The sequence below is a fragment of the Pipistrellus hanaki genome (assembly GCF_964339955.1).
Source record: "Pipistrellus hanaki genome assembly, chromosome: 7".
NCBI classification, from domain to species: Eukaryota; Metazoa; Chordata; class Mammalia; order Chiroptera; family Vespertilionidae; genus Pipistrellus; species Pipistrellus hanaki.
This window is the reverse complement of record NC_140509.1, coordinates 19,787,583-19,859,671: the sequence shown is the minus strand read 5'-3', so window position 1 is coordinate 19,859,671 and position 72,089 is coordinate 19,787,583. Positions and strand designations below refer to the sequence as shown.

At 43.9% G+C, this 72,089-nt stretch overlaps 1 protein-coding gene across 2 annotated transcripts; it reads left to right on the top strand.

Moving 5' to 3' along the window:
* The first annotated feature begins 29,430 nt into the window (after positions 1-29,430).
* On the top strand, positions 29,431-49,995 carry GCM1 (glial cells missing transcription factor 1). 2 transcript variants are annotated; one of them, XM_084889465.1, is made up of 7 exons: positions 29,431-29,523; positions 32,217-32,418; positions 43,593-43,845; positions 45,038-45,150; positions 46,083-46,211; positions 48,702-49,369; positions 49,463-49,995. In XM_084889465.1, the coding sequence occupies exons 2-7, from the start codon at positions 32,344-32,346 to the stop codon at positions 49,500-49,502; spliced, it is 1,278 nt and encodes a 425-aa protein (XP_084745591.1). In that variant the 5' UTR covers positions 29,431-29,523; positions 32,217-32,343; the 3' UTR covers positions 49,503-49,995. The 2 variants fall into 2 exon arrangements, with proteins under 2 accessions (XP_084745591.1, XP_084745590.1); XM_084889464.1 differs by having other exon boundaries at positions 29,464-29,523; positions 48,702-49,846.
* The last annotated feature ends 22,094 nt before the right edge of the window (positions 49,996-72,089 follow it).

Genomic DNA, 72,089 nt, shown 5'->3' with positions numbered 1-72,089 from the left:
TCTTGTATCCACCAGTTTGAATTAGAGAAAACCAGTTGTTCACTGGTACCTCATTCCTGAGCATGAAGCATTTATGAGATACAGCAATGTTGGAGCAAGTGGCAGCCAGCAGGACAGTTATGCATAGACAGGGAACTATGCACAAGAAGGATGATGAATGCAAGTACATTTTATTGAGTATTTGCTCCTCACCACAGTCCCATTCATTCGTTTCTATTAATCTTTACAAGTGTAGGAACTGCCGAAACCGGTTTGGCTCAGCGGTAGAGCATCGGTCTGTGGACTAAAAGGTCCCAGGTTCGATTCTGGTCAAGGGCATGTACATTGGTTGCGGGCACATCCCTGGAAGGGGTTGTGCAAGAGGCAGCTGGTTGATGTTTCTCTCTCATCGACGTTTCTAGCTCTCTATCTCTCTCCCTTCCTCTGTAAGAAAAAAATATATATATATATGTATATATATATATATTTTGTTGTTGTTGTTGTTGTTGTTGTTGTTTTTTGTTTTTTTTTTGTTTTTTTTTTAAGTGTAGGAACCGAGGCATGGAGAACCCAAGTCGTCTGTCCATGGCACAGTCAGTGAGCAGTGGGGGTGGTTTGGAACAGAGGCAGCCTGACTCAGGAGCTGTGGCCTCAGCACTGACATCATACCACTTAGGGAAACAGGAATGAGAAGATACTTAAACCACCGCCCTGCCCTGGAATCCTTACACCCTAAAGGGAGTGGACTCAAACACAAAGCCAGGTAGAATGCAGTCAGAGCCAAACTATGCTGTTAGGAGGAAAGTTCCTCTGGGTGGTGATGTGTGGGTGGGAGCAAACAGCAGGGAGCCCAGGCAGGCACATTTGTAACAGTGACTCCTGGGAGGGAGCCCAGAGGGTTGATTAAGTAGAGTATAATAGCATTAGCACGCCTTTTTCAAAGATGGCTGGTGGCTCTTAAATGCCTGAACTGCCTGCTACGTTCTGACGTAATCAAGCATCACCAATAGGGGACAGCAGATACGGGGCTCCTGGTGTGATGAGACATGATTCCCCATTGTCCTACCTATAAAGGAGTCTTGCTTGTGTTCCATTAATTAAACGAGGAGGCCATTAGACCGAGGTGGCTCTGATGCTGTGGCAGTCTTCATAAGCAAACCAGAATCTAAGCCTATCAATGCCTCAAGGTTATAAATCTAAGCCCATCAAAGCCTAAGGACAACCAATCACGTACAGCCAACTAGGCTTTACACTGTGGCCAATCAATAATTTTCTTGCCTCACTTCTACCTTTTCTGTATAAAAATCTCGCCCCACTCATATTGGTGAAGTGCTCCTAGCCACTTCCAATTTGGCACTGCCCGATTTGGAATGGATTTTGGCTTAAATAAACTCTTAAAATTTTTAATATCCCTCAGTTTACTTTTTAACACCTCAGCAATCTAAGTATGTCCCCGGAGTTAACATTCATGAAATGCAGGATACAGAGAAAAAAAATGTAAGGAAAATAGACCTGTTTTCTGTAGTCAATGACATGGAGGTCACAGGAGAGGATATTATAAGATGAAACACTAAGACATGTAATGTAGATCTTAATTCAGAGAAACTATCTGTAGCCCTGGCCAGGTAGCTTATTGGTTAGAGCATCATCCAGCTATGGCAAGGTTGCAGGTTCGATCTGCAGTCAGGGCACATATAAGAATTAACCAATGAATATTAACAAGTGGAACAACAAATCATGTTTCTCTCTCTAAAAATCAATCAATAAAATTAAAAGATGACGAGCAGGGGAGGGCAGTTGTGGGTGATCAGGTCATTAGGAGAGGGCAGTTGGGAGGAACCAGACCTGCAAGGGAAGGCAGTTGGGGTGATCAAGCCTGCAGGGTAGGGTAGCCAAGGGTGACCAGGCTAACAGAGGAGGGAAGTTGGGAGTGATTGGGCCTGCAGGGAAGGGCAGTTAAGGGGACCCAGGCCTTCAGGGGAGAGCAGTTGGGGGGACCAGGCCTTCAAGGGAGGGAAGTTAGGGGTGACTAGGCCTGCAGGGGAGGGCAGTTAGGGGTAAACAGGCTGGCAGGGGAGCAGTTAGGCATCAATCAGGCTGGCAGGGGTGTGGTTTGGGGGTGATCAGGCTGGCAAGCAGAAGTGGTTAGGGGCAATCAGGAAAGCAGGCAGGCTAGCAGTTGGAAGCCAGCAGTCCTGGATTGTGAGAGGGGTCCCAGATTGGAGAGGGTGCAGACTAGGCTGAAGGAAACCTTCCCCCACTCCCCCCCCCACACACACACAAATTTTGTGCACCAGGCCTCTAGTACATTAATAAACCCGATTTAGAAAACAAAAACAAAGCCCAGAATGAAACAAGGGCTAAGAAAGAGGAGGTTGGTGGGTAGGAGGAAAAGACAGAGAAGGAGGGAGGGTGCTCTACAGAGCAGGCTTGGAGCCTAGAGACCAAGAAAAACTTGCAAACACTGATTAGTGCAAGACCATAACTAATCTTGAGAAATAAAGCATTCCTGTGTCTGATTCCACAGCCTCAGGGATAAAAACAACAAAGAGATACATTCTGCTCCTCTTTTTCTTTCCTGTTTTCACTGCTATGCTTCTCAGAGCCAGCATCTTTCTCTGCTGCAGCCCCTGCTCTTCTCTCTTGTGCTCACTTATGAAGGCAATCTCATCTCTTCTTGTGGACTCAGTGCTGGCTGCTGGAAGCAGGGCTGAAACATTTGATATCACCTTGATTAAACTAGAACAGCATGTTCTGGGGACAGAACAAGCAGTGACCCAGAGAATTTGTTAAAGAATCTGACTGTATTGATCCAAGTTAAATGAAAGAATAGACAAGTTATTTTTGTTGCCAGCAGTCTGACTAAGAATTTATGGGGCAAAAAAACCAAGATGGTGGCATAGATAAACACCTGAACTTGCCGAAACCGGTTTGGCTCAGTGGATAGAGCGTCAGCCTGCGAACGGAAAGGTCCCGGGTTCGATTCCGGTCAAGGGCATGTACATTGGTTGCTGGCACATCCCCAGTTGGGGGTGGGCAAGAGGCAGCTAGTCGATGTTTCTCTCTCATCAACGTTTCTAATTCTCTATCCCTCTCAATTCCTCTCTGTAAAATCAATAAAAAATATATTAAAAACAAAAACAAACAACAAAAAAAACACCTGAACTTGCTGTCTCACACAACCACTTCAAAACTATAACTAGCTGAAACCGGTTTGGCTCAGTGGATAGAGCGTCAGCCTGCGGACTCAAGGGTCCCATTGTGGGCACATCCCAGTAGGTAGTGTGCAAGAGGCAGCTGGTCAATGATTCTCTCTCATCGATGTTTCTAACTCTCTATTCCTCTCTCTTCCTCTCTGTAAAAAAATCAATAAAAAATATATATATTTTTAAAAGCCAAGTAAAAAAAAACTAAATTAAAAAAGTTTAAAAAACTACAACTAAAAGACAAAATGGATATCATCCAGAACCACAGGAAGCTGGCAGAGTGGAATTTATACAACTAGAAGGAAAGAGAAAAGCACACTGAGACTCAGAAGAGGTGCTGAAGTGCGGAAGTGAAATGTGGAGGTACAAGCGGAAAGGGACTGGCAACTGAGTACACTGTTGTCTTTTTCAATAGGGAGGGAGACACAAGCTCTCCACTGCTCTGAACTCCAGTTCCAGGTGTCTCAGGAGACTCTGGGAACCCAGACTCATACGGGGAGAAATTGGACTGTCTGGCATCTGGCTGGAACATGAGGGCTGCTTCCTCTCAGAGGTGCTCACAGGGATCATTGTTCCTGCACAGTGCCTCCGGACACAGAGACCCAACCTCTTTGGGGTAGGGCTGATGGTCAGCCATTGCTGTTTGCTCCACCCTGTTGATTCCCTGAGACCCCACCCCACCCCACCCAATTTACAACCTCACCCAAGCTATGTGTAGAGGCTTTTGCATATGAATGGCCTGGCCCTTTGCTATCTGAAACCTAACCTAAGTACTATAGCTGGGTCAGAAAGCCCCAGAGCCTTCAAAAGAAGGTCCTAGGCTCAACAGCAGCTTGCATTGCTTCACAGCTGGGCTGACGGGTCCCAGGCCAAGGGCACATGCCCTTGACTGGAATCGAACCCTGGACCTTTCAGTCCGCAGACCGATGCTCTACCACTGAGCCAAACCAGTTTCGGCATTATACCCATTCTTATTCTTATTCCTTTTGCCTACTTCTCCATGTAATCTTTGTTCTATCCAATATAAGCCATTAGTTTATGGGGTGGTGCAGAGCAGATTTTCATGAATGGCCTGCTACTTTCCCATACTGTTCACATTATTGGAATAAACACTCATCCATGATTCAACCTCTTCCTCTGCTTGCTTGGCTCTGGTAGCGACAGGCAGCCTGAACCCATTGGTTGTCCAGTTTCATTATGAAAGCATGGATGAGCCTGAAGAATATTATGCTAAGTGAAATAAGCCAGTCAGAGAAACGTAAGTACCATAGGGTTTTATTTATATGTGGAATCTATTGAAAAAATAAACTACAAACAAAATGAAAACAGACTCATTAGATACAGAGAACAGACTGACAGGAGATTAAGGTCTGGGTGAAAAAGATTAAGGGATTAAGCAAATAAAAACAACACCTAGTCACAGACAATGGAATGGTGATTATCAGAGGGAAAAGTGGGTAGGGAAGGTAGAGGATGATAAAGGGGAGATAAAAGGTGAAGGGAGAAGACTTGAGTTGGGGTGGTGGACACACAACAATATACAGATGATGTATTCTAGAACTGTTAACACCTGAAACGTATATATTTTTATTATTTTTGTTAAAACTCACCCGAGGATATTTTTCCATTACTTTTTAGGGAGAGTGGAAGATAGAGGGCAAGACAAAGCAAAACTTCTATATGAGAGACACACATTGATTGGTTGTCTTCTGCAAGAGCCCCGACCAGGGCCTGGATGGGGAGAAGCCTCCAACCTAGGTACATGACCTTAACCGGAATCAAACTTGGGACTGTTTGGTCTGCAGGCTGACTCTATCCACTGAGCCAAACTGGTAAAACCTATATAATTTTATTAACCAATATCACATAAATAAATTCAAAATTTTTTTGAAGAATTAGGAGCAGATTGTCCTCCCGCCCCTCCCCCACCCCCATCCCCCACTCTTTTTTTTTTTTTTGTAAATCCTCAACCAAGGATATTTTTCCATTGATTCTTAGAGAGCATGGAAGGAAGGGGGAGACACAAAGAGAGAAACATCGATGTGAGAGCGACACATTGATTGGTTGCCTCCTATATGTGTCCCGACTCAGACAAGGAACTGAGCCTGCAGCTGAATTTTGTGCCCTTGAATGGAATCTAAGCCAGGACCCATTAGTCTGAGCGCCAATGCTCTATCCACTGAGTCAAACCAGTTAGGGCACACTGCCCCTTTTGAAAAAATCTAAATAGTGATATATCACACATAGAAGTCTGCATCTTGCTTTTTTTCATTTAACACATTGGAAATCATTATGTCACTATTTCTAAAGAGCTTCCTTCCTTGTTTAAGTTGTTTTTTTTTTTTTTAAATATGAAGCATGCTTCTTTTAAAAAATATATTTTTTTAAATTGATTTTTAGACAGGAAGGGAGAGTGATAGAAACATTGATGAGAGGAACATCATTGATAAGCTGCTTCCTGCACATCCCCTCCTGGGGACTGAGACCACAACCCCAGAATGTACCCGGGAATCAAACCAGTGACCTCTTGGTTCCTGAGTAGACAGTCAACCACTGAACCACACTGGCTAGACCCTATTTTATTTTTTGAAATCTGAATAGTATTCTATAAGATGGAGAAGCCATAACTTATTTTACCAACCTCTTTATGGGCAATTAGGTTTATTCCAATTACTTGCTCTTATTCTTGTCTCCAATGAAGATATTAAGACTTGACATAAATTGTTTCCTTTGAAAGTCATAAGTGGAAATTGAAATACATTAGTAAATTTTTCCTATTGTTCACCTCCTAGAAATATATAACATATAACAGTACAGGATGTGATAAAAAATTTTGAGGTATATGGTTTTTGGCCAATATTGGCCAATGGGGCAATTACAGTAGTTAGTTAACATATATACAGAGCTTAGAAAATTAGTTAACATATATACAGAGCTTAGAGTCAATAACGTTATTCCACCTACATTAGTCTCACCAATGAGGTCAGGATTATTATCATTTCCATTTTACAGATGAAATACAAAAAGGTTAACTGCCTTGTCCACGAATTATAGGTAGTAAGTGGGTTACCAGAATTTGAATTCTAGTTGAGTGCCTGCTTTAATGTTTAGCATCAAGGCAGCTGAGCAGCTATGTCATTTAGCTCTATAACCCATTAGGGCTCACTCCACCCTGCAAGCTCCAGGCTGTCACCTTTTAGATTCATTGCTCAAAACTAAAGCCAGGCTTTCCAGTGGGAAAGACTTAATTTGCTAAATAGAATCCTGACTCAGGAAAATTATAGTTTAGATCTAACTCTCTTCCTAACTTGAGTTAGGTTAGCACACTTTGAATGAAATGTTTTACAAAAATATTCTACTCATCTACGGCAGATTGATGTAAAGATATTTGCTAAGGATCTGATTCAATTAATATCTTCCACATCAGGTATAGAGTGGGCCAGAACCTAGTTCTTAGATTACTACTCATTTATTTCACTAAATGAAAACTTAATTACACTCAGTGCATATGTTACGGTATTCACTAAGTGCAGAAGTAGGAGCTGTGGCTCTAGCCTTTAGTAACTTAATTTTAAAAAAGTAAAAAAAAAAAACACAAACAGACCAGACACTCAAGGATCATAGTTCCTGGGGCTTTGGTGGCACTACACCTTGGTTGAAGGAATTGCGCAGGCATCTATCCCTTGCACAGCTGACTCCTGGACGGGGAGGAGTTTTGAGGTAGGCATTGTTAAGAGTCCCAGGCTCATTTTCCTGGGTAGGGCAACTGGAGAATCAACTTGGGACCCACATTAGAAAGTGCTTCATTTCTTTTTCAGAATTTCTGTATTTAACAATTCCAAGGAGCCCTTTAAATGCAATTATCTTGGGCAGGAAGGGCAGTTCAGTCTAAGTGGCCTTGGGCCCACACCCTCGTATCACATTGGGTTACGTAGTGATTCTTGTTCCGTCCAAAATAGCTGGGGAGGAATCTGCAGGCCCGAAAAAGTTTTCCGTCTTTTCCATATTGCACTGTTAATGTTAATGCAATGACAGTGCTTATCTAGTTAACTGCAGCATATGATTTATAAAATTTATAAAAATGCATAATACTAAAAAAAAAAAAAAAACCAACCATGTTGGTTATATTTGTTGTTTGCTGTTAAAAAGAAACGTGAAAAATATTAATATGGCAAGATTGGTGCTTCTTTTTTATATTTATTTCAGAGAGAAAGGGAGAGGGAAAGAAAGAGAGAAACATCAATGATGATGAGAGAGAATCATTGGCTGGCTGCCTTCTGAATCCTCCACTGGGGATTGAGCCAGCAACCCAGGCCTATGCCGTTGGACGGAATTGAACTTGGGACCCTTCAGTCCACAGGCCAACACTCTATCCATTGAGCCAAACCAACTAGAGCTATGCTTCCTTTTTTTTTAATCCCCACCCGAGGACATTTTTTTCCATTGATTTTTATGATTTATTTATTTATTTTTTAATAAATTCTTTTTTTTAAATATATTTTATTGATTTTTCACAGAGAGGAAGAAAGAGAGATAGAGAGTTAGAAACATCGATGAGAGAGAATCATCGACCAGCTGCCTCCTGCAACCCCCTTACTGGGGATGTGCCCGCAACCAAAACACATGCCCCTGACCGGAATCGAACCTGGGACCTCTCAGTCCGCAGACCGACATTCTACCACTGAGCCAAACCGGTGCCAGCTCCATTGATTTTTAGAAAGAGTGGAAAAGACAGGGAAAGACAGAGATAAATATTGATGTTACAGAAACACATTGACTGGCTGCCTCCTGTACGTGCCCAGACCGGAGGAGCCTGCAATTGAGGTACATATCCTTGACTGTAATTGAACACAGGGCCCTTTAGTCTGCAGACCAAACGCTCTATCCACTGAGCAATACTAATCAGATTGATGCTTCTTGTGTTAAATTATTAATTTATAGAAATTATGCAATTTAAAAAAATATTTTATTGATTTTTTACAGAGAAGAAGAGAGAGGGACAGAGAGTTAGAAACATTGATGAGAGAGAAACGTCGATCAGCTGCCTCCTGCACACCCTCTACTGGGGATGTGCCCACAACCAAGGTACATGCCCTTGATCTGAATCGAACCTGGAACCCTTGAGTCCACAGGCCGATGCTCTATCCACTGAGCCAAATTGGTTTTGGCAAAATTATGCAGCTTTAATATTGATTTTAAATGAGAATTAATGGTGACATAAAATTGTCCCTATCCCATTTCCCTACAAATCTTAAGGCCAACGCCAGCCATCCTCATAATTCGAGGCATGCACAGTTTGGTTTTCAATTTCCCAGGTTCCCAGGTGTCCCTTCTCCAAAGCTTCTGATGCAAATAAGAGGATGTCCCAGCTGTGGAAGTGGGAGGAGCTTGAGTTTTGGATTGAAAAACCAAGGAATGAGAGGCAACACCTTTTTACCCTCTGGTTTTGTCCTGGTTGTCTATCGTAGGTTAAAGGTATCAGTTTGGAGGTAGTGCTCGATCCTCCTGAAGACAAAAGACAAGGAAAGGTTCCCTGGTCATCAGCCTCTAGTGGCCTAAGGAATGTCATCTGTCTCAAAAATGCTCTTCAGGTAGCATTTTCTCTCTTTTTTTTTTTTTTTCATTTTCCTTTTTTTTTTTCTTCTCACCTGAGGATGTTTTTATTGACATTTGTTTGTTTGTTTGTTTGTTTGTTTGTTTGTTTTAGATCAAGAGAGAAACATTGATGTGAGAGAAACATCAATTGACTGCCAACCCCCGGCGCCCCAACAGGGAATCTATCTAACCCACCACCTGGGTATGTGCCCTAACCAGGAATCAAGCCCAAGACCTTTTGGTGTTCAGGATGACGCTCCAACCAACCGAGATGCTCAGCAGGGTTCCTCCACTCTTTTTTAGTTCTGCATTGCTTCCGGGTCCCCAAAACCTCTAGTCAGCTCTCACCAACTTCATCGCGATTCTATTCAACCACAACTGCATCAAGGGAATCATTAAACCTGATCAAAGTAAGTGCTTTGTTTCATGTTTACTTCACGTATTTTAAAAAGTTTTCTACCCATTTAAATGCTTTTTCATTTATGTGTTTTTTAATATTTTTAAAATTGTTGAAAGTATTACATAGGACCTCCTTTGAAATGTATGTTATTTTAGGAACAAATGGAAACTCTGAGCTTTTCTTTGCTGTTAGTTTGGGAAGTCCTGCTCTGATGTAAGAAATTCGCTTTACTGGTGGGTGACAAAGGTGCTTCTTTGGTGCCAGTGGATTTGGCAGCACAGGAACACGGAGGCAGCCATGCAGGAGGCTGAAAGAACACACTATTTCTGGATTTAAAAAAAGACCAAGATCCTTAATTTCACTTAACGTATGATTTGTGCAAGTTGCTTAAATTTGCTAGCGGTTAGTGTACTTATAGGTTTTTAAAAGATGAAGTGAAAGGAACTAAAAATATGAAGAATTTATTTGAGCAAGAATCAAGTTGAATCAGGAATTGTAAGTGGCGAGGAGCTGCCTGCTGCCGGGAGCCAGGTGAAGGACTCTCAGGGAGAGGGCGCTCAGCACGGAGAGTAAATTATTTGGCTACAGCTTCAAGCCTAGCTGGGTGTTTGCGATTGGTTACCTTTAGGTTTTAGTATCTTTTTAAAAATATATATTTTTGTTGATTTCACAGAGGAAGGGGGTGGGAGAGATAGAAACATCAATGTTCAGAGAGTATCATTGATCCGCTGCCCCCTTCCTCAGCTGCCCCCAAGCCTGCAACCTCAGCATGTGCAAAACCAGGAATCGAATCATGACCTCCTGATTCATAGATCCACACTCAACTCTGAACCGTGCTGGCTGGGCTAGGTTTTGGTTTCTTAACCTTAAGGCAGCAGTGCTGGGGTGCACTGTTGTACCCCAGCAGCACACTGGTACCCCAGTGGTGTGCTGTGGAGCACTGGTGTACCCGGGCGCACTGGTGTACTTCGGCAGCGGTGGTAGTGGTAGTACACTGGTGTATCCTGGCGGCATGCCGAAGCCAAAGCATCTTGGTGTGCCACAAAAAAATTTTAAAACATGTGATACCTGACTATTAGTCAGGGGCCCTGACCTCTTTTTCCTTAGATTGTCAAACTTTAAAAAAATGACAACAGCCAACACAGCAATAGCTGTTCAGTGGTGTGGTATCTCGGAGCAAAAGGCTTTCTGTAGGAGACCAGTCTAGGGGTGTGGTATCTCAGAAGCCAAGTGAAATCAGAGCTTTGAGACCCAGTGATCCACTGAGTCACATGCTGCCCATGGATCAGGTAAGATGAGAAGGAGCATTGGCCGACCAGTGTAGTTTCGCAGAGGCCATTGGTAGCCGATGCCAGCAGTGTGTGTAGAGTGATGAGGATGGGTAGAATTTGGGGAAGAATTTTGGCCCTCTAGTGCATGTTACTCTTGGGGGATTTTTGCTGCAAATGAGAGCAGTAACTGGTAGAGACAGAGGGGAGACAACAAGGAAGAAGTGTTTGCTTGTTGGTTTAAGATTGGAGAAACAGCAGCTTTCTAATAGTAATTTAGTAGTAGGTGGGGAAAAGCTGATGGTGCAGGATTGGATAGAAAGTGGGATAATATTCCTGAGTAGGGGAGAAGGAATAGATTCAGTGACTTTGGACTAGAGCACACATAGACGAAGGGTCAGCAAACTTTTCTGTAAAGGATCAATGAATAATACCCGAATGAAGGGGCAATGCAACTTCATTTAGGCTCACTAAAATTTTTATTTTATATAATTTTCGCAGTGGGATAGATTTGGACCACGGCCCTAATTTGCTGACACTCCCCTCCCCCCAATTTATGTAATAGACAAGAAGTTAACATTGATGGGTACAAATAAATTGAATATAAGTAATGAGAGGACTCAGGGTCTTCTCCTCAGTACTTAGATTTTCTCAGTGAAATAGAACCCTGAGAGAAAGGTATAGAAGATTTTAGGAGAGAAACAAAGGCATAAAATACAAAGCATGCATTGACTAGGAATATGTGTGTGTGTGTGTGTGTGTGTGTGTGTGTGTGTGTGTGTCTGTGTGTCTGTGTGTTGAGAGAGAGAGAGAGAAAATGCTTTTTCATGTAGCATTAAGACCCTTTTGGAGGTTTTCAGTCATGAATGTTCAGTGAGGTTGTGTTTTTCTCCAACACAATCGGGAATGCAGATGCAAGCTGCACAGATGGGAATGCAGAATTGTCAGAACATTGGACTTTCTACAAATATGTTTTTATTGATTTCAGGGAGAAGGAGAGAGAGATGGAAACATCAGTGATGAGAAAGATTCATTGATTGGCTGCTTCCTGCATGCCCCGTATATGGGGATTGAGCCCACAACCCAGGCATGTGCTCTGACTGGGAAGCAAACTGTGACCTCCTGGTTCATGGGTTGATGCTCAACCACTGAGCTGGGCCAAAAGTTGGACTTTCAGACGCTGTGGTTTAGTCAGGAAGTTGCAAGTAGGAGGAGACCAAAGGAGTTGAGAGTTTATATTAGAGTGGTTCAAGATGCTTTAAGATACCAAGAACTTGCATGCATAGGTGCATAACACATGGGCACTGACAATAGTGCCATGAAGACCTGGAAGGGAAGTAGTAGGTTGGAAGGGGTCAATGGTGGTGGGGGCAGGAATAGAGACATCGATAATACTTTTTACAATAAAGATAAATTTTAAAAATACAGGAGGCCTAGTTAAATCTGATCTTAAGATAAACAGCATCTGATTTTTTAGTATAAGAATATCCCATGATTTATAGAAAATGAAAACATAACACAGTCAAGAGAGCTTTTCAAATTGGGAACACCAACATTTCAGTAGTTTTATGGGAGGGGAAGGGGAAGGAGCTTGTTGGAGAGAACTACCAGGAAGGGTGAATCCTTGACATTGAGATTATGAGCAGTTGCAGCCAACAAGGTTGAGGGTTAAGAGTTCAATCACCAAGATAAATCAGTGGCATTGGGTGGAAGACAGTGGTTTTTCCAAAGTCATTGGAAGTAAGGAATTGACTGTTGAAGGGTATCATACACATCAACAGCATATGTACATGCAATAAGATGACTGAAGTGATTGCATGCTTGCCCCTTGTCCATGCGCCCACCACTGTGCAGGGACATAAAATAAAGGTGAATCAGAGTGTTCCAGTGTAGATTGATATGGAAAGTCCATCTAGAACTAGATCAAAGAGGCTTTTGAATGTCACATTAAGATATTTAGGAACACTAGTTTAATATTCCTCTCTTCGCCTGTGAAGTAAAGTAGCAAAATCAATGAAATCAGTAAGCCTAGTCCTGTTTGACATACCTGAATATGAAAGCATTTTAAATTCCTGAAACACATTATGTTATGAGATCACATAAATTAGGGTTGGGTAAAAATTGCAGGGATTTGTTGTTGTTTTAAGCTTTCCTAATCTTCTGGGTACTTTTTAAATGAAAGTAATTTAGAAAATACTTTCAGGTTGCCTGGAACAAGTGAGTAAAACCAAACTAAATAAAGAGGAAGGTTGAGCCCTTAAAATATGCATGGGGTGGCTGTGTCTGGCACTGAGAGGTTGGAGGCTGACCCTAGGAGGACTTAGGGAGGGGCCAGCAAGAGCTGGGTGAGATGGAGGTGAAGTTCAGACCCTTAAGAGGAAGGGAGGAGGGGAGCATACATTGTTTGCTAATGAACGTCTCTGCACTGTGTGCTCACACTACTGCCCTCCTCACCGCGTATACACACACAGGTTGTAACTGGGATTTGGGAACAAACTGGAAGGCAAAGGAGGAAGAAAGGGGGCTTTAGATTGTTTGGTTTTCAAATTACAGCCCACCCTGCAAGGTGCTGGCTGCCAGCGGTGGCCACTTGAGAAAGAGTAAGCTCTGCCTCGTTATCCAATCAGAACTGGAACATGACCAGGTGATTTGCATAACTAGGATGTAACAAGTTCTGGAAAACCTGCAGAGTCTACCAAGAAGCAACACATCAGCATCCACAGAGATCCTTAGTGGGGCCTGGAGAGCAAAGATTTAGTGAAAGGGGGTGGTAGGTGATGGTGATAAACCTTCTAACAGAACCCCAGGGACTACGTTCACAGAGAGTAGAGTGGAGGATTGTGCGTGGCTGTGCGGTCATTCCTCGCAGAGCTCCACAGGAGGGAGAGAGCAGTCAATGTTGAATGAAGGAATGGGTGTGGAACTGTTGTAGGAAACACTTGGAATCCCCTGCAGGGGTCGGCAACCTTTAAGACATAAAGAGCCACTTGGACCTGTTTTCGAAGGAAAAAAAAAAAACCTGGGAGCCGCAAAACCATTGCATAACACTGCATATATTGTTTCTTACCTTAATGCTATATACCGGTTCGTGCAGTTAGCTGTCAATCTGAAGAAAAGGATTTTTTCACTTAACAAAAAGAGCCGCATGCGGCTCCGGAGCCGCAGGTTGCAGACACCTGCCTAGGGCCTAGGCTACCTTTGACCATTTAATTAGATATGTGGCCTGGGGCAAGTTCATTAGCATCTCTGAGCCTCAGTTTCCTCATGGAATAATAAGACTAATTTTGGCCAACACCTCCACACCCTTTGCAGAGATGACCAGATAGTGTTTAACCTTGAAGAAGAGTTTTACTGGCAGGATAAGAGATATAGGGGGCTATCACTGAGTGGTAGGAACAGATTTTTAGGAACAGAACCCAAATCTCAGCAATAGTTATTTCTAGAATTGGGGCAATAGTTAGACTTCTCAGGACAGTCCAATTCATTGTATCTAGTGCAGATTATTCATAGGTTCTTCCAAAAAAAATTGAAATTGTTCTTTATCAATCCCTCTTTGGCACTGGGTTAAATCCAGGCCTGAAGGAAACGGAGCATGTCCTTATGATGATTATGGCATTACTGCTCCCCACAGCTGTCCGCACAGTGGACACTCAGAAAAAATGCTTGTGGCATTGAGCCTAGCCTTGCCTTGTCTTTCAACGATTGCCAACAGATGAAATAGCTCTCATTGTAATCCCTCCAAGTTCACTACTGCTGCTGTATCCATGAGACATTGGCTGCAAGGCCTGACCCGAGCACCCTGGTGGGAAGATAGATTGAGGTTCTCATTAATTCGTTCTGTCAAGAAGCGTTTATTGAGTGACCACTCTGTGCCAGACAGTGTTGTAAATGCTGGGAACACACCATGGACCAAAATAGGCACCTCCCTTGTGGAGCTTATGGTCTCATGTGAGAAAATAGAGAATACATGATGAGTGTATGAATTTTTATTTTTTTAAATATATTTTTATTGATTTCGGAGAGCAAGGGAGAGAGAGAATCATGGATTGGCTGCCTCCTGCATGTCCCCCTACTGGGGATTGAGCCTGAAACCCAGGCTCTTGACCAGAATCGAATCTGGGACCCTTCAGTCTGCAGGCCGAAGCTCTAGCTACTGAGCCAAACTGACTCAGGGCAATGACCTTTTAGAAGGTCGTAAACTTACAGCAGGTAAAAGGAATTGGGAGCGTCAGGATGGGAAGTGTGCTGGTTTCAATTTAAATAGGATGGCCAGGTATCAGGATGATAACCTCGGGGTAGTGGGGAGGGCAGAGGGAACAGGCTGTGCAAAGATCCTGAGGTGCAAGGCCTGCCCAGTGGCCTGGACCTGTGAACAAGGCAGAGGGAGCAGAAGGCCCATCAGAGAGATGTGGGCTCGAGCTAAACAGTGCACCTCTAGCCACACATGATGTTGAGCTATTGATATGTGACTAGTCCACATGGTAGTATGCAGATAGTGAGATGTGGTTGGATTCCAGTTATATTTTGAATGTAGAGTTCATAGATGTCCTGCAGAATTAGACATGGGATGTGAGAGAAAGGAAGGGATCAAATATATCTGCAATGATTTTTGCCTAAGAAACTGGAGGAGCGGGAATTGCCATTAAGAAGACTGTGTTCAGAGCAGTGGAATATCAGGATATTATTTGAGGTGTCCACTCAGTGGTGATGGCTGATGATGAGTACAGCACTTAGGGGAGAAGTCTGAGCTGAGGTATATGCTTGAGGATTGTAAGATCTAAGTTGTATAAAGTCATGAGACTGGAGGAGCTCACCAAGGGAGGGAGATTATGTTTAGGGAAAAAAATTTAAGGACTGAGTTTAGGAATAAGAGATTGGGGAGAAAAGGTAGAATCAGCAAAGAACTAAGGAGGAGATGAAGCCAGATTGGGCCTACCTGGGAGCTCATGAATATGTTTCCAAGAGCAGCAATAAATCAACTAGTGTCTAGTGCTTTCCATAGATAAAGTTAAGATGAGGACAAAGAATTGACCCTTGTATGTAGGTGATGGTGGAAGCCAGGAGGAGTTTCATGGCCTGGGCATAAGCCTGATAGCAGTGGGTTTAACCAAGAATCACAGGAAGGAAGAAAAAAAAGAAAAAGAAAAAAAAGCCGAAATCAATTTGGCTCAGTGGATAGAGTGTCGACTTGTGGACTGAAAGGTCCCGGGTTCGATTCCAGTCAAGGGCATGTACCTTGGTTGCAGGCACATCTCCGGTGGGGGATGTGCAGGAAGCAGCTGATAGATGATTCTCTCTCATCAATGTTTCTAACTCTCTGTCCCTCTCTCTTCCTCTCTGTAAAAATCAAAGAATCACAGGAAGGGCTGGAGACAGCAAGTATCAGCCAGAAAAGGAAAGAGAGAGATGAGGCCACAGAAGATGGGTAATTGGGGCCAAAGAGGGGTTATAAATAAGGATGGGATAGATAATAGCAAGTTTATGTGTTAATTAGAGTAACAGAGTAGAGAGGGGAAAATGAATGATGTGAGAGGAAAAGGTGGAAGATTGCTGGGGCCCTGTTCCCATGGCAATGAGCAGGGATTCACTGAGGGCACTGGCAGGGTTGCCCTTCGGAGCCAGGGAACTTCATTTCCAATGGCAATCAGCAATGCCAACTCAAGTGTAAGGGTGTGGATGTTGGTGCGGACACCAAGGCAGTTCTCTTGAAGCTGCTTCACTTTCTCAGGGAAGTAGGATGCAAGCCCATTAGCACAGTGAGGGGTTGGAGCTCTGCAGAGTGAAAAGGTTATTGAGGAGGGAGAGTGAGAGTAAATACCCTGGGAAAATACAGGATAAATAAGGGCCCAGGTGTGATACTTATGCACACGGGTTTAAAGTGACAGCAGTCTGCATGGTGTTTGCTCTAGCCCTTTTGCTGCAAGGAGTCAGGAGTAGAGTAAGCTGAGAGGGGAATGACCCAGAGCTGTGGTACCTGCAAAGGTGCTGGTGTTTTCAAGGGAGTGATCTTAATGATTGGCCATAGAGTTGACTTGTTCAAATAACTATCTGCTGCCTGCTCACTGTAATCACAGCAGCAATGTAATAAAAATGCTTTTTGTGGCTCAGAGTTGTCAAGCCTCTGAGCTGGCCTAACTTGCTCTACACTGCACACCCCTCCTCCTCCAGGGCTCAGACGGGAAGCAGCACCAGATAAGACAAGCCTGCCACCTTCTGGCCAGTGGCTGCCACTGCAAACATACCAGGCCCATATCTGCAGCCAGTTTCTCACTGTCCCTCTGAGTTAGTGGTAGAAACAATGACCGGATCAAAGGCTGATTCTCTGGGGCCACCACCTTTGTCTTTCCATTCTCATTCTTTCTCATTCTCATTCTCATTCTCAGTAGGAAGCAAAGTAAGAAACACTCCTTCCATGCAAAAGGTTTCCTTCTTAGTAGACAACTTCAAATGTCAAAAAGCTCTCAAGAGCCAAGGAAATGGAAGTCATTGAATTCCAAGGATCTGTGGAAAACCAATGCAGGAAATATTTTAGATGGGAGGGTCTGCACTGTGTCCCCCACTTCTTGCCCCACCCCCATACTTTCACAAAGATGGGGCACTATCCTCTGAGCAATCCTGAGCAAGGGTTTTGTGCTTTGTCTCACAATTCATGTTAGATGTGTACCGAGACCCTATAATAATGCCTAGGCCTCACATCATGTACTCATCACCCAGTGGTTGGTTTGAGAAATGTTGAATGTTCCCCGTACTGCACCCATATTTCATCTCTTCATTAAAATGTTTACAAGCAGTGCTTTTAGTACAGGCGTGGGGAATGTCCCTCCCATGGGCTGTATCCACAGAATCATTTGGTCTGGCCCTGCCAAGGTGGGACTCAAAATAATTCTAGGTGCTGTTTTCATAGCAGCACAGATTTACATTAAGTGAGTTATATTAGGTGAATGATGTTATAAATATCCAAATGACCCTTGGCAGAGAAAAGGTTCTCAACTCCCATTCTAGCATAATAGTATTGAAACTCTTTTTAAATTGCTGGTAGTAGAGCCCTAATCAGTTTGGCTCAGTGGATAGAATGTCGGCCTGTGGACTGAAGGGTCTTGGGTTCGATTCCGGTCCAGGGCACGTACCCTGGTTGCGGGCACATCCCCCAGTGGAGGGTGAACAGGGTGCAGCTGGTCGATGTTTCTCTCTCATCAATTTCTAGCTCTCTATCCCTTTCCCTTCCTCTCTGTAAAAAAATCAATAAAAAAAAAAAAAATATATATATATATATATATATATATATATATATATATATATATATATATATATTTAAATTGCTGGGAATAGATTACACAATATACCTTGGGCTTTATTTTATTAATATATCAGATTAGTTATCTAGCAGCTGGGCCCAGATAGAGATGCAAGTGGGCAAATATTTTTCAGTTAATTTTAATATTATCAAATAACTGAATGTAAATTTAAATAATAAAAAAGGCTAATAGCAAAACTGAAAATTGCTTATCTGTCTTTCCTTTCTCCTACCCCTATACCCAAGGGAAATTACCCTGGTCTTTTTAAAAATATATATATTTTTTATTGATTTCAGAGAGAGGAAGGCAGAGGGAGAGAATCATTGATCAGCTGCCTCTTGTGTGCTCCCCCATCGGGAATGAGTATGCAACCAGGGTATGTGCCCTGACCTCCTGATTCATGGGGTGACACTCAACCACTAAGCAACACCAGCCGGGTTACCCTGGTATTTTTGGAAGTTTCTCTCAACATTTATCTTTGTTTCTGAATGATATGTTTTATTGTATTTTTCATTTATCAGTTTTAGATATTGCTAATTCATTTCCTTCTCCCCAGATAATTATATAAATATTTTGGTTAGTCATTGATAGGCATTTGCATTACTTTGACAAATATTGTTCATTGCTGAGGTACAATCATTTATTTTGCCTGGAGTTCATAATTGCCTCATGCTTTTCATTTGCCTGGTTTTCTATGTAGCCATAATTGGTGTATTTTACTGAATCTGCCACACACTGGTCAATAGTACTTTCCATATTTGCCAAAGCATTGCTTCTCCTTTTTTCCATCAGACCTCTGTATTTGCTAGCATTCTCCTGAGAAACAGAACTAATGATATGTGTATGTATACACACACAAAAAGAGAGGTTTTGTTTTAAGGAATTGGATCACATGATTGTGGAGGCTGCCAAATCCAAAATTTGCAGGGTAGGCTGGCAGACTGGCACCCAGGAGCTGGCTATTGCAGCTCACATCTGAAGGGAGTCTGGATGCAGAACTCCCTGCTCCTCAGGGGGCATCAGTAGACTTTCTCTGAAGGCCTTCACCTGATTGGATGAGGCCCACCTGTGTTATGGAGGATAGTCCACGTTCCTCAAATGTATTGATTTAAATGTTAATCTCACCTAAAAAGTAATGGCACAGCAACATCTAGACTGGAGTTTGCCCAAATATCTAAGGATCTTGACCTAGCCAAGTTGATACACGTTACACACACAAGAATTAACCACCATGATCTTTCTCCCAGAATCCTCTGTTTATGAATATGACCTTCTGCTTACCTGCCCTGCTGGAACTTTCTTACACCACCATCCCGGACTTTTCTTTATTGCCCTCTGGAGCCCTTTCTTCTCATTCCATTGCCCTTATTTTGGTGAACATATATTTCTGAGGTTTCCAGTGCACAGGAAGAAAAAATTTTAAAGCCCTTGCATGTTTTTAAATATTTCTGTTCTTCTCTCACATTTGACTAATGTGGCTCACCTAGAATTCTGGGTTGAGATGCTTTTCTCTTGGAATTTTGGAAGCATTAGTCCATCTTCTGGTTTTCTGGAGTTGGGGCCTTGGAACAATACAGAAAAATTCGGATTTCCCGTCTTTTGCTTGTAACCAGTTATTGGTTTTTTGTTAGTCTTTAAGCTTTCAACAATGTGTCAAGGGCAGGTCTTTTTTACTTGTGTTGAACTTTCAGTAGAACTCTCAGTCTGTAAGTTCATGTCTTCAATTTTGGGAAAATTTCTTGTAGCACTTTGTGTGTTTTTTTTCTCTTTTCCACTTCACATATTTCTTCTTCTGGCACCTTTTAATTTTAATTGGGTAAACTTTTCTAGTCTGATCCTCTAAGTTTATTTCCTGTGTTTATTTTCTATGACTTTTGGTTTAACTTTCTGGTTGGTAGGTTTCTCCGATTTAAGTTTCCTACTTTTTATAAATTTCTCATTCTGACTGTTATAATTTCTCAGAGCCCTCTCTTTCTTTCTTTCTTTCTTTCTTTCTTTCTTTCTTTCTTTCTTTCTTTCTTTCTTTCTTTCTTTTTTCTTCTTCTTCTGTAGCATCTTGGTTGTTCTATCCACAGGGATTTCAGTGGCATAGTTAGGGTATCTTCCTCTACCCTTCTTCCCCCAAGCTTGGTTGGTTGGTTGATTTCAAAATCTCCCTTCCTTTTTTCTTTTCTTCTCTTCCTTCCTTAAAATTTCCAGGTAATTACAATTTTTTAAGAATATGTCTCTATTAATTTTTAGAAAGAGATAAAAATATCAACGAGAGAAACATTGATGACTCCCTCCTTCACGCCCCCTACTGGGGATTGAGCCCACAACCCTGGCATGTGCCCTGATTGGGAATCAAACCAGCGACTTCTTGGACAGTGCTCAACCATTGAGCCACACCAGCCAGGCTAAAATCTCTTTTTCATCTTGGAGGCTTTTCCCAAATGTGTATTCATCTTTGACTATTTTTTTCATATTTACATGTGAGATGACTTTTTTTTTTAAAGCTGATTTGAGCCTAGCTGGTGTGGCTCATTTAGATGAGCATCAGCCCAGGTACCAGGAGGTCACCAGTTGAATTTCTGGTCAGGGCACATGCCAGGGTTGCAGGCTGGATCCTCAGTAGGGGGTGTGTAGGGGGCAACTGATAGATGTTTCTATTGCTTTCTCTCTCCCTCTCCCTTCCTCTCTCTAAAAATCAATTAAAACATATTTTTTTAAAAAGCTGATTTGAAACTCTGTGTGTGTAGATTAAGCTTGTTGACTGGTGGGTTCTACTTAAGGGAATTGATAATTGAGCTGTACATTTTACTATGGTATCCCAAACTATTTGCATTTCTTTTTTCTAAGGCTCTTCATTTCTTCAGAAAAGAAGGGTCACTCATTTCTTACAGAGAGAAGGAAGTTAAAGAATAGGCCCATTGCTGATCTGCAGGCAGGGTGGGGAAAGGGCTGAGATCTCCACAGTTAATTTCTAGAGTTTTGTTTAATCATGTTAATTGCAGCCTGGTGTTCATCACAACCTTTCCTTGTTCTTTATGTCCCCAGATTTCAAATTTCTCCAAATCTTTTGGGTTATTCCATTTCCCAAGAGAACAAATGTCAGCTGTCCTGTTGGTTGGGAGGGATTATTGTCTGCTGAGTGGATGGTGAGGATGACCCACTGGCCCAGTCATTCACTGATGCTAGTGCTCACTCAAGTCTGGCAGTTCCTGGTCCCTGGGGCCTCCAGCACTAAGCTTTGAGCCAGCTGGCTCTTCTTCCTTCACTATCCACCTCCACATTCTCCCCTTCATGAGTTGGTTCCTCTGATGTTTACTTTTCCCCCCCAAAAAAGTCATCCAAATCTATGTCCTCCTTGCTCTGTTTCTCTTTAAAAAAAAAAAAAAAAAAAAAAAATATATATATATATATATATATATATATATATATATATATTGCCCTAACAACATTTTAAATACCTTTACAATTACTCTAATGGTTTTAGGGGAAAAGGGGGAAATAAATGTCTATGGGCAATCTGCCTTTTTTAAACAGAAGTTTTAAATGGGCAAGTTTTGGGAAACCGAGGCAAAATAGGCAGAGAATGGAGCATTATCTGAAAAGGGGGCTTAGATGGTGCAGGGTAGGGCTGGACATACAGTACAGTTTGAGGGCCAAGCGAGCTGAGAAAGGTGCAAGCTGAGGGCACTCGGAGAGGACGCCCAAACCAGCCGGAGCACTCATGGGCAGTTTATTTGACCATTTCATAGCTTTGCTCTAGGCTAACCATCATCCATTTAATCAACTTCATATCTACTTCTTCTAAACTAAGCGTGAAGATCAAAGAGCAAGCTCTTCCTACCCAAACGTCACAACCCTACCTTCCCCAGTCACTTTTCACTGATTTTCTCTCACCATTACAGACTTGGGATGATTTCACTATTACCTAAATACATATGTTTATAGGCCTAACTCATATAGACAGACACATGTCTTCTGCCATTAGCTTTATTTTGCTTTTTCTTTACCTCTGTAGTTCCTCTAATCTTTAAACAAAGGCTTAAACAGCTTAAATACAGTGAAAACAACCCAGATGTTCATCAGCAGATAAACGAATAAACAAAACATGGTATAAACATACGATGGAATAATATTCAGCCTTAACAAGAAAGGAAATTCTGACACTTGCTACCACAAGGATGAACCTTGGGGATATTATGCTAAATGGAATAATCCAGTCACAAAGAACCATTACCATATGATTCCACTGATAGGAGGTAGTAAGAGTGGTCAAATGCATAGACACACAATATAGAGTGATGGTCACCAGGGCCTGGAAGAAAAAGGGAGTTTTTAATGGGTACAAGAAGTCTCAGTTTTACAAGATGAAAAGAGCTTTAGGGATGTATGATGGTGACAGTTGCACAACAACGTGAATGTACGTAATGCCATTGAACTATACATGTAAAGATGGCTAAAATGGTAAATGTTATGTTTTGTATATTTTACCACAATAAAAAAAATGGGCAAAATGAAGCAGCTTTAGTGCATCGTAAATGAGTAAATCCAGGCGCATACCCAGAAATAAAATCAGGTGTGCACCCAGAAATAAAATCAGATGTGCATGATTCTTTAAAGTCTTAGACACCTGCCTCACAACAGTGGACATCCTATACATTTGTGGGGCTTGTCGAATTGCATTGGATTTCTGCATATCGACTTTTCAAGTGATTTCACTGAATTGTTCTCAAGGCTGAGTTTCCTGGACAAAGTTTGAAGGAGATCTAAGGAAGATGATGGAAATAGCTTTCAATAAATACTAAGTTCCAAATATTATGTTAGAGGAAAAAGGGAGAATTCTAGGAGCTATATTTTCAAAAGGCAAGTCCACATCAGCTGAATTCTGTTCTCAGGCTTCTACATGACTGGGATTTCTTGTAAATGACAGTCTTTCCACTAGCAGGGAGCTTGGGCAATCATCTGGTCCAGCCCATACCTGCAGGCAGGTGAGATATCATTCCATTTTTGAGGCATTCCTGGTGCCCACAGAGGTAAGAAAATGGTCTCAGGTCACACAGTCAGTAGAGAAGGGGCTTCCAGGACTCAGGACTCCCAAGACCTGTGCTCATTTCTGCTATGCTGTGCTCTGTTTTATGGAACTTCTTCTGTTCTCCATTTCCCTACAGAATTCTACAGTCAAAATACTAACCATTGTAATTACTGTGTAAAAATTCTTTGAGTGACCCAGGCTGTTGCTTATCTGGGAAAAGGCAGGTGGTTCAAAAGCTTTTGCAGAGTTGATGTGGTAGTTATCTGGAATCCAGCCCTGGCTTCGGAGTATGAAAGCAGGAATCTGCACATGTGATCTTCGATGCATTGGTTAACCTCTCTGAATGTCAGATTCCTCATCTGTTTGAAAACATGCCCAGTTTACAGCGCTTTTGTGAGAGTCAAGTGAGATTTGTTTGTGACTGTGTCTTGTAGGAGGTAAAGAAAATGGTTTTCAAAGTGTGGTCCAGAGAGTTTTGGAGGGGGTCCCCCAGACCTTTTCAGGAGGTTTATCAGATTAAAACAATTTTCATAATATGAAGATATTTTTTAATATATTTTATTGAATTTTTAGAGAGGAAGGGAAAGGGATAGAGAGCCAGAAACATGGATGAGAGAGAAACATCCATCAGCTGCCTCCTGCACACACCTTACTGGGGATGTGCCCAAAACCAGGGTACATGCCCTTGACCAGAACTGAACTTGGGAACCCTCAGTCTGCAGGCCAATGCTCTATGCACTGAGCCAAACTGGTTTGGGCAATATGAAGATATGATTTATCTTTCTTCACTGTGAATCCCTCACAGTCTGCAGTGGCATTCCCAGAGCTTATATAATAAGCTTAAATATAACAGATCAAATGCAGAAGCGTGAATAAAATTTCCAACCATCTTCTATTAGGTTAGATATTAAAGAGATTTGCAAAAATGGTAAACAATTAGACTTTTCTTATTAATTTCTGTTTCGATACAGTTATTTTTCATAAACTATTATTTAAGTTAAAATGTAATGGATACTTAATAATGCTATTATTAATAATACTATTATTTTAGGTTGATAGTTTAAAATTTTCAGTTCTAATTTTTAATATGGTAAATATTGTTAACCCACATAAACAAAAGTTCTTTGAGATTCTCATTATTTCCTAGGAGTGTAAAAACTTATCCTGAGACTCAACAGTTTGAGAACTGCTGCTCTAAAGTATGTACAAACAGTAGATAGTCTTTACTTTATATCATTGACCTTTAAAAAAAAAAAAAAAAGCATCACATGATAAAAAGGATGCATGCTTTTTATGAAAAATTTAGGAAATTATAGATAAATATAAAGAAGGAAATAAACATTACGAATGATCCCATAATATAAAGAACAACCGTTACCATTTTTTTTAATATTCCTTAATTTACAATTTAAACTTTAATATTGACTATATTTTTAATTGTGTAAAAATATTTTCATTTTGGTTTTGCCCAGCTTCAGAGTTTAAATTGGAGTGGCTTGAGGCACTTTAGGCTGTTACAGGCTGGCCCTTGGACCCACCTTCAGGACCTCAGCGCAGGCCCAGTTATCAATGGTTGTGTCTTCTGCAGGGATGTCTCACGTGTGCTCATCATCCCTGAGTCTTCTCGGTCCCCACAGATGTCACTTCCTCCCCTGCCCTGCCCTCTTTGTTGATTGGCAGCTGCTAAGGTCTCCACAGCCTCCTGCAGAGGGTGCCTCAGTTGCCCTGGTCACCCATTTCCAAATGGGCTCTGCGAGACGCCTCCACTTTGCTGGGTAGCCTCCACTATCGCTAAGCCAGGGAGGGCTGTCAGGCTGCCAACGTGGTGGGTGCTGGGCCAGCAGGAATCAGTCCTGGTTGCTGACAAGTCTTGTTGTGAGCAGGGCCTCCCTCCTCAAACTGGTTCTTGTCCTATAGGCTTGGTGATGAGCAGTTTTACGGACAGGATCTCCCTCTTTCCTCCTCATTTTCTCCCACTTGGTTCCTGCCATCTTTCTAGTCCTGAGCCATGAGCCTCTGAAGCGGGAAAACGGGCAGCTTCCACACCGAGAGCTACCCTGTTTCCCCGAAAATAAGACAGTGTCTTATATTAATTTTTGCTCCCAAAGATGTGCTATGTCTTATTTTCAGGGGATGTCTTATTTTTTCCATGAAGAAGAATAAGGTACACATTTATTGTTAAATGAAAATAAAGGAAATTTATTACCTGTATATGGTACGGTAGTACGGTAGTTGTCAACACAAACCAGACAAACTGTGAATCCTACAGTATCAAGAATTTACTCATTTATTCAATGACAATCATGTCATCATCATCTTCTGGAACATCACCATAACAATCCAATTCCTGAATTTCCTGGTGAATTTCTTGTGACTCCATTTCTTTCAGAATCAGTGGACCAAATCTCTCATGTTAGCCTAGGGGGGCCTTATTTTCGGGGGATGCCTTATATTTCAGAAGGAAACATGTAAACAGGTCTTATTTTCGGGGAAACACAGTAGATATCACCAGGAACAGTCTCCCCATGACCACCCATGGCCAGCGCTTCAGACTTGGTGCTTATAAAAATAATCATAAATATTTTTTATGAAAAAAAAAATATGGTTCCTCTCTCTCTGGAAAAGGTGGGGTCTTATTGCCACTTTCTATGACCTGTAGTTCTTCAATTTTAAAAAGTTGGCGTTGGTTTACTAATTTTCAACATTAAACAGAATGGTCTTTCCTATTCTGTCTTCACTCACATTGTTATCAACCTGCAGAACATCCCATTTTTTGGCTTTTAGCACAAAAAGAATAGCAAAATTTTTGTAAGAAATGGGAAGCAACCCACCACTCTGAATGCAAGAGTCTGTTTTTTCCTCTTTTAGGAGATTGGCATGTGGGTTTATGGTTGTGAGTTTGGTATTCTGGATACGTATGTTAGTCAGAGTTTCCATTGCTGAGACAGATTTCAAGCCTCAGAGTTAAATATTTTTAAATCACACCCAGTATTTCTTAAAGAGCCCCACCACGTCCCAGGGCTTTCCCACCTGAACCACCAATCAACTAGGAACCTCGGTGCCCCAGCTCTGCCCAGGGCCCTCACCAAGCATTTGGAAGTGGGGGTTTGTGGTTATGGCTGACTCTGGGACTCGGCTGTGTTGTTGGCATTTAGGGCCTGGGAACGCAGTGCTTCGGACAGTTCTGCACCAAGAAGACATGTTCTTCCTAAAATGCCTAAAGCGGCACCACTGATGAAAGAAACCATAACGATCTCAGCAGGCAGGCCCCAGAGTGACAGGGAACGTAAGAGCAGAGATATTGAGAAATCCAAGCCTCCGTGGTTGAGGTCAGACACCAAGCCACCTGGCTGTGGGCAGGATTCCTGTCTTCAGGGAGGAGGCAGAGCCTGGAAAAAGTGACATGGAGCTCGGAGTTCACAGGGCCAGAGAAAAAAGCTCCAGATCCGGCATGGGGCAGTTCCCACAGGACCCAGGCCCACAGGCTCCCTTCTGGGTCCTATCCCAGCTCTGTCGCCTACGTGTTGTGCAGTGTCACTTCTCTGAGCCTCGATGTCCTCCTCTTTAAGGGGCATCGTTAACCTCATAGGGAAGCTGTAAGGACCGATGTTTATCGGGGCAGCTGACACACTGTAAGTGTCCCGTTGAGGAAGGCTGTTGTGGTTATTGTTGTTATTAACAATCAGAGGGATCTAAATTGAGGAAAATGGGTGGGACGTTGGGACCGTAGCCTTAAGAAAGCAGTGGTGCTGTTATCAGTTGGAATATCTGCTCGGTCTTGTCACAGCGCAGGGTGCTGCCAGAAACCTGGGTTCCCTCCTGCGGCAGAGGAGGGCTAGTTCTTAGGATAGGTCAGATGTTGCAGCTGGGACTCCAGCAGGTCCTTCTGTGAGGAGAAGGAACATGGAGGATAGCAGACATTGCCAGGAGGACCAGCAGCTTAGCTGGGGACCCAGGACTAACTACTATGACCAGTTAAAAGCAGTTGCATAGACAGTCTTATTACAGTTATGCAAAGTAATACCTATGCTTGGTGTATATTAGGGGAGAACAAAAATCTGAAAGGACATAACCAAAATGTTAATGTGGAAATCTCTGGGAGATGAGGCCATGACTTTTTATTTTTTTAATTAGAAAAAAAAAGTTAGTTCTAACTGATATATGGCAGCATCTATTTCAGAGTGAAGAGTGCTGGAACCACACAGATGTGAGATATCCTGCTATAGAATCACGAGGGCAGGTCTCAGGAGGAGTTGGCATTGGGGGGAGTTCCTGAAGGATGGGTAGGGCCTAGAATCAGTGGTTCTCAACCTTCCCGATGCCACAACCCTTTAATACAGTTCCTAGTGTTGTGGTGACCCCCAGCCATAAAATTATTTTCATTGCTACTTCATAACTATAATTTTGCTACTGTTATGAATCATAATGTAAATATCTGTGTTTTCCGATGGTCTTAGGCGACCCCTGTGAAAGGGTCGTTCGACCCCCAAAGGGGTCACAACCCACAGGTTGAGAACCGCTGGCTACATGGAGGGAAGAAGACATTCCAAGGAGAAATCCCAAACACGCAGGCAATCATGACACGTGTCCCAGTGGCTCTCACATGCACTCTTTGCCCTGCTTTGTGATTCTGGAGCTGGACACAGCCAACATTCCTCCTGTGCCAGCGGGCACAACTTCAGGCCTTGTCCTGCCCAGATATGTTCAGGGGATGGAGAAAGAACCTCCCGGTCAAGGGAGGGACTGCAAAGAGCAGACCCAGGTTAGCCAGCGAAAACCTGGGCAAATCAGGCGGGGTCTTGAGCTCCGGGGAAACATGCCTCACTGCGCATTCCACAAACAAGCACATCTCACCTGCGAGATGGCGTTGTTTTCCTCAGCAGAACACTCAGAACTCACTTCTCCCTTCATTGGTAAATCTCCTTTACCCAATGATACTTAGAAACCAGAGCAGAATGTCTCCTAGGGGAAGAAAGGCAGTTTGCAAAACCATGTTTGACAATCTATTGTTTACATACAACCCTTTAATCAAAGTGAAGTGAGGCACAGAACTGTAGGACACTGAAATTGGGACTCAAATGTTTTTTGTTATTATATGTTTATTTCTACTCTGCAGCTGCAAGATTTTTCACAGAAAAGAAATGGGGAAAAATAGTTATAGAGATAAAGAACCATTGAACAGACTGTCCAACTATAGCAGAAAGAATAGGGAGGTTGTGTGGGGGGAGGGGGGATGCTGTAAGATATCAACTGCAGGACTTGTATGTACTATTTGTAATCCTTCAAACAATAATAATAATAATAAAAGTAAACTGAGACAGAATTTTCTTGTGGGGGTCAGCAGAGAGGGAGATGGCTCAAGGTAAAGTTCATTTACGGACTGAGCGATGGGTGGGAAAGCTGCTGGGCCTGGCCAAAGGTCGCTCAGGGACTGCCCGACACAACCTGCAAAGCCTCCCAAGTATTTTGCCTTCTGGCCTGCTCATTCCTTCCTTCCTTCCTCTGACGGCGGCGTGCCCCTTCCTGGCAGGCACTGACTTCTCGTGACGCTGCGCACGCCACACTCTTCATACCTCTGCGCCTTTTCCCACGGCATTGCCACAGCCGGGAGCGGCCTTTTCCATTTCTCAATGCCTCAACAAAGATCTATCTGCCTTTGAAAGGGCTGCCCAGGCATCATTTTTGTTAAACAAGTTTCCTCAATTCTCTTCTCTCCCAATGAATAATTTCTCCTTCTATGCTTCTTCTAGGCTGCCCCCATTCTGTGCATCAAGTTACCGTGGGCTCATTTCGTGTCTTTTTTCATCTTTTCCCTAGACTGAACTTTTTTTATAAAAAAATATTTTTCAATTATAGTTTATATCCAATATGACATTATTATTCCAGGTGTCCAGCACAGGGGTCAGACGGTCACACTTCACACAAAGTGTTCCCCCGACAGTCCCAGGACCCACTGGGTAGACTGAGCTTCTTAACAGCTGTGACGCGCCCTGTGTCTCCAGCGCCTCGCAGACTGCCTGGAACACAGCAGATGAACTCACCTGATTTTGGGCTGCTGCCCAGACTGCTGAGGACATGTCTAGAAGGGAGAATTATGTTATTTTGGGAGATTGGGACATTTAGAATTATTGGGGCATCATTGTTAGTGGTTCAGTTAGCGTTTTGGTGTTGTGTGTTTAGGAGCTGTTGGCTACTCAAATCTAAATTCCAATAAATTCCCTCAGTGCAATGTCTGCTTCCTCTCTCTCTCTCTCTCTCTCTCTCTCTCTCTCTCTCTCTCTCTCTGTCTCTTTCTCTCTCTCACGCACACATACATAGATAGGTGTCGATGGTGGGAGAATTAGAATTTACTGTCAATTCTGCTGGGGGCCCAAGCTATGACATTACTGGAGGAAACCATCTGTGCCTCCTCTAGGGGTTCTCATACGACAGCCCTCTAACAAAAATTTTGTTACAGGGCCCTCCTACTATAAAGGAGGGGAAAGTTCAGAGGCACATCATAAAATATTCATCACATTGCTCGCATTCTGCAGAGAATTGAGCTGGTTAAGTGGCTCCCTGCTCGTTCTTACCTACCCTGAGCTGGGAGCATCTAGATTTTGATTGGACTATTGCCAGAGCTCATTAGCATAGTGTACCTTGACCTGGGTTAGGGAACAGCAGCTTCTGCCTTGAAAATGAGCAGAGCCTGCTGGGACCTGAACCAGGGATGAGATTTTTATAACACAGTATTGTCTGCATCTCCATACGAAGTCAAAAGGTAAGGAAGCCAGAAATCCCAAGAAAATGCACATGTAAGGGATGCGGTAATGGCCACCCCATTATTACAGGGTTCCATTTTTCTAGTTGGTTTTTGGTAGAAATGATGAAAATTGAATACACTTTGGCCCGAGTTGCTTTAAAAAGAGAAAGTCTTGACAAATTTAGACTTTTTAATCCTGGAGAAAAGCTCAATTTGTTTATGTCTTAAGGGCTGCAAACAGTCTTTTCTTCTTTTCTATGATTCACTCTTATCCTTCAGTGAAATATTAAATTAATGTTCATTTATTTGGCAAAAATTTATATCAGAAAAATTTTTTTTTAAAAACAATCTAGGTGTTCTGTAGCAAGATATTTGATTTCCCTCTCCTTAATTTCAAAACAAAAGAATCATGTCTATAATAACTAGGCTTATAACAATGTTTTTCATTTGGGGAAATGTGAATCTTGTTATTCATCTGTTTTGTCTTTTAGAAAAAAAAAAGATCAATCTTTCCCAATTAGCGATAACAAATTTTAGACCATTTGAATCACTGTTTTAACATTCAAAAAGGTAAGTACATAAATCTGTCACTATCATTTTCACTTGATATTTGTGTCTAATACATTTGTTGCTAAAGTCTTCTAAATTAAAGTCAATCTGTGGCATCATTTCTTAATTAACTCAATGTTTATTTTCCAAACATAGAATTTGATTTGAAACTCCCAGGGATTTCATTTTGCACGCCAGTGTTTGAAATGGGAAGTGGGGACTTCATGCTCTTTGAGTCTGTGAGCACTGAGTGATTGGCAAGTGTGGGTAGACAGGGTCGGGAGGTCTCTTGTTATCTAATGTCCAGGTCCACAGTCTTCTGTATCCCTACACTTGGATACTTGTCCGTGATTGACAAGTGTTAGGGTTATATAAAGTCACATAATTAAGGAACAAAACTCATGGGACCATTAATCAGCTTGGGGTTTGAGTTTGTGATTGAAGAGTTCGGCATAACACCATCATGTCCCTTTTTACAAGAACACCAGCAAATGATAACGATACGGACCTATGGCTGGGGCTTTGTGCACGCAGCGGGCCGGCTTAAGTTGCACTCAGATTTCCCACTACGTGTCGTGTTGGCACCCCTAACCTCCACATTGTTCAAGGGTCAACTGTCCACACAAACATGTTTCCCTTCGTATTCGACTGACAAGCGCATTTTACCTGCAAAGCAATTCGGTTTTCCTCAGTAGAACACTTCGAACTAACTTTTTTTTCCTTCTTAATCTGTAAGTCTCCTTTAACGGATTATAATTAGAAACTAGAGTGGTATTCTTCATGGGGAAGAAATGCAGTTTGCACAAAAATTTTTGAGTATCGATTGCTTCCATAAAGCAATCACAGCAAGGTGAGACAGAATTTTCTTGTGGGCGACAGGAAAGAGTGAGATGGCTGAAGGTGAAGTCACAAAGTCCCGGAGACTGCTCCGAGTGAGACGATAAGAAACACGATGTTAGAGCAGTTATCATACAATCCCCCCAGGGCACGTTAGGCAATGTTTCTGGACATTTTTTCGTTGTCACAACAAAGAAGGGTGGTTTGCGACTAGCACCTAATGGGCAGAGACCAAGGATGCTGCCAAACAGCCTACAGTGCACAGATAAGCCGGCACAACAAAGAGTTATGAGGTCTGACATGTCAGCAACACCGAGGCTTCACAGGAATCTCATAAAAGCCTGTCATTTGATCCTATTTGAAGATGTAAAGTGCACACTGGGTTTATCGAGGAGACCAGCATTAACCTCTGTAGCTATTTAGCTTCAAAAAATACTATAGAGACACGGCTGGTTGTGATGTTCCCCTCCTGGAATTTCATCCACTCATGAGCTAATGGATGAAGGCATTTTCGTGGAAACAACTCCTAGCCAGCCCTCTCCCTCAAAATTTTTCCTAGGAGGAAAAGACCCTAACCATTGGCTACAGGTGACAGCCATTCCTGCTAAAGCCTTTGGAAGCTGGGACTAGCAAAGATGCAGGGGTTGCCGAAACCGGTTTGGTTCAGTGGATAGAGCGTCAGCCTGTGGACTGAAGGGTCCAAGGTTCGATTCCGGTCAAGGGCATGTACCTTGGTTGTGGGCACATCCCCAGTAGGGGGTGTGCAAGAGGCAGCTGATCGATGGTTCTCTCTCATTGATGTTTCTAACTCTCTACCCCTCTCTCTTCCTCTCTGTAAAAAATCAATAAAACAAAAAATAAAAAAGACCCAGGAATTACTGCATAATCACCACGTTTCTGATTCCCGTAGGCCAAGCTTTTTCTTTTCTTTTTTTCTTTTTTTTTTATATATTTTACTGATTTTTTTACAGAGAGGAAGGGAGAGGGATAGAGTTAGAAACATCAATGAGAGAGAAACATCAATCAGCTGCCTCCCCCACATTCCCCACAGGAGATATGCCCACAACCAAGGTACGTGCCCTTGACCAGGATCGAACCTGGGACCCTTGAGTCCGCAGGCCAACGCTCTATCCACTGAGCCAAACCGGCTAGGGCAGGCCAAGCTTTATTTCAGCAATATCTCTTACCGGCTTCTACATTTTATTTCTATCTGTATATTAGTGATTGCAAACATGTCAATAAAACAGGTTTTTCAGTTAGACAAGCACTGATTTATATCTCTTTAATGGTCAATATTATTATCATATTTATTTTATTTTTTTTAGCATCAGAAATTAGTCTCTTGGTCTAAACTGCTTGAGTGGACTGATCCAAACATATTCCGAGCAAAATCCTGAAGCACTGCTGAGGGGAGTTACAGTCACAGACATCGGTGGCTGGCCTGACTTTACCATGGAACCTGAGGATTTTGAGTCTGAGGACAAAGACATATTAAACTGGGATATCAATGATGTGAAACTGCCACAGGTATGTACTGGCTGTAAGAACCTGCCTTCAGTACAGGGTGGGGTGGGGCAAAAATAGGATTACAGTTGCTTGTGTGGAAAATTATGCAGTAATTAATAAGTAATACAAGAATAAAGTCTGTATTTCCTGTACACACAACTGTAAAGCTACTTTTGCCCCACTCTGCATTTGGCTACGCGGCCTTGACTATTAGCTTGCTAAGACTTGGAAGGAAATCGGTGGATCCAACTGGGTCAACTCCTCTCCTCCGGAACTTCAGCTAGAGTCAGGAATTTTAAAAGGAAATGCCAAAACCTATGATTAGAATGGGTCTTTACTTAGCAATCCCCCAACCCACATCTTCTCCCCCACAACCTCTTATAGACTGAGGCAAAGAAAATGCTGCTTCCCTTCTCATTCAATAGTGGCCCAGGTTGCACCCATCCTGGCTAGCTAGAAGAATAAAATCCATGCAATGTGTTTGCCCATAGGTAGACTCTTCATAATGCACACGCGCCCACACAGCCTCATTTGCTATAGTGATGGTTTGATATAAAATCTGTAACTGGAATGTCCAAATCCGAGTGGGATACGGCATGCTCTTCTAGGACTTTTGCAAATAAGACACACACAGGGGCCACTTTCCAGCTATAGAATGGCTTTGATTGTGTGTTTCCTTGGCCTTCATTTTTACTCTTAATTTGGTGGAAAGCATCGATTAAAAACGGGCTCCCTGACCTCCCTCTCTGCTAGTTGAAGGGTGCTTCACTACGAGTCGATTGGAAAGGTGACTGGGAAAGCTAAGACAGAGACCAGCACTGCCAAGTACTGAAAAGGTCGAGCTGGTCCACCTGAGTCTGGGGAACAAGAAGTTTGAGCTGAAACCGCTTTGGCTCAATGGATAGAGCGTCGGCTTGGGGACTGAAGGGTCCCGGGTTCGATTCCGGTCAAGGGCATGTACCTTGGTTGCGGGCATATCCCCAGTAGGGGTGTGCAAGAGGCAGCTGATCGATGACTCTCTCTCATCGATGTTTCTAACTCTATCTCTCTCCCTTCCTCTCTGTAAAAAATCAGTAAAATATATTTTTTTTAAAAAGAAATTTGGATTATCCAAGCAGCAGAGAGGGAAGGGAGATTCCACAGTCCTGATTTATAACCATTCCAGATTTTCACTTTAGTGAAGACTTCCAGATCTTTCCAAATTTTACACTAATTTTCTTTTGTTTCTCTTTATGTTTTTTAAAAATATATATTTTATTGATTTTTTACAGAGAGGAAGAGAGAGGGATAGAGAGTTAGAAACATCGATGAGAGAGAATCATTGATCAGATGCCTCTTGCACACTCCCCACTGAGGATGTGCCCACAACCAAGGTACATGCCTTTGACTGGAATCGGACCTGGGACCCCCCAGTCCGCAGGCCGATGCTCTATCCACTGAGCCAAACCGGTTTTGGCTGTTTCTCTTTATGTTTAAATATTTTTTTAAATTTTATTTTGTTTCTCTTTAAATTCTTCCCTACATTCTCTCTTGGTAGGTCTTGGAAAAGTGGAGGATACTAAGTGCCCTACTTTTCATTCATTTAAGAATGATTAAATAAACCAAAGCTAACTCATAACATCTATATTAGGGATTTGTCTTTTAATAGTCATCATTGGTTTACGATTACTGCAGCCATATTAGGGGAAACTTTAAGATACATTTTAATTACTCCTGGCTCAAGGATCTATATTTCTGCCTATTCCTAATTTCATGATTGCAACTCCCAAACATAAGCCAGGCATCCTCAAAATCAAGAGCTGAAGTACGCAGGACCATAGATGATTCTGCAGTGTCACATCCCAGAGCAGGTGTTTTTACAGGGGTCTGAGAATCCCTGAAGTGACAGGCAGCGCTGTATACTAACATCCATTGTTTTCTGGACGAGGATCCATATCACCCATCAGATCTGTAGACAAAAGAAAGAACTACCTCCCTGGAGAGACTCTCAGGGCTCGTTAAAGTACATGTCCCAACACGAATTCTCAACATAAAAGCATTCTCAGCTACCCAAAACATTGAACTGAAAAATTTACCGCAAAAATACACATTCAGTTTTGGAAATGTGCCATTTGCAGTTCATAGAAAACGTTTGATTTCTCATGGAAATAACTATTTTATTTGCTAAACCCGCCACAGAAAGCATTAAGAGTATAAAGGTCCCTTAACATTTTCTAAGCAGAGACAACAGCATCCTCAGCTGGGTTTTTGCTGGCTCTGGAACTGTATCAAGAACCAGTTGAGATGAAAATAAGAGGTCTTGGAAGGATTTCCAAGCACACTGGGTTTTATGTTTTGTGAGCAAATCTGGAGGCTGAATGGTGAACTGTGAGAAGTAGGAGACAAAGCCCTGGCATTGGATTCCAGTTCTGCTCTGTTTATTTGTAGAGCCTCTGGGAGTTGTTTACCTTTTCCCAGACTCCCTTTCTTCTGAAAATGAGGTGATTGCACTAAATGGTCCCTATGTACCCTTTTAGATCTAATAGTGTAGATGGCATGTCCTGGGGTTTGGGAGGTGGCCTGCATTCTAGACCTGCCAGCCCAGGCCTACCACAATGCCTGGTACGTATTAAACAACAAACGACAAACATGGAATTTATCAACGGACGACTTCATTGTTTATAATCTGTGTGACTCTAAACAAGTCGATTTCCTGAAGTTTTAGTTACCTCCTGGGTTAAATGAAAACAGCAATTCCTATATACCCTGCCCTTAAAGCTCTAAGCTGTTCAAAGCAGTGTTTCCCAAAATGTGTTCAATAGAGTATAAGTTACAAGGGATTTGTTGTTGTTAATCCCCACCCAAGGATATTTTTCCATTGATTTTTAGAGAATAGAAAGGAGGGGTGGGGGGAAAGAGAAAGAGAGAGAAAGAAACATCAGTGTGAGATGCATCAATTAGTTGCCTTCCCACACTTCTGACCGAGACACATGCCCTCGACCGGAATCGAACCTGGGACCCTTCAGTCCACAGGCCAATGCTCTATCCACTGAGCCAAACCAGCCAGGACAAGTTGCAAGGAATTTTAATGGTTGTTGTGAGTAAAGAAAAAGAGAAATTATAGGTTTAGCGAACTTAAAGATTTCTTTATAGCTGACTTGGAGCCTTTCTAACCACCCTGTGCACAGGTGGCTCTCCCAGGAGGAAGCCTTGTTAGGCAGTGTTGCCTTCACCTATTTTTTAAAATATATTTTTATTGATGATTTCAGAGAGGGAAGGAGAGAGAGAGAGAAAGAAACATCAATGATGAGAGGGAATCATAGGCTGCCTTTTGCACACCCCCTTCTGGAGATGGGGCCACAACCCGAGCATGTGCTCTTGACTGGAATCAAACCCAGGACCCTTCAGTCCACAGGCTGATCTCTATCCACTGAGCCAAACTGGTTAGGGCTATTTTTAAATATATATTTTTTATTGATTTTTCACAGAGAGGAAGGCAGAGGGATAGAGAGCTAGAAACAGCGATGAGAGAGAAACACTGACCAGCTGCCTCCTGCACACACCCCCACCGGGGATGTGCCCACAACCAATGTACATGCCCTTGACCAGAATCGAACCTGGGACCTTAGTATAGACTGACACTCAATCCACTGAGCCAAACCAGTTTTGGCTGGTTAGGGCTATTTTTGACCATGGAGCCTCTTTTTCATGGAGTTTCTCAAGTGGTTAGTCTTCCTCAGACCACCTGTTCGGACGTTTTTTTTAAAGAGTTATTTATAGGATCAAATGTAATGGTTTATTATTATTATAAATTTCCCCAATTTCATTCTCTATACCACCCATACAAAGAATTTCTACTTTATTTTTTATGATTTTATATTCTTACCAGAGTTAGTACTTCTGGGCAAATTCCTGTAACTTGTAAAACAAATTCCTTTCCTGTTAATCCACTCACGTGTTTCAACATTCACGGTGGTCACCTGAGTGAATCCTGACTGTGTCAGGTCCTGGAAACTCAGTATTCCTTTACATATCTCAGCTATATCGAGATTTATGGGTTCACTTTTGACAACAGCTACCAGGACATCAGACATTTTGAGTGACTTAGACTGTGCCAGACACTATAGCAGGCTCAGAGCCACAGGGGTCATTGAGCTGTGATCTGAACTAAGGGAACACGATTTAGTGCCCAAGTAGAGAATCAAAGCCATGTCTAAAAATGCTTGAGGTGCTTGAAAGAGAAAGTATGTGATTCAGCAGGACTTGGGCATGGAAAGCAAGGCAGGGCACCTGGTAAAGGGCTTGGCATTGTAAAACGTGGGTGGATTAGGCTAAGTGAAGAAAGCAATCAAGACAAGAAAGGAATGGATGCATAGAAGAGACTGACACATCTCAAAGGGGAAGGGGTGATAGGGACTGGGAGAGGCTAACCAAATCTGCATTTGAGGGAGCTTATACATAGTGGCCAGCAAGGAGATTTGGGGGGCTGGGGACTGGAAAGGTGGTTTGTAACAGGCTATCGAAGAGGACTGGGTTATTTTACAGGCAGTGGGGAGCAACGCCAATAGATTTGGACTTAGAAAAACTACTTGTCCTCAGTATAACATCCCTCCCCAGTTTCTCCCTTCTTTCAATTGTATATGTATCTTTTTTTAAAATATGTATTTTATTTACTTTTTTACAGAGAAGAAGGGAGAGGGATAGAAAGTTAGAAACATCGATCAGCTGCCTCCTGCACACTCCCTATTGGGGATGTGCCCACAACCGAGCTACCTGCCCTTGGCCGGAATCGAACCTGGGACCCTTGAGTCCACAGGCTGACGCTCTATCCACTGAGCCAAACCGGTCAGGGTATATATGTCTTAACAAACCTTCATTTACTCTTGTGTCTGGTCACTCCTCTGACTTGTGATTTTTTTTTTTTTTTTTTTTAGCTTGTGATTATTTTAATACCATCTCTCTTTAACCTACTCCACAGGAAGCCAGCCCAGAAGGTCAGGCTTAAATTACTCAAAACCATCATAAAAGTCTGTTTTTCCAGGCCAATCTAATACACCCACCAATTTTGCATTTTAAAGGTTCAAAAAAGAATTGCTGTAGGCTTTTCTTGGTGCAAGCAGCAAATCTTCGGTGTTGGTTTAGTTTTACTTCATTAAAAATGTTCATCACATGGTCCCTGAGAGTATCACATGCTCATTAGTACTGATTGTAATACTTGAGAGCCTTGAATCCCTAAGAAATTCCCCCACCCCCGCTTTTTTTTTTTTTTTTTTTTTTTTGAGGGGGGTAAAAATTGAGAAGAGAATCAGTTTCCTAAATAGTACGCACCTCAGTAGGAAGGTGAGAATACCCACTCCGTTTTTAATACCAGCCGGTTTCTCTAAGCAAAAGTACAGGGTGTTCTAGCAATACCACAGCAGACAAATACCTGGAATCATTTTGTTCCTAAGCATGAGCGGTTTTCAGATTAAACCCATGGCCAAAGCCACACTGAGTCATTAACTCACAAAATCCCAAGACCAAAGTACATATTTTATAGACAGAAAAACAATGAAGACATACATAGGTTAAGTAGAACTGCAGACCAATCTAAAACCTGGTGAGCCAACTACAAAGAGGCCTCCAATTAGTTAATTCCCGGATCATGATTTCATCCAGCAAAGTTTCCTCAGCCTTTGTAGGGGATGAGTGAAAACTCATTAGCAAAGGTGGATGTCGGCGCTCTTTCTGTGAATTCATGTGACTAAACGTGGTCAGAAGGAGCCAGCTGTAGCAATCTGTGTTTGTGTCTTGGTGCTGGGGAAGTAACAGGTCCCAGACTCTGGGTTTCTGGTCAATTATTATCTGGCTGCATGATCAGGTCACATTGACGCAGATACCCATGACTTTGTCCTCTTTGTCCAGTTTTCTTGGTATCTGTAAACTTCCTGGGGCAGCACAACCTATATGGGCTTTCATGGTCATTGGGTCCCCTGTGGTTGGTGCCAGAATTCTGCTACCCTGTGTTTCCAGTGTGATGGGCTTGGGCCCATTACTGCGCCAGTGGTAGCAGAGCTCTCTCTGAGCACCTGTCAGGGGATCCCTTGCTTAGTACGGTGGAGTGGGGAAGGGAAGGGAGAAAAGAGAGGCAGGTGACAGAGTGTGAAAGCTGGGCCACGCTGGATCACCTTAGTGTGACAGTCTGAGTAAGTTAGGTGCTTTTTGTCTTGACCCCTTAACAAAGGAAGGAGATGGCAGGTTTAGCCTAAGCAGGAATTCTCGACGCAAATGCATTTTGTTGAATAGAATTTATCTTTTTTTTTTTTTTTCTTTTTTTTTTTTTTTTTTTTATAACCCTTGGAGTTTGTCTTCATTTGGCTCAGAAGAGATAAATTCTTGAAAAGTTGTGTGTAAATCAAAATGTTGGTGTAATTGTTTTTCCATAGGTAACATCTAATTTCCCCCTCTATCTCATTTGCTTTGAGATGTATCTGTTTGCTATCCCTGTTTTACTTAGAAACATTTATTTATAAAGAATTAATAAGTTGTCATACTGAAAGAAACCTGATAGTTAATTGGTAGACTATATTCAAAGTGAAAATCAGTTTTAATATAATAACCTAATAAGGTAGATATTTTTTATGCCTCATTTCAGAAGATTGATTTTATTTGTTTTATATAATATATTAATTCTTAAGGTACTCTGGTAAAACTTCAGTAGTTAAATAAATTAGAATGGGGAGATGATGAAGGGTGATCTATGAATATATAGAGTTTCAAATATTTTTTTTAAAATATATTTTATTGATTTTTTTACAGAGAGGAAGAGAGAGGGATAGAGCTAGAAACATCGATGACAGAGAAACATCGATCAGCTGCCTCCTGCACGCCCCCCATTGGGGATGTGCCCGCAACCAAGGTACATGCCCTTGACCGGAATCAAACCCGGGACCCTTCAGTCCGCAGGTCAACGCTCTATCCACTGAGCCAAACCGGTTTCGGCAAGTTTCAAATATTTTGAGAATTAGAGGATTAAGTCTTTTAGTGAAAAATTGCACAGAGACGTCATAAAAACATTCAGGAAGCCCCAATATATTACCAATGAGATTATAAAATATAAGTTAGTTATATTTGCATGTTGAAAACCTTAAGAATATTCTCCTTAAATTATAAACTTCTTAACCAAGAAGAAAAACAAAGAGTTACTCATGAAAAGTTAGAAATTAAAATAAACAAAAGATCTAAAAAAAAAAAAAAGAAGAAAATATTTTGCAGGAGTTTGCTAAACACAATTAAATAATTATTCTTTCTTTTTACATTTTATCTCTTCTGTGCCTTACATTTAAAAGGCTTTCAAAATCGCTATCATTTGACACCTGGGTTCCTTTGCATTATTGTGATCTGGGTTTTCCTTAATTTCATTGTCAAAAGAGATAAAAGATTCCACAAAGCACCCAGGTAAAAAAAACTGGGCATAAATAAATAGCCAAGAGAATAGTTTGAGTCCTTTTACTCCTAGTTATGTCCTCAAGTCCATCCATTGTCAAAATGGTTATATTATTAGTAGTACTGGAAACCTAGGGTACCAGTGGAGGAGCTGTGGGGGAGATAAGCTGAAAAGAGAATAGAATGTAGATCATAACGTGATCCCTAACACAAATCTCAAGGGGAAAAAAATAAAATTATATATATATATATACACACACACACACACACACACACACACACACACACACGCAACCATTACAACAGAACAATTGGAACGACTGGTCGCTATGACAAACACGTACCGACTACCAGGGGGCAGATGCTTAATGCAGGAGCTGTCCCCTAGTGGTCAGTGTGCTCCCACAGGGGGAGTGCTGCTCAGCCAGAAGCCAGGCTCACAGCTGGCGAGGGCATCTGTGGCAGTGGGAACCTCTCCCAACTCCGTGGCAGCACTACCGAGCAGTGGCAGTAGGCACAGCGGGCGGGGATGAGCATGAGCAGCGCAGCGCCTGGCCAGTTTGGGCTCCTCCCTGGCCACCTGGTACTTGACGCACTGCTGCATGCCTTAGGGGATGTCCGACTGCTGATTTAGGCCTGATCCTCACAGGCCAGGCTGGGATCAGGCCTAAACCAGCAGTTGAACATCCCCCCAAGGGGTCCCGGATTATGAGAGGGTGCAGGCCAGGCTGAGGGACACCCACACCCCCAGTGCATAAATTTTGTACACTGGGACACTAGTTAAAATAAAAACAAACAAACAAACAAACAAAAAACAACAACACAGAGTATATTCTCCAATTACAATAGAATCAAACTAGAAAATAGCAAAAGACAACAGGAAAATCTTTCAACTAAACCATATATTTCTAAATAACCCATGGGTCAAAGAGGAAGCCTCGGGGAAGATCAAAATATACACTAAACTGAGAGAAAGTGGGAAAGAGAGAGACAGAGTGGAGATCATTTTCTTTCCTCTGAGAACAGGGAGTTTTCTTTAACCAGAACATCTGAGCCGCTCTCATAAATACCTTGCCCTCCTCCTGGCTCATGGGATTTATGCCAGTGACCAGCCTAAAGGGCCACTCCCCTTTAAAACCTGAAAATCTCAGCTTCTCTAAGTCCCCCTCTCCCTGTCCCTGCTACTGACAACTACAGTTCAAATTATTAGACAAAGGTACACATTTTAACCTGCATTTTGATTATTTTATAAGGTAAAATGCTATGCTTTCTGTAGCACTTCTGTGACAAAACAGGAGAGCCTTATGTGGAGCTTAGGCTAGAAGGGCGAGGAGAGAGGTGGGTGGAGAAAGCAGGAGATGATGCGGCTGCCTGAGCTATTTCTCTCACTCTGGGCATTGAATTTCATCCCGTTCTGAAGTACCCTTCACCCTTCTCTCCAGGGACAACCTCCCCCTCCCAAAACACAGGAGTTCCTCAAAGGCCCGCTGTGGTCATTGCCCTGAGAAGGAAGGTGGTGGGACCAGAGTTGCAACAATTTAAAAAAAAAAAAAAAAAGCTTTAATTTGTTTATGCCTTTAAAAAAAACTTTTTTTTTTTTTTTAACTTTTATTGATTTCAGAGAGGAAGGGAGATGGGGAGAGAGAGGCATCAATGATGAGAGGCCCTTTCTCCCCTGAAAGCTGGGGGCTCCTACAGTCACAGTGGCTGGCTGGTGTGGCTCCAGGTCTAGCAGATAACAGCCAACACGATGTGGAGCTTGCTGCTGCCAGTTATAAATGCTTTGTGTATGCCAGATGATTCGATCCTCAGAGCATCCCTGTGAGGTAGGTGCTCCTGTTACGGAGCAGGAAACAGGCACTGAGAAGGGGAGGAGCTCGTTAAGACTTCACACGCTTCCATTGGCCGTGCTATTAGCCAGGAATTGTCTAACTTCCTGTAAAGGGCCACATTGTTTAGTTTTTTTGCTCATCCAATCTCTGCCAGAACTGTTTAACTTTGCCGTGGTGGCATGAAAGTATTCATGGACAACAGTCAAGGGCATGGAACACGGTTGCGTTCTAATAAAACTTTATAGACAAAAGCAGAGAGTGGGTTGGATTTGGCCCATGCGTCTGAGTTTGCAGGCCCAAGCGCTTAACCACTAACCTCTTAAATACATAAAACCTCTCGTATTTCCTCAGACCTGTCTGACCTCCCATGACATTCCACTTAAACAACTCGCATTGCATAAAGCTTACAGATCTCATTACAGTGCTGTTTGAAGTGTGCTTTGGTCAATGTTCCCATTTCAGAGAAGAGCAAAGTGAGGCTTCGGAGACAAAAACCACTTGCTCAGAGTCTCACGTTACACAGTTCTTTGTCATGTTCTGAACTTGAAATCTAACGCAATGAACACTAGTACCCTGATCACGCCTTCTGGATCTTCTGGAATCTTCTAGTCTGATCTTCCAGACTCTTCTTTTACTATGGCAGGTGTCTGGGAGCTGTGTGGATGGACACAGCCCAAGATTTTTTTAAAAAATATATTTTATTGATTTTTTACAGAGAGGAGGAGAGAAGAATAGAGAGCTAGAAACGTCGATGAGAGAGAAACATTGACCAGCTGCCTCTTTCACACCCCCAACCGGGGATGTGCCCGCAACCAACATACATGCCCTTGACCAGAATCGAACCTGGGACCCTTCAGTCCGCAGACCGACGCTCTACCACTGAGCCAAACCGGTTTCGGCCACAGCCCAAGTTTGACTCCTAAGACTGTTTAATAATTCTCACGCTAAGAACTAGCTGGGACTGTCTGGTGGAGCAACTGTGGACCACAGCGGGGCCTGAGGAATGTGGCTTACATTTGTTAAGGGTTCCATGCTGTGCTAAGTATTTTTACATATTATCGTATTTAATTCTCAGAACTACTTCTGAGGTAGACACGTCTTGTTATCCCTGTTACACAGGCAAGGAAACAGATACACAGAAAGCCAAATACCTTATGCCGTAATGATGGAGTGTCTTTGTTTAGTTAGAGGTTCAGCACTGGGAATAGCGCCAGTTCTGAGCAAGAAGATAGAAGCTTCCAGCCAAAGCAACCTCTTCCTTACTCCTACCCCTGTTTGAGGCACATGAATATGGGAGTAGAGAAAAAAAAAAGGAGACCTCCACAGGGGCGAACCTGGCTCTCAGAATCCTCCTGTGCCCGGGCTCTCCAGTCCTCCCTCCGCTGATGACTTTGCATTAGCCTTACCGTGTTTAATACGGTAACTGCACGGTGATGTGAGGTATGACCTCACTATCCTGCCACAAGGGCTTTTCCACATTAATTGTGTCAACACAATAACGTTACTTCATCCTCCAAAATTCTCAGTGAGAAGGGGTCATAACTCTTATCACCAAGTGCCAGAGAAGCCGCCATCGGGTAGAACTCAGAGGGCTGAGTCACAGCTCCTTTTGGTCCAGGGAGCAAAGGTTCGGGAGACACAGCTGCTGCTTGATTTTTTACAGAGAGGAAGAGAGAGGGATAGAGAGATTGAAACATCAATGAGAGAATCATCGATCAACTGCCTCTTGCACACCCCCTACTGGGGATGTGCCCGCAACCAAGGTACATGCCCTTGACCGGAATCGAACCTGGGACCTTTCAGTCCACAGGCCAACGCTCTATCCACTAAGCCAAACCGGTTTTGGCCCTGGCCTAGCTCTTGAGCGCCAGAACAACCTTCCCGTCTATGGGCTCCACAATGATGGACAGCCGTGCCCTCTAGCCTAAAATATAACAGTATTCTTTGTGTTTTTGTAAGGATGTGAAAAAGATAGACTGGTTCCAGGAATGGCCGGATTCCTATGAGAAGTACATCTACAGCTCGGAGGACAGGAGCGCGCAGAGGCACCTGAGCAGCTGGGCCATGCGCAACACCAACAACCACAACTCGCGCATCCTCAAGAAGTCCTGCCTGGGTGTGGTGGTGTGCAGCCGCGACTGCTCCGCCAAGGAGGGCCGCAAGATCTACCTGAGGCCCGCCATCTGCGACAAAGCCCGGCAGAAGCAGCAGAGTGAGTGGGGCTCGCTGGCTGGCGCTGGAGAGGAAGCTGGTGTCCATTCAAACGCTCCTGCTCAGCTCCAGCACATTGCAAGGGCTCAGCCTTCACACCGGAAGAGACCAAGGCTGTCCCTATGCAGAACATAATAAGGAGAACCCACCCACCCCCCTCTGCCCCAACAGGGGACTGCCCCTAGGGTCTGCCAGAACCAGAGCATCCACTATTAACACTGCTCTGTTGAGTTAAGGCACCTAACTCAAGGCCTCTGTTAAAAGGCAGATGCCAATTATACCTCAATGAAGCTGAAATTAAAAAAAAAAAAAAAAAAAAAAAAGTAAAGAAATGTTTTTTAAAAATGTCTAATATGTACTGATGTTTTGTGTAAAAAAAAAAAGGTGATGCCTCACTTATGGGACTAGCATTAATTCATCAGTGAGCCCATGTAAAGTTTAGGAAAAGGTTGTGGATTAGATTTGCCTCCTGACCCCATGGAGAAAAGATCCCTATATGAGCTCAAAGAGTGCTTTGATCTGGAGTGGGAGCACTGGGCTGAATCTGAGATTGGACTCAATTCCATGACGTTTGGGTTCATGCCATAATCACATGCGGAAAAATGTGCTCCTTTTGCTTTTTATCATATTCATGGGATTGTGAAATACATTCAGCATTCCCTGTGCCTGGTCCATTTCAGACCTCAAGTAACCTCCTGGTCCATTTCAGACCTCAAGTAACCTCCTTGTGACTTGTCTTCAAGACTTGCCTTCAAGGCAAGATCTAATATCAGCCATTCACACTTGAGTAAAATTTAGCGGCTGCGTTCTCTCTCCCATGTGGCTTTGCTCCTTGACCCTTAGTTCTAATCGTGACATAAAGGAATTTTTTCTTCTTTTCTACAAAGAATTTTAACTGACCAATAAATGCTTAGGGAGGAATATTCTGCTCTGGAGAGCCCTCCCCTAACCTGTGAAATACCCCGTTCTATAGGCCGCTTCCTCTAGCCACGTGTGAGGCTGATCTAGGCCTAATAGTGGCCAGGCTTCCTGGGGCCAGGGGTTAAGTGCAGTGGATGGAAGAGTATAAAACTGGCCCAGGCGTATTCTCTGCCATCCCGGCTTCCCGACTAACACCGCCAGGGCTGCCTGGGCTCAGGGGTCAGCGGGCATGGCTCAGTGGCACGTGCTCACCTTCTGCTGTTCTTTTGCAGGAAAATGCTGTCCCAACTGCGACGGGCCCCTGAAGCTCATTCCTTGCCGAGGCCACGGGGGCTTCCCGGTCACCAACTTCTGGAGGCACGAAGGACGCTTCATATTTTTCCAGGTTGGACTTGGGTGATAGTGATAAGATGCCATTTCTCTTTAATTCAATAACTGGTTACAGAGCGTGCGGAGGGGGTTCACACAGGAGATGTGCAGGTGAATGAGAGCCGACACCAACGCCGAGGCACACTCTGGGCGAGCAAGTGCCTGCACCCCACCAGCAGTGCCTGGCTGCCTCTGCCTCGGGCTCTGAAGGGGTTAGAAATGTGATCGCACTCGGGTCAGCAGCCCTGACTTGTGCACAACCTCCAACTCCAGAATGAAGACCAGCTCTGGCTTCTGAGTTGCTCTGTAAACCCAAACACGGTCCTCCCTAAGCCCCCGTGCTCTGTAAAACCTGGATATTGGGAAGTGAAAGCAGGAGCGGTGGTATGCACAGTCTGGTAACCCTGACCCCGCCCACTCCCCACCAAAGGAAAGTGTTCTGATTTGCAGAGTTTGCCCATTCCTGTGCTGTAAATCTTCCCGTCCTGGCTGATTTAAAGCTATCGGCTGTTTCTAACAAACAGCTCATAGAATTCCCAAATCTTTAACCGTTAGCTCCCAGCTCACCCACCTACCAGGCACAAGACCCGGGCATCGCAATCTCTCCATGCCTCAACTTCCCATTCCGCTCCCTGGGAATGATAATGACAGCATGTGCCTCACGGGGTTGTGCTGGAGGTTAAATGTGATCCTGTGCCATAGGCAGTACTTGCTGTCCCGATGAGTAGGACTTTGCCATGTGGGTGAGAGACACCTAGGAAAGCGGGAGCATCGTAAACAAAAACAGGCAGGCAAGGCAGTGCACAGTGGACTTGGGAGGGACTTAAAGGGTGTAACAGTGGCCAATCTTATTACAATGCTCAACACACAGTCATGTGACAGGGTAACATTTTACACACCAGGAAGCACCGTCTGGTCATTTATTTTGCATCCTTGTCTCCTTTTAAGTCAAAGGGAGAACACGATCATCCAAAGCCAGAAACCAAATTGGAAGCCGAGGCAAGAAGAACAATAAAGAAAGCGCATGCGGCATCTTCCTCCATCTCCTTAAAGCTGAACAGGGGCCCGGAGGCAAAGGTAACCCTTCCCTGTGTGTGCTCAGAACCATAGGGCAACTCACCACCCCGATGGTGGAGCAGTAGATTTCTCCAGCTTCTTACTTACAAGCGAAAGCAGAAGCCACATCCTGCCAGGCTCACCTGTAAGCCAGCACCCGCCACATAAACTGAGCCTGAGGGATTCCTCTTAATTTCTACCATCTTTGTCGCATGCTCTCAACATAAATTATATATAATGATAGGGCCATCTTCCCTACCACAATGAAAAAGAGACTGGAATTAGTGCTTAGCTTATATTTTGGCACTCTGTAATTTGGTTCTCAGAGAACCAGAATTAACTGAAATGATCTCCACAAATATTAGCATCATGCTTTCCACCCACATTGTCATTCTTCCCCAAAACAGATTACAGTTAACCCTCCAACAATGTAAGGGTTAGGGGCACTGACACCCTCCCCCTCCCCCCAGTAGTAATAAATCTGTATATAATTTTGACTCCCCCCAAACTAAAGTTGTACCTCAGGACCCACAGGGATTGGTTCCAGGATTCCCAATGGATCCCAAAAACCACGGTTGCTCAAATCCCCTACAGAGAATGGTGGTGGTCAATGCAGACAGACAGCCCTCTGCATCCAGACTCCCAACTTTGGATCCAAATAGTATAGGTATTTATTGAGAAAGATCCGCATAAAAGTGGACCAGTGCAGTTCAAACTCATGTTGTTCAAGGGTCAACTGTGTTCCCTTAGTACATTTGAGCCAGATGGAATAACCAGGCAGTTTCTGCAGCAATGGTCATCAGGTGGGCCTGGCGGGAGGTGATGTGAAGTCCATGCCTTTATGAAGGTTATGTCTGCTTAATAGTATAGTAAGTCCTATACTTCTTTTTTCTTTCTTTCTTTTTTTCTTTTTTTTTACTGTTCAATGCTCCACATTTCTTAAGTGTTGTTTCTTTTTTTTTTTTTTTAAATATATTTTATTGATTTTTTACAGAGGGGAAGAGAGAGGGATAGAGAGTTAGAAACATCGATGAGAGAGAGTCACTGATCAGCTGCCTCTTGCACACCCCCTACTGGGGATGTGCCCGCAACCAAGGTACATGCCCTTGACCGGAATCGAACCTGGGACCTTTCAGTCCGCAGACCGACGCTCTACCACTGAGCCAAACCGGTCTTGGCTAAGTGTTGTTTCTTGTTAATCCTCACCTGAGGATATTTTTTCCATTGATTTTTAGAGAGAGTGGAGGGGTGGTAGGGAGGGGGGAGAAAGAGAGAGAGAGAAACAGTGATGTGTCATAGATTTGTTGCCTTCCACACATATCCCAACCAGGGCTGGGGATTGAAACCCCCAACCCAGGTACATGCCCTTGACTGGGAATTGAACCCACTTCCCTTTGGTGTGCGTGTCACTGCTCCAACCACTAAGCAGCACCCGCCATGGATGCTTCAAGTTTTTTTCAGAACAGAAGTGGAGTCAGTCTGAAGTATAAATGTACTTTAACATACACACACACACACACACACACACACACCTTGTGTCTTTTGTCAGGAATTGTAAGCTCCTCATCCCTTCTCCCAGCCATGGGACATTTCTTCCCACTCACTCTTAACTGGTGACAGTCTCTCCATCCCATTCTCTAATTAGTCAATTGTTTTGCATAGGCAAGAAGATTATTTAGTCCTCAACCAGATTATTTTCCTAGGATTCACTGGAGAAAAATATACTTTCTCTTTACAAAAATAAATTTACAGCACGGCCGGTGTGGCTCAGTGGTTGAGGTTGACCTATGAACCAGGAGGTCACGGTTTGATTACTGGTCAGGGTACATGCCTGGGTTGTGGGCTTAATTCCCAGCATGGGGCGTGCAGGAGGCAGCAGGTCAATGCTTCTTTCTCATTATTGATGTTTCTATCTCTCCCTCTTCCTTCCTCTCCAAAATCAATAAAAATACATTAAATAATAATAGTAAACTTACCACTTCATAGTCTAGAAGTCCTATTTATGATTCAACAAAATAAGTTCAGAGAAAAATCTCTTGAGGAAAAAAATACAAAAACCCTAGTCTCTTGGACATCACACAGCACTGAAAAATAGAAAGTAAAGGAGGGAAGCAAGAGAGAGAGAGAGAGACCCCCCTGAGAGGTGTACCGAGTATAACACAAATCTGTGATGCTGTAATTTGACTTTTCTCAAGGAGCCCCTTATAAGTTTGTCGCAAAGACATTTAGGATATCAGATTGGCATCTGAGGGGAAATGTCTAAACGCTCATGTCAGAGTGAAGGGAAATTTGGCGCTTGTTGGTTAGTAAGATCTGAAATGGAGATGCAGTCAGCGTCTCCTCTTTCAGATCTTGAGAGGTTGCGGTGAAGCCGCTCGTGTGTCTGTGCTCCGAGCATGCCAGGAATGAGGAAACGCGGACAGCGCACCTATTTGTGCAGAGTAACTCATGGGTGCCCGGGTAGCTGTGTCCATCTGCTTCACTTACTTACATGAGCTTCTCACTTTCCAGTCTGTTCCAGGTGAAGCACCAAGTTGGGGGAATTTAAACTGGTCTTTCCAGGAAAGCCTCCACCTGCCTGGCGGTGACGGTGGGCCTTTGGCGGCTGGCATCCCCCAGCAGAAGTCACCGAGCGAGTGCTTTCTTAAGAGCTACGGTTTGGGGGGAGCCTCGGACCTGGCAGACCCCACTTCTACCGTGGGCCCCGCTGAGCTCTACGAGAAATGCAAGGTGTCCAGCGCTCGGATCTATGGTGGCGGGGACCTGCTTCAGCCTCCTGTCGCTGGGGTCCTCTCTGATTACAGTGATCTGCAAACCTGGAATAAAAACGCTGCTTTGGGGAGAAACCCTCTTAACGACAACGGGTGTCCCAGCTACGCCTTCCCTCAGGCCGGCTGGCCGTATGACTTCTCCCCTCCCCCGAACGCTTTAGATCCCCTTTCCCAGCAGATCCCAGTGGAACCACCTTCAGCCAAAGCCAGCTGTCTCCCGTTATGGCCAACTCCCGGGGCGGATCTTTACGAAGAGAAGGTGCACGTGGATTTTAACAGCTACTACCCTCCCGCCACGTGCCATTCGTCTCAGGAAGACCCCTTTCTCTTTGCCTATACCTCTTACCCTCACCATCAGTATTCACTGCCAGGCAAGAGCGGCAAATGGAATTTTGATGAAGAGATGAGGTACATGAGTTTGGATCACTACAACAATGAAATGCTTCTCAACCTCTGTCCCTTAAGATGAGCCCCGTCTCAACCCTTGTGCTCGGTTCGTAGGTATGTAACCTGGTGCAGTCACTATGGAGAAACAGTGTGAAGGTTCCTAATAAAATGAAAGCGACCACGTGGTCCAGCAATCCACGTCTGGATATACACACGTCCCAAGGAAACAGAATCACTGTCTGAGAAGCGACATCAGGCACCCCACGTTCATCGCACCATTCTTTACAACAGGCAACATGTGGAAACTACCTAACGTCCACTGATGGATGAGTGGATAAAGAAGTTGTGGTACACACATAAACAATGGAACACTACTTAGCCATAAAATAGAAGGGAATCCTGCCATTTGCTACACTATAGATGGACTGTAAGGGCATGGTGCTACATGAAATAAGTCAGACAAGAGAAAGACAAATACTATATAATTTCACTACATGTGGAAACAAAAAAAAGAAAAACCAAATTCTAGAAACAGAGGCCAGATTTGTGGTTTCCAGTGGCAGAAGGTAGGGGGAGGAGTTGAATAATGGGGTAAATGTAAATTTATCTTCTGGATAAAAAAAAAGTCTATAATCAGATCGTGTTTTAAAAATCTTGTTTTCCAGTTATTATGTCCTATATAATCCATGGCCTTAAAGATTTTCTCCTATGTTTTCTTCTAGCAGCTTTGTATTTTCAGCTCTTACATTTAGGTAAGCGTTCCATGTCTAGTTGATTTTTGTGTATGGTATAAGGTAACCAGGGTTGAATTTCATTTTAGTGTTGCACGTGGAAATGAAATTGTCTCAGCACCATTTGTTGAAGCACAAGTTTTTATTACAATCTCTGGTTAAATGACTATCCAGGATTGTTCTTTTTATGACTGCTCACAGGTAGGCTATTTGGTATACTATAATTCCATTTTCTTTTTTGGACAACAGTTTCTTTCTCCTGGAGTTGATAATTATCTCATCTCATTGTTTAATTTCCTTTATAACTAATAATAGTTTATCTTCAAATACTATCCAACCATAAAAGTACTTTTCTTTATAGTAATTCATATTTTCCTTAAAGAAAGTCCTTCTGGAACTTTCCATTTCTCCTCAAATGTGGACAGATTGCTCTCTAATCCTGCTGCTCTGCAGTCATGCTGTTTCTCTTCACCATCATCGCTGAACCTTCTTTCCTCTCCTTTCTCTGAGATTCCATATCTTTTTTCCTTCTTGGTACATTCCCTAGTTATTTAAAATATATATATATATATATATATGTTTTTATTGATTTTAGAGAGAGAAGAAGGGAGAGGGAGAAAAACACTGATGAGAGAGAGAGAGAAACATTGATCATTGATCTGCCACCTGCAGATCCAGGAATTGAACCAGCAACCTTATGATGCTCAACCATATGAGCCACATTGGGCAGGGCTACATTCCCTAGTTTGGTAAAGCACATGCCACACTTGTTCCCTAAGGAAAGACGGATGGAAGATTCAATTTTGGGACCCATGCATATTTGAAAATGTCTTAATCCTATTCTCATAGTTAAATAATAGTTTAGCTGAAAATAGAAGACTAAATTGAAAATAATTTTCATTCAAAAATTTGAAGTTACTGCTCCATTGTCTTCTAGCCTCCAGCATTACTAGAGAGAAGCTGGAGGCCATTTTGATTTCTGGTCCTATGAGCATGACCTACTCTTTCTTTTTTGGAGATTTTAGGATATTTTTATTATATTTGGTTAACTGAAATTTCATGATAATGAGTGTTGGTCTTTTTATTTTATATTTGTTGCACAAGTATAAACATATACTTCTTGACACTTTTAACCTGGTCATTCAGATGGTTCAGTTCTGAGATATGCTTTTGTATTTTTTTTTTTTTTTTTAATAATTGCAACTGTGAACATGGCCAGGGTTCTGGAGCCTGACGGGGGGAGGGGCGTATTGTGGGGTCACTGGGCACTGGCCCCAACCTACTCTCCATGCATAAGTTCACAGAGAAACATAAATGGGTATGTTTTGGAATTGGTATTGGAACAGTGAATGGGATCATCAATTTTGCACAGGAAGTTTTGGAAGATGTCTCCTGAAATTGGGACAAAATTGAACAAATAAGGTGAGTTTGGTAATTTGGGAAGTATGAAAGCTGATGAAACAACTTGATGTAGCATAGTTGTCTTAAATTAGTGGTGGACAAAAGATTTAAAAGAGCAACTTTTAGTCATACTAATAAAAAAAGAAAATTACTTACAACAATGCTACAAATGATTGCAGATGAACAATATGCATCTTTTTACAACACCCTCTAATTTTTAGGCTAGGCTACCGTTATTCGGAATTCCTGAAATTATCTGTGGTAACAAGTACTAATAAAAGTTATGTAATTCAAAGTTAACATTGTCATAAAACTTATATAATGTAACTCGCTTACATCCATCTCTAGATTTGGCTCAAAATACTCAATGATCTTTCCATTGGAAATAACTGGCAGTGAAGATAAGTGTTTATTAGTTGTACAGTGTTGGATAATGAACAGTACTACCTTAACTTTGCAATATGCTGCTTTTGCTGGTGCTATTTTTATACAGTGGAGCAATTGTCCTGCAGGAAAATAAGAAACAGTCTAATAATAAAACATTCGACTTCATTAAAAAAATGGTAATTGCCTTTTCTTTCTTTTCCTGGTTCTTTTTGGGAATTCTAGTTTGGTATTGTACTCAACCAGTTTCCCTTGAGCACCTACTAATACACTCACCCTGACCACCACTCAAGTATCAACTATGCTTACTGAGCAGCCATTGAGTCTAAGAACCACATTTGGGCAAAGACAAAGTTACAAGACACAATACCCAACTGAGGGATCCAGATCTATTTAGGTCAAGATAAAATACAAATATAAAAAGCAACTAAAGCCCAGCCAGTGTTGCTCAGTGGTTGAGCTTTGACCCATGAACCAGGAGGTCAGGGTTCAACTCCTGGTTGGGGCACATGCCCAGGTCACTGGCTCAATTCCCAGTGGGGATGTGTGGGAGGCAGCCAATTAATTCTCATCATTGATGTTTCTATGTCTCCCCCTCCTTTCCTCTCTGAAATCAATAAAGAGACAAAAATAAATAGAAGGCAACTAAAATGGGACCATGGTTATTATTAATTACTATAGTATGAAAGTTTATTATTTCTGATACTGTCATGATCCATATGAGCCACCCATATGTATCCTATTTAGCACTTGGCTCAATGCAAGGTCCTGGAAATGCTGTGTGTGTAACACAGAAAGGGTCCAATGTAAAGGCATATCAAAGGGTAATCAAAATCAACAGTGGCAACCATCATTCTGACTTTGATGAACATGTAGTAAGAATAATGTGTCCAAAGTAGGAACAGAATTAGTTCTACTGCCTTTGTTTTGTATAAAAACATTGGAGTCATTTGTCATTTAGTTCAAGGTGGCAGACCATACTGACACTTGTCACCTCTTCTGAGAGCTTATTAAGTAAGTAATAAGGTACAGGAATGTAGTTAACTCATGAGCCAAGAGAACATAAGGGGTAAGTGCACCAGAGATGGCAGCACATTTCTGGGCAATGGGATGTGGGTGGAGCGCATATTGACCTATGCTGAGGCTCAGAGGTGAGGTGGAGGAGGCAGAACTCGGGAGAGTCTGTGAGCTTGATGTTACTGAGCTGAAGGGAAGGAATGGGGCTAGGAGGCACTGAAAACAGTGCCAACCCTGGAAGGTCCTTCCACAGATCAGCTGCTCCCAGCCGGCCTCTCAGCAGGCATCCACCCAAATACGGACCGTAGGGAATAAAAAACAAACAAACAAACAAAAAAATCAACATAAAGCCAAGAATTATCTCAGAAGACATGGAGTTAACTATTCTAGGAGGAGTGACTTCTACTAGGGTGACTTGTTCCCCAGAATAAAGCCCTTCTCATGCTTGGTTCAGGAGACCAAGCTCGAAAGCAAAGACTGGTTGGCATCTGATCTTGATGCTAGAAATGCAAACCCACAGATGAGGAAAAATAAACAGGACATAACAGCCATGAAGGTGTAATAAGAGTGAAAGTTGAACTGGACCTGGACACCAGGGCATGGTTGGAAGGTGGACAATAGTGCTGTGTGTATGTGTGTCCCAGTACCTTTTTTTTTTTTTTTTTTTTTTTAATATTAGTGAAAATTTGTGCTTGAAGTGGAAACCGAAGAGGCATTTAGTGCAAGCACTTGTGTTCAGGGCTAGCTCAGAATAAACTTGTGAATCACAGAAATTTGTCTTTGATTTCTCCCACATCCTATTTCAGGGTCCCCTTCTCATTTAGGAAGTTCACCCTTACTCAAGATAAAAGAAATGCAAGGTAAAACCACACAAAGGCACATTGGCAGCTACCAGATTAGCAACCATCCAAAATTCTGACCCCATAAGCCAGGAAGGCACTCTGACACCGTGATGGGAACATACATTGGGATACTCGTGGGGCGGGAAATGTGGCAATATCTAAGAAAATTCAAAATGAATCTACTTTTTTCCCCCCTTAACAATTCCACTTATGAAGCTTATTCTACAAATATACAGGTATATGTGTGAAATGATGATTATAAAGTGTATTTATGGCAGCACTCTGAATAGCAAAAGATGAAAAACAACCCAATATCCATAGTGATTGGCTAAGTAAATTATGATATATCCATTTGATGAAATAGTATGCAACTTGGGAAAGAAATAGTGCTCTCTTGCTGCACCTTTATAGAAACATCTTCACAGCATATTATTAAGGAAAATACATACTGTTTGTGTGTGTGTGTGTGTGTGTGTGTGTGTGTGTGTGTGAAAGAGAAATGGAGACTTTTGGTGGAGAATTGGGCAGATGAGGTACCTTTATACCTCTTGTTTCTGGTTGTTTTGTTTTAAACATGTGAATGTATTTCCCTCAAAATTCTGGATTTTTAATTTCTTTATTTTTATTTTTTTTAATATATCTTATTAATTTTTTAAAGAGAGGAAGGGAGAAGAATAGTTAGAAACATTGATCAGCTGCCTCCTGCACACCCCCTACATGCCCTTGACCAGAATCGAACCTGGGACCCTTAAGTCTGCAGGACGATGCTCTATCCACTGAGCCACACTAGTAGGCTAAATTTCTTTATTGATTAAGGTATTAATATGTGTCCTTATCCCTCCATGGCCCCCTCCCCTTCTCCCCCCCACCCCACCCCCACTCATGCCCTCACACCCCTATTGTCTGTGTCAAAATTCTTTTCAAACTCCCTTTCCAAAGAGCACCAAACTTTCATCCCATCCCTTGGATCCAAATTGGGAATGTCTTCTCTCTAATATTCAGGAACCTTTTCACAAGGTGTTGACTTATGCAAAAACTACCCTCTCTGTCCAGTTTTTGCTACAGGATCTGTAGCAAAAGTGAATGTCTGCACTCTAGCAGGGACCGCGATGAGACAATAATTGGGCCCCGGAGTAACTTGAATGGCTGGAAATCTACTTACCCATTGAAGACTCAGACCAACATGGTGAGGTCAATACTATTATCATCTTTCTCATTTTACAAATGACGAAACTGTGGTTGGAGAAAGGTAGCTTTCCCGGGGGCATTTAGCTTATTACTCGGCAGAGCCAGGGTTTGAACTTAGCTGGTTCTGCTCCCTAGCCTGTGCTCTTAGCCACAATAGCATTCCCCATGGTGGCTCACAGCTCCAAACCTTGGCCAGCAGGGGAGACTGCTAACAGGACAAAGGAAAGGGGTCACTCCCAACAACTTCCACTAAAAGGGCTGGAGGTGAAGGCTGAAAAGAACGGGGGAGAGGGGATCACCCCCATCGATAAAAAAAAATCATAAAAGGAAAAGTCAAAGCATACAACAATCTGACCTAACCAGTTTGGCTCAGTGGATAGAGCATCAGCCTGCAGGCTCAAGGTGCCAGGTTCGATTCCAGTCAAAGGCATGTACTTTAGATGTGGGCACATCCCCAGTGGGGGGTGTGCAGGAGGCAGCTGATCGATGTTTCTCATCAATGTTTCTAACTCTCTCTCCCTCTCCCTTCCTCTCTGTAAAAAATCAATTAAAAATATATTTTAAAAAAGAAAACATACAACAATCCCTATATAACTCATTGGAAATAGAAAATAATAAACCACCTCATTGTAACCCCAAAAGTGTTTTCCATATTTAAATATCAGTTAGAAAAGAATATGCCATATGATTCCTATAGTAATGAGCTAAAATTCACTACAATAAATACTATGTAAATGCAATTTTTCTGAGAAAAGAGAAGCCTGAGGATAATATTCCTGATTTCTGAATATTTCTGAATTGGAAAGTTCAGGCCCAGAGCTAAGGGGCTTTGCTGAAGGCCCCTGAGGGAGTCAGTCAGGAGACTCAGAACAAAGCAACGTCAGCATTCCCACTTATCTGAATCCCTCAAGTAACCTCAGCACATGCCGTTCTCTGGCCTATGAGTATAAATGTTATCATCTTCATAGAAGCATGAACTGTCAAACCTCAGAGGGGAGGAGGGTTGGGAAGAGATCAACCAAAGAACTTGTATGCATATATGCATAACCCACAGCACAGACAATGGGGTGGGGGAGAACGGGAGTGGGCTGGAAGAGGTTAATGGGGGGGAGAGGGGATTCATGTAATACTTCAACAATAAAGATTTAAAAAATTAAAAAGAAATAAAAACTTACCAATTAAAAAAATAAATATTTACCATGTTTATATGACAGTCATCTCAATTCTACAAAAAAGTGTGTTTACCATTTTCTTATATTTCTGAAATAATATTGCATCTCCTTATTTATATATCTATTTAATGTAGTAATGTTTCTCCTTTTTAAATCCCCCTAAAAACTGTAATTACATCGATTTTGCAAGGATACCACTTAGGTATTAAGAACCCTAGTGCTCTCAGTTGTCAACAGCCCAAACGGGTTGGGTTCCCGCAGGAAGTGTGATCCTGGGGGGCATTCCTTTCCCCAGGATTCCGGAGAGTCCCCAAGCTCTGTGACAGGCGGGTAGCCCGGATGCCTCAGGCACACTTGTGAGGTGTCACTTTAGCAGTCATCCTGAAGTCTGCTCCGCCCCTCTGTGGCCTTGTTCAGATTTATCTGACCCCCTAGTGGGTGGGAGGGGGCAGCCCACAGACCATCACTGTTGGAGCTCCTGGCACTTCCTCAGCTGCTGCTCTGCTCTCTGCTCTCCTGCTCATTCACGGTGACCTGCTTCTCCCAGTCTGTTCCAGGATCTTTGTCCTCACCTCTGCCATCCTTCCCCGGCCAGTGAGTGCCCACAGCAGCTGGGGATGGTCTCTCAGCCATGTCTGACCATGCCTGGATCCCAGCCGTGGAAGAGTTCACGTTTTTCAAGTTCACTTTCACAGGGCTCCCAGCCCACCCTCAGGGCTCCCCAGCTGAAGAAACAGAAGGAGGAGGGACTGACCCATAGCAGACTTCGGGACAAACTGCCAAAGTGAGCCACCACATCAGACACCTGAACAGGTGAGCCTAAGGCATACCCAGGCTACTATTATATATGCACCTGTCACGGGGCTGAGGGACTCAGGGGCTGTGGCCAGGTGCTCATGACACCCTGTGACATATTTCAGGGTTCCACCATGAGGACCTGGCAAAGCCCCTCTGCAGAATCCCATGGTGACTCTGAAGTTCTAACACACACACACACACACACACACACACACACACACACACACACGAGGCACGCAGTGTGTTTGCGTATGAGTTGTCATTCTGTCTCCACCTGCCTGCTTTATCAGAGCAGTTGTGGTTTCTCCTGCTGGACTTTATTGGTTGTGCGATAACAAAGCCGCCAGAGCTCAATCACAGGGTAGAGACATGACATTCTGGGCGGAGGGAAAGAATTCAGGGCCTGGATGTCAGACTTGTTTTGGAAGAGCGGCAGTCACAAGGCTGACTTTCAACGATAACGTCCTTGAGAAAATGCTTGGCATTTCTCAGAAGCCATCCGCACCTGGCATGGTTTGCATGACTAGGTAATTGGACTGCAAGCAAAAACTCTTTGAACTCGTGCCTCTCTTTGGGGTCTGGTTTCCTTTGGTTGGGCCACTTCATTACAACACGGATGACGTGCGCCACGCAGCCTGTTTTGGGCTGCCAGAGGCTGATGCTGAGAAACCCTCAAAACGCTGGCCATCAAAATCAGGGAAGCCTCCAGCCCGGCCTCACAAAATAAAGCATGTTTCAGGGAAGCAGCAGGGTGGTGAGGTCAGGTGTGGGTAAAAGGAGCAGATAGAGATTGCGGACTGAGCCACCGACGTGGGAAATCTCACTCACGCTGACTTGGGAGGGGGGCACCCGTCAGGGACAGGCAGAGAGGGCTCCGGATACAGTGTCAGAAGACTGTGTAGGAGATGGAGATTTTTTCCTCTATGCGCTCAGGTTCTGTGACTGACACCCCGGGATTCAGCTGCCAAAGCAGATGAACAGGATAAAAAGATTTATTCCATAAGCCAGTGGTCGGCAAACTGCAGTTCGAGAGCCACATGCAGCAGCTCTTTGGCCCCTTGAGTGTGGCTCTTCCACAAAATACCACGGCCTGGGCAAGTCTATTTTGAAGAAGTGGCATTAGAAGAAGTTTGCATTTTAAAAAATTGGCTCTCAAGAGAAATTTCAATCGTTGTACTGTTGATATTGGGCTCTGTTGAGTTTTCCGGCCACTGCCATAGACCTATGGAAGGCCTCCTATTAATGAACTGAAACCTGCATAGACATGGCCAGACCCACCGGCTTACACAAAAGAGCATACGCTTATGGGGAAGTGACCAGGTGCAGGGAAAGGGTGCTGAGGTTCTGGGGGTGCTAAGTTGTGGTGAACTTGGGGACAATAGGGTTGTTGCAATAAGATTTGCTCTACAGCCTCCTCTCGGTGCCACCTCCGGACTGATGAGTCCAGAGCCCTCTCCAGTAATGAAGAACCACCCTGCCCTTCCGGTGCAGGCGAGTGGAGAGGGCACCTTCACAAAGGGGGTTGATGCCTGGCTTTTAGGCAGACGGGGGAGGCAGAGAGCTCTCCCTACAGCCTCCTGTTCCTCAAGGGTCTTCAGCTGAAAGCAATCCCCACACCAAAGTGGCCCCTTTTGGGGTGGCCCCTTTTGGAGGAAAAAAATCTCCCTCTCTGACACAATCTTCTGACAGAGTCCGGAGCCTTCTCTGCCTGTCCCTGAGGGATGCCCGACTCCCAAATCAGCGTGAGTGAGATTTCCCAGGCCAGGGGCTCAGTCCTCAATCCCTATCTGCTCCTTCACTCACTGCCATTCACTCACTGGGCCAGTTACTAGACATCTCTGTGCCTCAGTTCCCTCCCCTGCGAGAAAGGACGGTAGCACCTGCTCCATCGGTCATTGTGAAGACCCAGTGAGTCACTAGGTGTGTTTGCTCATTCTGTTCCCCTTCGATTTCACAAAACTATCAACTGTCTCTTTCTTGCCAGGCTGGAAGCAATCTGAGGGCAAGGACCGTGTCTGTCCCGCTCACCAGTGTATCTCCAGAGCCTAGAACAGTGCCTGGTGTGCGTTGGCCTGACTGCAGATGCATGGATGCGCAATGTGGGGCTGCTCTGAGCCCCGTTTTCTTGTCTATGAAACGAAGATAATGATCTTAGCGCCGGGAGAGCTCTCCTTACTTTGACTGACTGCAGCAGAGGTTCCCAGGGTGAGCCTGAGAACGGAACAGTTTAACTATCATCTCTTGTTTCGGAAAACAACAAACGGGTAAAAATATGTTTAACCTAAAATGGTGGCTCTTCCTCATTTGAACGTTCCCAGAGAGCAGATCATAATTCCTGGCAGCAAATTACCTGTGAGAGTTTTCTCACTTTGTTCGGTGAGGAGTTCAGACCGTGTGGATGCATGAAGCACACTCCCCTCTGCGACAAAGAGATGGCACCACCGGTGGGTTGACAGGAGAAGCAGGAAATACTAGCCTCCCAATGCTACGCTCAAGACCTATGAAACGCCCATTTTTGCACAGCTTGAGAAGTGGAGTTTATGAAAAATGTGGTCCTGTGCTAATTCACCTGTGATCTTATCAGAACATTTCTTTTTTTCTTTTTTAAAAAAAATATATTTTATTGATTTTGTACAGAGAGGAAGGGAGAGAGATAGAGAGTTAGAAACATTGATGAGAGAGAGTCATCGATCAGCTGCCTCTTGCACACCCCCTACTGGGGATATGCCCGCAACCAAGGTACATGCCCTTGACCGGAATCGAACCTGGGACCCTTCAGTCCCCAAGCCGACGCTCTATCCATTGAGCCAAACCGGTCTCGGCTTATCAGAACATTTCAAATGAAAGTGGAAAATCTATGGCTTAGTGCAGTGGTCGGCAAACTCATTAGCCAACAGAGACAAATATCAACAGTACAACGATTGAAATTTCTTTTGAGAGCCAAATTTTTTAAACTTAAACGTCTTCTAACACCACTCCTTCAAAATAGAATCGCCCAGGCCGTGGTATTTTGTGGAAGAGCCACAATCAACTCAAGAGGCCAAAGAGCTGCATGTGGCTCACGAGCCGCAGTTTGCTGACCATGGGCTTAGTGGGGAAAATGTTTTCAAATGTTGGAGTGGACATGTCCTGGATCCTACAGGGCACCCCTGACCTGGTGCTTGTGCAAGCCACTTCTCTGGGCCTCAGCTTCCCCCTTTGCTCTTGCGGTCCCTGAGGCCCCTCTGGGATCTCACACTGTAAGACGGTGGTAATATCAGTGCTCCTTCTCCACATCCGGGAGCCGCTCCCTCAGGGCCGCTCTTCCTGTATCCCAGGTGATACTGGCATCTCGTCACCCATCAGCAGGGCCAGCACCTGGATCCACTCCTCACCAGGGGCAGGGGGAGGAGGCTTTGTTCATTGGGCTCCCCTGGACTGGGGCCCCCAGTGCCCAAGGATGCAGTGGTAAGAGTGGAGCCCTCTGGAGGGGCTGCAGAGAGAGGGGGGAGTTTTGCTCTGCTTGTAGCAAACAACAGGATTCCGTTTCAACCCGTGAGTCAACAGCCGTGGTCTTCTGAGTCTGAGTGTAGCCTGGCTGGGATCAGCTCAGCTAAGTCCCACACATCCAAGCTTTGGAGAAGCCTTGGTGTTTATTGAGCACCCACAAGGCAGATCCTGAGGCTTAGGGAGGTAGCGGGGAGGGAGGCACTGGGGACTCTGCACACCAGTTGCTTATAACTTAGTAGCACAACTTTCCTCTGAAGCCTTCTGGAGCGTGTGCACGGCAGGATATGGTAGAAAATACAACAGAGGCGAAATCACAGGTGTGTCTTCTTCCTGTAAACACCTTTGAGCGTGCGCTAGAGGCCCAGGGGAAGTCGATTGCATGTGATTATTTAACTATCCATTGGCTGGGGGTAAATCAGGGAAGGCCTTCAGGAGAAGAAAATAGCTTCTGGGAGCAGGGGGAGCTGGGAGGAAGGCACCCGGAGCCAGGGCACTTGGGGAAACGCCTCTTGTCCAGCCGAGGCTTGAGCAGGAGGAAGACCGGGCACTGGAAAAGGTAGGTCACTGTCGAATCGTTCCTGTCCTGGCTTGCAAAGCTCTGATTTTGACTTAGTCTGTACACCAAAGGTCAACACTGGCCATTCCATTCATCCTGCACATGGTTTTTTGACCTGCAGAATGCGTATGTGTGTTTCTTTTTAGCTTGAGACAACTTTAAAAAATATGGACATTTTCACATACAACCCAAACATCCAGCTTCTTTTTAAATGGGGGAAGATCTAGCCCCAAGAGACAATGAGCCGGCGTAAGTGGGTAAGGGTCCAATTTCCTTTCAGACGAGCCTCTCAGGGTCCGGGTAGCCATGTCTGCACGTTAGGTTTCCTGCAGACCCCGCCACAGAGAGCGAGGCCCCAGGAGGTGGTAGCCTGGGAATCCCAGCAGGGAAAGGGTTCTGGTCGGTAAGACTAACCAGGGGTAGCATTTTCACGGGACTGGGCAGGAATCCTGGCACGGAGCCTGATAGACAACCGCTGGGTAGGTTCAAGCACGAGGTGTCCAGGTCCTGCCCCAGGCAGAGGCAACGAGTGAGAGGCCTGATCCTGAAGGGGTGGGTGTTGCCTAGAGGTGCCTGTGAGGGCCAGCAAGGCCCCTCTCCCAGGTTCGCTCTCCACAAGCTTGAGGCCCACACCCCTGTCTCCTCTGATCCTCACCACATCCTGTGACTATGGTGTTGTCACTGTCACCCATTCTGTGGATGAGGAAATGGAAGCTCAGAGACGGTTCATTGTTTGCCTAAAGCTATTTGGCCTGTCACTCGCAGAAGCAGAACAAGCCTTCAGTGCTGGGCTCCCAATCTGAATGCACCTCCCCGCCTTGGTGGGGCGCACTCCTCTCTGCTCTTGAAAGGGGCAAGCTCAGCTCGGGAGGAGAAAGCACGTGATTTCCAGGTTAGTGTGGGAGTCTCCTGTGGGAGAGCCAGCGTGGAAATCACTCACTGGGCAAGTTACTAGACATCTCTGTGCCTCAGTTTCCCCACCGGCGAGGAAGGACGGTAGCACCTGCTCCATAGGTCATTGTGAGGATCCGGTGAGTTACTAGGTGTGTTTGCTCATCATTGTCCACAGTTTCAGGCTATGGCCCTGGGTGTCTCGTAGTGAGCGGAGACGGAGTGCGGCGTTGGGGAGACACAGGTGTGGCAGGTGGGCTGGCACAACCCTCTCCACATGGTGCCAGCCAGCAGGAGACACAGCTGGTCCAGAGCCACCTGGGCTGTTCTGCGTGGTGGAGAAAGGAAGGGTAAGGTGGGGTTGACCTTGCTCTAGACCAGAGGTTCCCAAACTTGTTTGTGCCGTAGACCCCTTGCCATGTTTTTCGGTTTTGGGTAGACCCCCTACTTACCTGATATTGATTTTTTTGTAAATATCTAACTGCAGTAAAGTTTAGTGTTAAAATTTAATAAAAAATAATGTACCTACTTTTCTCCGGCATTCTCAAACAAAATAACACTGATTCACTATAATTTGTATGATAAACTACCAGTTTATATATTTTTAAATATTTTCTCAGCACTTTCCTATTCAAGATTCAGGAAACGAATGAATGTATTTTTCTCACATTCATATTTATAGAGTGACGAATTGAACAAGTCGGTGCAAGTTCGCGAAGCTTTGAGACAAAAATTGGCAAGAATGTTTACTGCGCGTATGCTTGTAACAAGATGATACTGGTATATCATTATGTGCAGGTTTTTATCCTACAACTTACACAATTTTATAAACATATATAATAAATTTTTTACTTCATAGGTACTTTTATAAATAATTTATATGTTTTTATATTATAAGATAATATGATGTAAGTAAATAGGTACTATCAGTGTATGTTGAGATCCACTATCGTGGACCCCCATTTTCATTTCATGGACCCCCCAATTTTTTTTTCGCTGACGTAGACCCCTTGCAGGTTGTCATAGACCCCTGGGGGTCAATATAGACCACTTTGGGAATCACTGCTCTAGACCCTCCTCCTAGGGAGTCAGGCCTGCAGTTCCGTATTTCTGGGCCCCAGAGGAGAGGGACTGGGGGCTGGTGGAAGTGGCCCAACACGTCTTCAGGCGACGGAGGGAAGATGGACTAACTGCGTGACGCTGGGTGGTGTAATCGTTGTGCTGAGGCTGATACCCACCTGAGGACGCTGCCTTGTGTAAACAGCGAGCTAGCCGCCCGCACTCAGACCAGGAGGAGTGGAGGCGTGGAGTCTGAGGCTGGTGTGGCCCAGGCAGTGTCCACAGCTGTGATAGGAAGAATGATGGACCTCCACCCCAAAGATGTCCATGTCCTAATCGCTAGGACTGTGACAAAGCCTTCTGTGGCCAAAAGGGGCTTTGCAGATGTGGTTAAGCTAAGGACTTGAAAATGGGAGGCTGCCTGGATTACGCAGGTGGGCCCAATCTAACCACATTGGTTCTTTCCCACCTGTGGTCAGAGAGGGGGAGGGAGGCGGGACCAGGAAGAGTGGTCAGCGAGGAGCATTGCTGTCAGCTTTGAAAAACAAGGAGGGAGCCAGACCCAAGGAGTGTGGGCAGCCTCTACAGTCTGGAAAAGACAAGGGAGGGATTCTCGCCTAGACCCTGCAGAGGACACTGCCCTGCCAGCACCTCCATTTTAGGCCAGCGAGACCCCTGTCAAACTGCTGAACTCCAGAACTGTAAGTTGATACATTGGTGTTCTTTTAAGTCCCTAAGTTTTCAGTAATTCGTTGCAGCAGTAAAAGAAAACTAACACAACAGCTGAGAATGGAATTGACAGGGAGACAAAGCACAGCCATCCATGGGATGGTGTTGAGTGGAGAAGGTTGAAGCAAGGAGGCCGGGAAGGGGCTGGAACTCGTCTGTAACATTTCAGTGACTTGGTGGAGCAGGTGCACACGGGCTAGCCCCGGTCTACAGACGCCAGACTATGGGGCAGAAAGCTCTCACAGAGCCAAGGAAGACAGGAAAGCGTCACATGAGACCTTGCAGACTGTTCAGGTCAGATCCAGGGTGAAGGAACTCGTCATCGGAGTCTAAGATAATACATTTTATCAGAAATGAGCCACGTTTTAACTGGATGGTGAGTGAGTTTGACCCCCGAAGGAAGGCTGTCCCTGAAACAACCTCCCCAACTGCCGGCAAACTTGTTCAAGCCTTCTGGTTAGTTCTCCCTCCTTCAGGGTAACTCTGGTGTTTTCAACAGGCCACAGGTGAGGGTGATATTTAGCATAAAGAACGTTTCAGTTGTCACAGCTGACAGGGAGGTTGCTATTGGCATCTAATAGCAACCTCCCTGTCAGCTGTGACAACTGAACATCCTGCAGTGGACAGAAAACATCCTGCAGTGGACAGAAAAGCTCGCCCTCCCACCCCAACAAAGAACCGTCCAGCCCAAAGTGCCAACAGTAAGGTTGAGAAATCCAGAGATAGGAACTTGAGGAGTGGGCTCAAATCCATGTGGCTGGCGAGTGAGGATCAGCCCTGCTTCTCTGTCTCCTCATTGAAAGGCCCCTAAGTCCTAAAGGTCTTCTGGTTGGTTCCTTTCCTCACACATAGGACCCCCCTCAACGCAGGCTTTTGGGAAAGGCAGTGCCTGAGGCCACCGAAAAGAGGTGGTTTCAGTCCGAGGAGCCGTTCAGGGCAAAGGGGTAGTCTTTCTGGAAAGCACTGCTTCGTCTCCTGGTCAGTATATCCACTGTCATCTCACAGTGTCTACGGCACTCTGACGATGAGTCCCCTGGACCATGTCTTCCCAGGACTGACTGCGCAGAGATTCCCAGGGAATAGCTCAGTGGAGTCAGCTCATCTTAGCTGATTCCCCCACTGTATACCCCCATCACACTAAATCAGGGGGTCAGTATATGCTTACTGTTTTCTCAAGGTGCCTACAACATCCTGACAATTCATCCCCTTGACTACATCTTCCCATGTTTAAGGCTTAATGGCACTGTCTTTATGTGCTGCAATGCATAGGCCTTAGTAGAATCGTTTCATCTCTACTTTGCAGGGAACTTGACACATGTATTCTGGGGCCAGAATAAGTCTCCCCACGGTACTGATGAGGAAGCCAGGCTTTGAAAGACGGTGTTTTTCAAACATGAAAAACAGAGTCTATAGTTGGTGAGAGACCTAGCTACCTGCAAGGACACATTATAGTCTTCACCAGATCATTCCCCAGTCTAACAATGAGTGTTACCACATCGAAAATCATAGTGCATCCAAGTTACACCTGGCTCACAATGTCCACTTTCCATCACCCCATTTCTCACCCTTGTGGCCACTCACTCGTACCTCCCCATCCCAAACTCTGCCAGTACTGCTCCTGGTGAAAAACTGGCAAGGAAACACCTAGAATGCCTCTCTAAACTTTCCAAAATGGGTATATGAATTCTAGAATTGGGGGGGGGGGGGGTTGTCAAAATGTATATTTTCTGAAAAGAAGAATACAAGAAAGAATGGAGTCTTAAACCTGTAGGTTTTCAAATTGAGCCAGGCTCCGTAAACTTTACTTTTCAGTAATTTTTAAAAAAAAGTTTGGAAAATTCATAGATGCTTCCCATTCTGCTAGTGTCAATGGAAAATGTAGGAAGATAAGGAAAAGGAATATTCCTGTCCCAGACGGATTAGGGAGAGGGCTGTCCCATACTCCCTCCAGAATGGTTGTCCCTAAAAGGTACAAGACTGTCCTCTCCCTCAGAGAAACCTGCTTCTTGGTAGAAGAGGAAAAGCCTGTTCCAAAACTTGTTTCTACTTAAGACAAAATTTGTTGACCTTTATATTTCCCCTGACTCTTCGGGTTCTTTAAATTATTTTTTCCAAACTCAGGCCTGCTCTGAGGCTATTATTTCTGCTTCAGGTACTGCTCTTTCTTGTTGAGGTGGAGGAGGCAGGTGAAGAGGGCTAGGAACAGGGATGTTCTATTTATAGTCTCCATGGCCCTTAGAAAGGTCATCTTTCTTGCTCTTTCGTTAAGTAAGAGCCAGCCTGCCCTTTATCTTACTCAATTCTTCGCAAGATTAGAGAAGAATCGAATTCAGCAATTAGGGAAAGGCCATTTGGGGTCATGGGAGGAACACAGAATTTAGGGACAATCAAAGCCGCCTTGCTCTTGTTCGTTTTGGCTCCAGGGTTATGAATGTGTGCCTCTAAAAGGACAAGGTTGGGCATTTTCTTTTATTTTACCTTTCATGCTGCCCCTCTCCTCCTGCTCTTTAACTTGGCTCAGTGGGCTTAATATTCCCAATTTTCTCTGGACTCTGCCAGGTAATTTCTCAGGCCCTTCTGGGAAGACCGAGGAAGGCCCTTCCTGTATAGAATTAGGAAATCCTGAAATTTTCCCAACATGCTATCGAGGATTTCCCATGAACTCCCACACCTTTCTCTGTTTATTTCCCGGAAGCTACCCAAAGCCTGATGCTGCTCTAGACTTCCGGAGTCTTGTCTGTATCCATTGGACAGTGAGGAGTAGAGAGAGGGTAATTCTGTGCCCCCAATTCTGTGCCCGGAACAAGCATCAGAAATCAATGTCATGGCACACTTCCCTACTGAGTTCAGACTCCACAGCAGAATCTTTCTCAACATACACCAGTCAATCACGCCCAGTTTTCAATTTGCCCTGGTGGAAGGGGATTTTTTTTAAATTTTTTTTTTGAGGAGGGAGTGGATTTCTTGAATAAGCTACCCAGTTGAGACAGGTCACATGTATAGTCTTAGTGGTTTTATTTATTTTTCTCTCAAGGTTTTTGATTATAGAATCTTCCTTCTGGAGGCTCCCAGTAATAGAATTGTCTTCCCCACTCACCTGAGTGCTACTGTTCTCTTAGATACGCCTACCTAATAATAGTTTCCATAGAGAGAGGACCAGTTGGTGCCAGGGCTTACCATGTGCACTGCTTATTGTCACCAAGGCAGTTATCATTATCCCTAGTTTATAAATAAGGCTTCAGGAGTTAGTGCTTTGACTAAGATGAGTGCTGGTAAGTGTGGAAGTTCAAACCCAGGGCTCTCCAACTCCTAAGCCCAGAGTCTTTCTACTGTTTTGTGCTATTCCTCACTTCTCCCTTCAAGTTGTGCTGGTCCGATCGGAAGTTGACTCCCATTTATTGAGCATCTGCGACATGTCAGGCTCTGTGCTAGGCCCTCTGAGCTCATGTCCTTTGATCCAATGTGTGGTTTTTGCACCACTCAACGCAGCTGGTTCCTTAAATGTCATTGCTTTCAATAAACCCACTCTACTAGGTGGTCACATAGGGGAGTGCCTTGCAGATGGGAATGGAGGAGGGATGAGGCAGGATGGGAAACTTTGCTTCTCGCCACCTACCTCAGGGAAGTGGGAGTTACAATGCAAGGGGGAGATAGCTCCTAGCAACTGTCCACATTAACCTGGTTCTTTAGGTCCAGGCCTGGGAACAATTGGAGAAATCAGACTGAGGTCAAGAACAGATATGAAGGAAGTAGAAAACAAGCACAGGTGCAGTGCTTTTTCGTGCTGTAGATTCCTGGCAAAGCCTCGGTTAGCCGACACAGAGGCTGAGTATTCCGAGGGAAACCGGCCGTGTCCAAGGGCAGTTGTCTTCATGCCCTGGGAAGCACCAAGGGCATTTTCTTCCTTTCTGGCAGGAGGCAGAAAAATAGCCAGCGCAGTACAAGCAATGCTCTTCCCACGGTAAAGCGGATGAATGGCCAGTGTAGGACCCTGGAAATGCCTTGTCCATAGAGTGACCGTGCATCCCAGCTTGCCCGGGACAGCCAGGGTTCTGCTCATTGTCAGTGTGATTGCAAAACACACTCCTCCTAGAGAGAGTCCTGATTTTGACAGTTAGTTGACTACATGGTCACCTTGCTTATAACCTGGTTTCAACTTACTGTACACAATAAATATCCCAGTGTTTAAGTTAGTCTGCACAGAAATCCATTTTGTCAGAAAGAAGCCTATGCTACTGATGAAATTTATACACACACACACACACACACACACACACACACACACTTGGTATTCTTAGGACAATTTTGCATACTTTAGGGAATTTGTATTCCATGGAAAAATGTCCATCAGAATCACAAGAAGAAAGTGCAAATATGCAAGCTTTGGGTGGATTTAATAATGATCTCTAATAGCAATTTAATAATGATTTTTAATAGCAATCTCTGTCCTGGGCAGAAGACTATGGGAAGCAGGGCCTGGGGACCTTTCAAGTATAAAAAAGTCACAAATCGGACCATTTGCTTGTCAAATGGGAACATTGGCCTCTCTTCTGCCCCTTCCCATCTTCTCTGGCCCCCTGCCAACGCTTAGAAGATTTATCCTAGGATCCCTTTCCTAGGATACTGTATTCAATGTCCTCCCTCAGCCAAGGTTAACTAGAAAAGAAAATCTGGCCAAGGAAACTGGGTTCCTTGGTTAGTTATTGAGCTCAGCATGGCAGGGGTCAGCGCTCTGTCACCAACATGGCATTTCATTTTGGATACACTCCTTTTTATCTTTGAAGGCCACTCATAAGGATTTGGGCGCTCCTGTTTTCTTGTGAATGTGAAAACCAGCTTTCCCCAGCCCTGACAAGGAAGAATAGAAGCAAAAACAAAGGCGTGGGACAAGAGTGCCACCTAGCGGCCAAAGCGTGCTTTCACTCATTTATCTCAATAAAGCTAGCATGGGGCAGACTCCTGGAATGGGTCCAGTGCTCCTGAGGGATGATTTTTTTTTAATTAATTAATTAATTTATTTTATTTAATGTTCACAACACGCCGGTGCTTTGAAATTAGGAATTTAAAAAGAATGCTCTCTGTCCTCAAAGAACCCAGAGTCTGGTGGAGGGACACTGGCATGTAAAAGATTGCGAGTGGAACGGAGTAACTGCTGGGGTAGAGGTAAGGTGGGTATTTTGAAAACAAAGGACACTTTCTGGTGGAGTTGGGGAATGGGTTAAGAGGTGCCGAGACTTAGATTAGGTGGGAATTGATTGATTCCATGCTTGGCTTAGTGCACAAGTTGAGAAACTGCAAGGGCTGAGTTTGGCGCAAATCATCTTGCTCTCACTTTGTTGTGCATGATGTGCCTGTCCCTTATGGTGGTCACTGGCCACATATATCAGGTACTTAAAATATAACCAACCCGAATTGAGATGTGCTGCAAATGTAAGTTGCACTCCAGATATCAAAGATTTAGAATCTAAAGAGAGTAAAAAATTTATTAACAATTTTAATATTGATTACATGTTGAAATGGAATTATTTTGGATGCACTTGGATCAAAGTATATTACTAAAATTAATTTCACCTGTCTCATTTTATTTTGTTGGTAAGTTGGCTCTAAAATCTCAAAATTGTTTGAACTGGGCAGGGCTGGTCTAAGGCATTGGTTCGGCTCCAGTGGGAATCATGGTTGAGTTGTTGTTTTTTAATTGATTTTTTACCAAGTAAGGGAGAGGGATAGTTAGTTAGAAACATCAATGAAAGAGAAACATCGATCAGCTGCCTCCTGTACACCCTGTACTGGGGCTGTGACCACAGCCAAGGTCCATGCCCTTGACTGGAATCAAACCTGGGACCCTTCAGTCCACAGGTCAATGCTCTATCTACTGAGCAAACCAGTTAGGGCTCATGGATGAGTTTTTATGAGATTCCTTTAGAACTGGATGCCTGGCCCTGGTTATGAGCAAGGGTTCTAGAGTCAGCCTTGCTCTACCACTCAATAATGGGTGAGCTTGATCAAGTTTATTTAAACTCTCTTATGCCAATTTTCTTATTTATAAAACGGGACAGTAATACCTATGTGTTGTGAATAAAATGCAGTAATAATTATAAAATTAAAGTCTTTTGCTCTACACTTAACACATATAAACTCTTAAAAATATCAAACAGCTTTATTAGTTATTTACAATATAAACTAGAGGCCCAGTGCATGAATTTGTGCAATGGTGGGATCCTGCTAGCCCAGTCCCAATCAGGGCAGATTGTGGGGAGGGGCTACAGGCGATTGGCTGGCAGGGAGTGGGGCTGTGGGTGGTAGGCCAACTGGCCCCACCCCCAATCGGGGTGGTGGGGGCTGATTGGAGGAGGGGCCACAGGAGATTGGCCACTGGCTCTGCCCCTGATTGGAGTGGGGTGATGATCTGGGGTGGAGCCAGTCTGGGGAGAGGCTGCAGGTTGGCTGGCCAGCCCCGCCCCTCTATGGGGTGGAGAGTTTGATCAGGGGCAGGGCTGGCTGGAGGGAGGGGCTGTGGGTTAATAGGGGTGGGGTGAGCTGATTGAGGGGGGAAGAAGGGGAGGAGGGGGCTGGCCACCCCGCCCTCCAAGTCTGAACAGGGGCAGGGCTGGGGGGAAGGGCAGGGCCATGGGAAGTGGGCAGGCTGGCCTCCCCCCACCCCAATTGGGCTGGTTTGCTGGCCGCAGTGGGCATCATGGGCATCATACTGATTGGTGGCATTCCGGTAGCTGGCTTTATATATATATGGGTAAACTCTTCATGAACATTAAGACTAAAATTCACTGAGTGCTGTCTACTGCCTGGCACTTTGTAGGAGCCTTCTTAATTTGTCAGGGTCAGTTTGAGCACCTTGGGAAAACCAGCACACCTTTTCCATCCCCATTTTCTCATCTCCATACTGGGATGGGTGGTCAATAGATGATTTCTATGGTAACTTCCAGCTTTGACATTGTTTGGTCAGAAAAAAATTTTAAATATACTATTATATTTGTAATATGAAAAAGATCTGCCAATGGATTTTCTTTTTATAGTCTCTTGTTCCATGTTTCATGGAAGTATTTCTCCTTTCATCTCTCTAAAGATATGTAATTTGTTTTACAATTTTTTCCTACTGACTGTACTTTCCTGTTTCGTAAGTTTGATTCTCTGTGTTAGGGGCTTTCTCCTCATGTGCCTGGTGTTCCTTGCTTGTCCACTGATATTTAAGAATGAGACCCTGAATGCTGACTGGAGCGGGTGTGTGTGGGTGGGAGTGGCTTGTTGACTGAGAAGGATGGAACCTGTCCTGTGCAGGCGCTTGTATCAGTATCTGTAGGTCTTTGAGGGAGAGGCTGTTTTCCCTCCACTCTGCCTCCTGGGTATATATGCCAGGCATTCCTGAGTCCCGGGGCTGATGAGAGATCCTTCCCACTGTATCTTACCGTGTCAGTGTGCTGCTTTGCTCCCAGTTGGAGGTCATTTTAGTTGATTTCATGGGTGTTAGGACTATTTTTTAATCATTGCATGTTCTAATATCCTCACAATAAATACATATTGCTTTTGTATTAAAATTTTAAATACACCAAAAAATGTCAGCTGCAAAAAATTTATTTTCAGCTCTCTAAGCGAAATAAGTGAAAGTTGCTTTAGTGGATATGAAGGAGACTTTGAACTTGGTATCCACTGGCTGTCAGCCACAGGTCATTAATCTACGACAAGTGGCAAATCAACAGAATCTTCAAATTCCACTTTCCTTAGGAATATTTTTGACTATGTCCTAATACTTGACTATGTCCTAATCAGATATTTTAACTTGTGTATCAAAACTAATAGTTATGTCAAGAATAGCTGCCTTATCTTAGGCGTGTCTCATCTTTCTCCCTCTTTTCTAATTCGAGGAACATGTCACATCAGATTGCTGCAGAGAGCCAACCTCAGTGGAACTCTTCTTTCTGTACACACCCAAACTAAACATGCTTAACTTTCATCTTTAACATAACATATATTGGCTATGTATTTATTTAAAATGTTCTTATTGATTTGTGAGAGGGAGGGAGGGATAGAAACATCAGTGATGAGAATCATTGATCGTCTGCCTCCTGCACGCCCCCTACTGGAGATTGAGTCCAAAACGCAGGCATGTGCCCTAATAGGGAACAGCACTGTGACCACAACCACTGAGCAACACTGGCTGGGCATGTTTTGGCTTTTAAAAAGGCCTATCCCATACTGCATTGTAAGGATGCATGAAGTGTCTTTTAACATTGATACGAAAGCAACTGTGGCTGCAGATATTGATTTCTGAAAACACGTTATTACTGACTCTAGCTGTATTTGAATCACAAAAAGAAACCAATTTTGTTAGGACTGCCAGACACGAACTCTGAAATTTTACTAGTATTGTTATTAGGGAGGTAACCTAGTTTACTTGATGGTTAGCTCTCTCCCAAGTTTAGTTCTGGAAAAGGAGTTAGCCTGCATTTATATGATCCTCTACTGTTCTTT

Coding starts and splice junctions, on each gene's coding strand:
- GCM1 (XM_084889464.1), top strand. CDS start 32,344: ATGGAACCTGAGGATTTTGAGTCTGAGGACAAAGACATATTAAACTGG. Junction 32,419..43,592: donor ATGATGTGAAACTGCCACAG/GTATGTACTGGC, acceptor TGTTTTTGTAAG/GATGTGAAAAAGATAGACTG. Junction 43,846..45,037: donor AGCCCGGCAGAAGCAGCAGA/GTGAGTGGGGCT, acceptor GTTCTTTTGCAG/GAAAATGCTGTCCCAACTGC.